The following is a 72,089-nucleotide window of genomic DNA, read 5'->3' on the forward strand; positions in this document are numbered from 1 at the left end:
ACCAGTAAAATATTCGATTTATTTAAACAAATCACTGTGTTTGAGAGATTTGAAGTAGAGGGAATGAAATACATTCACTTCGTCTTAAAGCATTTATTGATCTTGTTATATCCCCTGGTAAATTATGAATGATAACTTTTGAGGACTATTTATGGACCAATATAATATGTCTATTTCCTATTGTATAATTGTTACGTAACTAAACTATTCATATTCGTGTTCCTCTTATCATAAGGCTTTTGTGTATCATAGCTCTGATCGATAATTCGCTCTCCTATTTGATTGGGCGGTCATATCACTCATACGATATAACAACTGGCGACGGGGTAAAAAATGGCTCTAACTTCCGATCAATTTCAGTTGCTAATCCAGCGACAAGAGCGGCGTTTTAAGAAGAAGCAGTTGGATTTCACTGACAAGTTACACGCAAAGCTGCTGAATTACCCATGCTTTGGGGGGTGCAACGGAAGTTGACGCATTAATTTCTAAATTGCGTACAGAGCTGGAAATCGATAGCAGACCGAATGAATATGCCGGGGAAAGCCTCAATGAATCCGTGAAAAAAAGTAATTTAGGCGCAGCAGTAGCAGTCATACATGATCAGCCCAGTATTCCAGTACTGCCTGTTTCAGAGACATGCTCTCCTATCTGATTGGGCGGTCATATCACTCATACGATATAACAGATCTTGATAAAAATCTAAAGATTATCACTGTTTTGCATTTTTATTTGCAAAAGATATTAATAATAATCATAATTATAAACTATACATTACCGGATATAAAGATAAAATCAATCTGAGAAGACAAACAAATAAATAAGGTTAATAGTCCATTGTAGATCTTCAGAAAATAATGTTTACAAAACAGTAATGCTAAAAATTAATGATTTACAAATAATTGAACGTATTAAGCAATCATTTATATCACTCAATTATCTAACAAATGACAATCGAAATGAACAGAAGTTATACACAGAAGAAAAAAACGATTCAACAGATTCACTAAATTAACCTTTGAGTTTCTGAGCGCACATTATCAGCAGCAGTATCATTATCTTCGGAAGAATGACTAATATTTTCTTGTACTGAATCCAACGCCTTTATTATAGCCTTTGAACGAGGATGATGTTTTCTACCTGAATGTTTACCATGTTTTTTCTTTCTGTGTGAACGGCGCGGTTGAATATCAACAAAAAAGTCATCAACGGGAGTATTTTCTATTAATTTGGATCTTTCGATTAAACCAGCCATCATTGTAGGTAGAAGAGAATTCAATGATCTATCTAGAAGTCGTTGAGGAAGTCCCAGCTGAAACGTTTAAATAAAACAGTACTGATCAGAAAACTTTATGTTAATGTAACAGAAAAATATAAGAAGTGGACAAACATATCAGATACTCAAATGAAAACAAAATGTGACTGAATATACTTGACAGCTGTTATTTAGAAGATGAATACCTTGAAAAACATCATATTTATCTAGGACTTAAACACTAACATTTTAGTATACTTCGAATCAATTTCTATAAAGCAGACTGCTGTTATAATGGTGCTAAAATAGTTTCTACTATACATTTAAACACATAAATATTGGTACAAGGAGGCACCAGATACATATGCTCTACACAAAGATCTGATCCACAAGTCAGTGGAGCATCGTAAGGAGATGCAATCCCATGGTAGCCGGTGACCAACGATTGGTTCATACGCCATTTTTCCCTCAGGATCCTGAAACCCTTGTTCACCATTGGTTTGGAATCAGGGTTTTCCAACTCCCCTAGGTAGACTACCCGTGTCCACCAACCCGGTTAAAGCGTCGAACATTCGCTTTTCGTCCTCCCGATTTCGTAGACAACACCCGTGGCACGAGAAGGCAATGAATAGAACTTCCCTGACAGAGGCTATATACGCGTGGCCATGTGAGAGCATTTGAAGAGGGAGAGCGGACTTCCCCCACTCTCGGCCGTACCAGGGCATTTGAGGGCTCAGTAAACAATAGATAGAAGCTAATAACTAATAATAAAAAAGAATATTTCTCTTAAACCTATACTGTTTTAATATCAACTAACATTGGAAAACACTATGTTCTAATTATTTATATCTTACGAAAATAATAACATACCTTTAAATCATTGCATAAGAACCATACTAAATTGCATTGATTTGGACAATCAGGAATTGGTCGAAATATACACGCACTAATTACTTGTTCAGCACTAAAGAAAATATTTTTTTGTCAGAAAAAATTATAAACTAAAAGTGTTGATCTTGAATTTAACTTGTTTTTCTTATAAAAAAATGTATTCAGAAGTATTTGTTTCCAGGGAAAAGAAACCGTTGATACGAATAAAGTAAATGAAGACAGTGAATCAATGTAAATAACAGTAATTTATGGACAAATATATGTAGCTATTGAAATATTTTAGTAAAAACACAGTATGATCAATGTAAAATCTAACGAAATTTGATACGGGGTATTTTTGATACCTTGACGTTATCATCATACAAACTCAAAAGTTGTGGTAAATCCTGTAATTCATATTAATTGCTTAAATTAATGTACAGTTAACCATAGAAATATCAATGTTAATTAAATGTAAACATTCAAATTTGAATTGGACAACTTAGAATTCTAATTTACAGAATACGCTGTGGAACGATAAAAATCCCCCATGAGGAAAATCAGTGATCATTAGACTTAATCAGGATTAACATAATGCATTTTCATGGACATGCATGGGAAAAATAGTTAACGATGGACATTTTATTTATTCACCAAAGCAAATTTCACAGATTATTATCATTATTAGATAACAATAACGACTACAAAAACACAAAGATATACGGACGATGGATGGTGTTTTTAATTAAAAACATTCCTTTTCAATAGGTTTATTTTCAAAACCATACGCATTATATATATAAGTAAATTACAAGTCTTTAAACAATCTGTATATTATTACTACGTAGCTAACAAAGGGAGGGGGAGGGGAAATGTAAGAAATACATAACCATTAAGATAAAGAGAGTAAATGTGGGGATTTTGAGATGGTAGAGACTTGTAGCTCTTGATAAATCTTCTGACTGAACGCTTGAATAGGTTCCCTAAGCTCTTCTGATAACCCTACGGTAAATCTATACAACTTGAAAAGGCGTGTAATATGGGGAGGACGCTTTACTCCAACATTAGTTTATATATAGAAAATCGAGGATATTTATAACATTTCATATGGTCTTGGGCTTCTGTAAAGTTCTGAAACCTTTCTAAACATAATATCAGAATAGGTAATCATCCACTCAGAAATGTGATTTTTCACTTTCTATATGTTTCTGAGAAACGTCTATTGAATATTCTTATTGTTTCGTTGTACTATTTAAACTAAAATAAATTCTAATTTGCTGATTTATTCTCTGACGAAGTGGCTTACACTAAGTCACGAAACGTCAGAAATTATAAATTTTCTACTCATTGGGATATTAAAACTATATTAATTAATTTATAACAATCTACCCAATGTTCAATTTATTCGAAATTATCAAATCAAAACTTGGTAATGATACATACATATAGATAGTTTATATTAAACTAACAAAAATATACACTTACCGTACATAATTTGGTATTGGTGGACATTTAGGATGTTCAACAGAAGTACAACATATAAAGTAACAATTATTGTTATGTATTCCCCATGATCTCAACAGAACAAAATCTCTTCATGTACATATTTGTAAGATAAATAATAATAACAGAATGTAAATTTAATACAAAACAATAACTACACTGATTATATTCAAATTTAAAATATATAAAGTGAATTTGAATGAATTTTTAAGTAATTTTTGTCAATTAAATTTACTTTATACTGTGCTATGTACCACTTGTGAGGACAGAAGAGGAAAATAGAAAGCAGTCAAAATAGCAACAGGAATAAAATAGCGATGGAGTTCGTAAAGGATAAGGAAGATGGGGAAATAGTGTATTTAGTGTATTGTTTTCAAAATTTACAAATATCGTGTGTGATTTTGCATAATGCAATAAACTGGTTTACTACCCTTAATTTCGTCCATTACAATATTCTGTAGCACATCGTATTTCTTTTATTGTGTGCTTACCGAGCTGTTATTGCGCCACTTTAAATTAAAATCCGATGTGAGTTATAGGTGTATATACATGCATCACGGATGTACGGTTAATAGTACACTGTTTCCTTGTGCAGAGTAACAAAAAGGCCTACAGGTAATAGTAAATCACGACTTTAAAACAACTGGGCATTGAAATGCAGAAGCTATCAAAGGTTTTCGGGTGTTATAGTCACTGCATTGAGCATTTGAATGTTGTGATGAAGATATGTTGAGGATTTCAAACCTCACTTATGTGAGACCTGATTTAGAATATCGCACTCAAGCAACGTGTCCATGTCTTACTAAGGATGACAATACACTCAAGTGCATGGAAACTAAGTCTTTCCGAAATCTCTTAACGTAGAACTTGAGGTGAGCTTATATTGGCATACCGTATATTAAATAATGATGTGGGTGTTAGCCTATCTTATTTTTTAGCCCTCTCTAGAGCTAATCATCTCCGAGGTCCCTGAAAGAAGGTTTAGGAACCGCAACCAAAGAAAAATAGAGAAGGATTCCGTTTATCTCGAGTGGTCAATGACTAGAATACCCTTCTCGAACAAATGGATCTCCATTGGCTGCAATGATCAAGACAGATCAACTGATCTACTACCCTTATCACCGAGGTCTGAACAAAGGTATCCGAATCATAAAGCAGAACAAAAACAGAGTAATAGAATAAACTTCAATTCACGATATGACTACTTGACAGCAGAATAACCAATGAACCAATAACACCAGCAGTTTATTATAGACGGATGTAATAACAGACAATTATAATAGACACATCAACAACAACTATGCCATAGTGCTTTGAAAATGTCGTTCAATTGGTTCTTTATATGAATTTGAATAAAGCCAAAACAACAATTGAGGCAGAATATTATATGTATTTGTTAATCATTCAGAATTATCAACCAAGTAAGCTAACTTCTCTTCGTTTCACCGAAGCAGTAGCAATTACACGATAAAAAATCAAACCAGACTTAAGTGTCCATATAGAGGCAGTAGCCAACTTATTATTGTTTTGGTTAATTTACATTTTTGACTAAAATCACATGTAATTATCATGATTATTTTATTATTGTGTTTATTTTTTGTTATGCAGTTTTCGCTAAGTTAATTGTTGTTACATCTTGGTGTTTTTCACTCACTTATTTCTTTAAATTTATATGAACTGTTTAAGCCTTCTATAATTGTTGTGTAATCCATCTTATCGATTTCGGATCCTAGATAATTACCACTTCATAGATCTGTTTTCTTTATCCATATTCGAATGACCATAAACTGTTTAAATTTGCTAAAATTATTACACGATTCATCTTAGCAGTTCTCGGACTTCATATAATTACTACCTCATGTACTCTATATTTTTGAAATTTATCTTTAAACAACTCTCTCTCTCTTTAATGTTCATAAACGGATAAGCATATGTGAAGCAGTTTGAAGTTGAGATTTGAAAATATAGAGGGGAGTGAGGTTGTAACTATATGAAGTTATAATTGATAAGCGTTGTTGTTCTAATTCTCTCTGTCACCAATATCTATTGTTTATTATTATAACATGATTTAATGTTCTACTTTAATAGGAATACAGTTGTAAGTAGCTGGAGGGAAACTATAATATAAAATGAATTCATAATATTCTGCTTTAACTGCTTATTTCGGCTATTCAAGATTTTAAAAATGGTAATAAGTGATTTTAAAATGTTAAAAATTACCATATTATGAATTAAAAGAACACAAGTAAATGACACATTTACATTCATGTATATCTACGGATTCAGCTGCTCCTGTGAAGAAAATTATGTTGGGTGTATAACTAGATAACTAAACCAACGAGTTAGTGAACACCACCCTTCGTGGTTAGAGAAGGGCATGATAAAAGCAATACGCAGCTCCGTCCTGTCACATTTGATCGATAGCAGTAATGTGGTAAATACAAATAAATGATTTCAAGTAATTTATCGTATACCTCCTGGTTTTCCTTATGGAGTTTGATCTCGTCTCTTAAACCTTGAGATTAAGATTGTTTCATGCCTTTATTTCTTTCTGTACTATATCCTTACATACAATCTTTCATTTATATTTTACCACCATTAAATTAACTACTTCTATGAATTCGGTGTTGATCTTGTTGTGCTAATGAGGTATGGCAAATTGGACCGATGACTATATGTGCCTGGTCCTACGTTGTAGCTGACTGACCGACTGCTTAATGTTTCAAAAAGAGATTTGTCCTATTTCCTGGAATTTACATGCTCATCATTTATTCTTACTTTGAACAATATTGATTTGTTTCCTTTACACATGTTGCTGTGATGTGGCAACAGTTATATCAACATATTTTTGTACGTACTGATATAAGAAATAAGCTGATAGATGTCGTGACTTAGCAACCGAGTAAAAATGATATAAAGGCGACGGCTTGATAATATGACTAATAGGGTCAATACACTATAAACATCCGTATATCAGATAAGGTGAAATTAGATAACTCCGAATGCCCTGGTACGGCCGAGAGTGGGGAGAGTTCGCTCTCCCTCTCGAAATGCTCTCACATAATCACGCGTATATAGCCTCTGACAGGCAAGTCCTACTCACTGCCTTCTCGTGACATTACTGTTGTTTACGAAATTGAGAGGACGAAAGGCGAATGTCCGGTGCTCTAACCGGGTTGATGGACATGGAGGGTCCACCTAGGAGAGTTGGAAAGCCGTGATTCCAAACCAATGGTGCATATGGGCCCCAGTATCCTGAGGGAAAAATGGCGTATGAATCAATCGTTGGTCACCAGCTACCATGTGACTGCATCTCCTTACGATGCTCCACTGTCTTGTGGATCAGATCTTTAGGTCAAAGGCTCCGGGTGTGGCCTCCTAAGAAGACCACCTGCTTCGTTTCGGGCACCCGGACAGTATCATAGCTCTCAAACAATTAAATGAAATGACAACTTTTGTGTGGCGCATATATATCTGGTGCCCCTTTGTACCAATATTTATGTGTTCAAATAATAAGTAAATAAACAATTGAGAACCAGACTAGACTAGACAAGGTTATTCATATGATTTACAAATAATCAACACAGTGAAATCTGATTAGAAATCCATAGTGAATAAGAATTTACAATGCTGTATGGTCTTACATATTTATTATGTGTTTATCATCGCTCACTAGTCAATCATGCTTTACTTTTACAAACTAGAGTGTCTGAAGAGATAGGTAATGGGTTCGAGTCTTGGTGTAAACTTAAACAAGGGGATGTAGTTGTAATAAACATACACATAACAAATAGAACGAAATGCATGTTCTAGGTTTAACTACAAGTGATTATACTAAATAAGATCAACCTGTAAATGCAGGCACATTCAAAACATCGATTCAGGGAGACTAATTATTTTTTTTTAATTATTATTATTATTATTATTATTATTAATGGCTTTATTCAATATTATAATCTGGTACAATATAGAATTCTCAGCACGAGTTATTTCAACAAGTTTTTTTTACCAAAAAAAACCCCAAAAAAACGAACAAAAAAAACAGAACAGAAATAAAATTAAAAGAAAGGTTTAGGAAAATCTGAGTTTATACAAATTATCGAATTTGAGACATGCTTAAGAAGACAGGTTAGTTACTAGGTCAACTCTGACAGACTGTTCGTCACAAAGTAAATTTGATAAGTAAGGTATTACAGAACTTTTATAGATTTGCTTGCGTGCATGTATTTTAATGTATTTACGTCTCGTTCTACCAGAAGATATACAATGAGAAAGATATGAATGAAGCGGATGGTTAGTATCTGATAAGATAACACCTGCCAAGAGTTTGCAAGACTTAAGATGTCTATCCACAAGCATGTTAACAATGACTTCAAAAGATTTACCACATACCTTGCAAACTGCCTTCAGCACTCTACGCAAAATAGCAAAGTCTTTTCTCAAAAGCCCGGGAAAGAATAATGGAGAACAATATAAAATAATAGGTAATATGCAGGAATTTACAAATTGTAAGAGTAAATGGCGAGTAATCCCAAAAACATGCAGCCTCTTTATGTAGTATGTCAAACGGTAAACTTTTTTCGATAACAGTAAAACATGGTAAACTTTTTTCGATAACAGTAAAACATGAGAAGACCAAGATATTTGACCCTCGACACTGTGTTTATTAAAGAGTCTCCAATGGCACAAGCATTATGGGATCCCAAAATAGAGTATAGGTTCTGTCCATGTCTCAAGCTAAAGTTAACAGCTTGACATTTAGATGGATTGAGTAAGAGACCATTACCAACAGACCACCTTTCAATATGAGATAAAAACTCATTCATTTCTATGGGATGTAAGGAGGTAGAAATCGGCATACATACAGTGAGGTCGTCCGCATATTTTACAAAAGTGTTTTCTGTGGAAGATGGCAGATCATGCAAAAAGAAAGAGAAGAGCAGAGGTGAAAGAACAGCTCCTTGTGGCACACCTACAGTAGACAGTAGAGATGTTGAACACTTTCCTTCAAATACAGTGTACTGTTCTCTTCCAGAAAGGTAGGAACGTAGCCAATTGGTTATCCAGCTGTCAGTGTCGACGCTGATCAGCTTGTTAAGTAAGAGGTGTCTTGGAATAGAATCAAAAGCAGAAGTAAAGTCCAGGAAAGCGCATCTAACATACTTCTTACCCTTTTCCAACCCGAACACTATGTTGTGATGCAGAACAGCAACGGCATCTAATGTGCTTCTTTTGCATTTGTAAGCAAACTGAAATGGATCACAGTGCTCTTTTATTGCAGGTTGAAGTGGTTGTATCAGTAATTTTTCCATTATTTTGAGGAAAGGTGAAGTTATTGCTATGGGTCTAAGTTTCGCATTTTTATCACCAGAAGCTTTCTTAGGTATAGGGATTACCTTTATCTTTCTCCACATTTTCGGCAAGACATTAGTTGAGAAGGATCTGTTAAAGATATTCGTTAATGGATAACATAAAACATCAGCACATTTTTTAAAAAGGAGGTTTGGGATACCATCAGGTCCTAAACATTGGGATGAATACAGAGACTGGAGACATTTCCGGACATCATTTTCAGTGAAACTGGGGACACAATTATTCTTCAAACCCTTGGATATAAGGAGCATGATGTCAGATGACTGACGAATAAAGGACTTATTAAAGTCACAAACATTTAGCTGGTTATCGCTTCTAGTCTGCCTGTCCCCTGTAATTTCTTTAAAGAGTTTCCACATACTTGGAGAGCTTCTACAAGATAGGAGTTTTTGAGTAAACACAGAGTTGAGACGTCTAATCTCTTGGTTTATTTGACCATTTAACTTACGAACTTCAATAGTGTTTTTCTCCTTGTACATCCTTTCTTTTACCCTCCGTAGTCGTTTTAGTTGTGGAGATGTAAGTCGACCAAAACTTAAAAAGAAGGTTTCGGTAGGACAGCAAGTATCAAAACAGAATTTAAGATAAGAGGTGATAACATCCGTTGTGTTTTCTATTGAGTCATCTGTAAGTACTTCCCAGTTGGTCGTACGAAACATGTTTTTCAGATTTTGTAAATTTTCTTCTGAGTAACTCCTATATATTACTTTTTTGGTATGGTGTATGTGTGTACTCTTTCCACGTTTACCATATACTTTAGGTAGGACACGAATTATACAGTGATCCGAACTAGACAATGGAGCACGTTTGCGAGTCACATATGTACCCACATCATTAATGAAAACCAAGTCTAGATGAGCATTCAAACGAGTAGGAAAATCTACTACATTTAGGTGACCTAGTGATGTAAGGAAGCTACAGTCACATGAATTGAAATCACCACATACAATTGAAAGTGAATCACTGAAGGTAGTAACGGGGAATTTAGTAAATTTATCAGCGGAGCCAGATAGCGCAGATGATGTGCAGTCTGGAGTCATGTAGATATTGGTAACATAAATATATTTGTATTTATTCAGGTGTTTTGGACGGCACCTTAAAGTTAGACAGTCAATAAAGTCGTTTGAAAACTTGAAACAGGCAAAAGTAGATCGACACCAGTTAACGTTTACAAAAGTAGCTACTCCGCCACCACAAGTCTTTTTATTGTTTGATCGATCCTGACGATAGATATTAAAATCACGTAATGACACTAAGCAATCATCCTGTAAGTCAGTTAACCAAGATTCTTGAATTGTGATGACACCACAATTACGATACATGTTTTGACTTAGCAGAAATTGGAGATAGTCCACCTTGTTAATTAGTGATCGACAGTTAGAGTTAAGTAGCTCGGGAATCGACGTTTGATTGATGTTTATTCTCTTTAAAGCATATTGCCAACCACCACGATGTCTCTTATTGTGCTTGTTTGTAATTTTTGCAGCCAAAGGACGTAAGCTTTTTATAAACGCGCCTGTGTAGGTTATGCGATTAATAGACATAATGATAGGTTAAAACAAATTAAAAAACCCAGATAACTTGTTGAAATATTTAGATGGCAGAAACAGGTAGCCCAGGTATTCAAGCAGGCCGCCGATAATTGCCAATAAAGAATGATTAACTCAGTTGTGAATATCCATGACAGAGAAATACAAACCGTTATACACTGAGTCATAATTTGTGTTCATATAACATTTGAAAAATATAGGTATTAACACGTGAGTTAGGCTAAATATTGTTTATTCTGGTTAGCGTTTTTTAGCAAGGTTGTTTTCTACGGAATGGGGTTGCTGAATCCATGCCCAACCCTTCTCCTTTACCCAACTTTGGGACCTGTAGTAACCCTAGAACTACAGGCGAATCGGTAAATCAAGGATGGCATTCCTACAGTTGAAGAATATACGGAAATCAAAACAAATGCCGAACAACGTCAAAATCAGGATCTTCAATATGAACGTCAAGACAGTTCTATTATACAGGGCTGAACCTCGGAGAACTACCACAACCATCATCAAAAAAGTACAAGTATTTATAAACGATTGTCTACGCAACATACTCACTACCCGTCGACCGGATACCATCAACAAAAGCCTACTGTGGGAGAGAACAAACCAGCTTCCAGATGAAGAAATTAGGAAAATATGTTGGAGGGGGATAGGGCACATATTGAGGAAATCATCAAACTGCATCACGAGGCGAGCGCTAACTTAGAATCCTTAGGAGAAAGGGAAAAGAGGAAGACCAAAAAACACTCTGTACCGAGAATTGGAAACAGATATCCAAAGAATGAATAGCAACTGGAAAGGATTGTCCAGGACAGAGTCCGACGGAGAATGCTGGTGAGCTGCCTACGCTCCTCTATGAGGGGTAACAGGAGTAAGTGAGCAGAATGAATACTTAATAAGAATAGGACAATTTTCTCTACAATTTTGAAGAGAAACATTGTTTGAAAGCTTCAAATAAATATTAGCCGTCATATCTCTGTATCCACGTTAGTCAACTTAGATTATGGCATTATTCATAAATGATAAACTCATTTTGAAAAGTATATGATCATAATCGATCAACTAACCTGGCAGATATTAAACCTCCGACAGCCTCTTTAGCCATATTGTGTATGATGTCAATATTCTCTGAAGCCAAAGCTTGGATACACTAAAAGCGTACAAAAAATTAAGGTCATTGTTATATATACTTGCTTGCAGATAATTATCCATTTTAAATCTTATAATTGAACATAAAACGCTAAGCATTCAATGCTAAATCATGATCTAACTGAACACAATTATACTACACTACATTGGTAATGTATAATACATGAGGGAATAATTGATACCCCGGATTTTATCGATTTTACGATTAGTGAAAGACGTTATCAACCGTTCAAACGAAAGTCATCATATATTTAAATAAAGCTAGGTTTATTATTAAAAAAATATATGTGGGTAATTTACATGCAATGAATGGATAGGTGGAAAAATTTTATTATAATTTAATGTAACGGTATGTCAAATTATTCAAGAATATGGAGGTACTGGAATCAGGTTTGTTCATTAGATGATAACGGATTTCTTGAAAAATTTTGAAGACAAATACATAGAAGTTGATTAATAGATATTAAAATGCTATAGGCTACAATGACCGGACGACAGTCAATTTATTACACATAAGAACTTCAATAATTAACCTACGAACTGCTATACTCACAAAGTTTTATGAACCTATCAGAAGCGTAACTACAGCATTTCTGAAAAAAACAAGAGTATTGAGTTGAATTACCCCCCCTCCAGAAAAACTATACACAGAACAAGTGAAACAGCTATACTATTAGTGACTGAATATAAAAAAATTGCTTATTGTATTAAATTATAGCTACAATAGTGATAATAACTTTCTAAGTATACATGATGGTAAATAAAACTAAGTCGTTTATATTTGCTATCAAAATAACTTCAGTACTTATAGCAGAATAGTGAACTATGCAGAGTTGATGGCGTTTTGAAAAGTGGACAGCTTAAATGTAATTGAAAGTCGACATGTTTGAACTCAACTTCGTCAATCAAATGTAAAAGGTTTAGTAAATATACGTTTTCTGGGAAAAATTCGCGTAACTAATGAACAAATAGTTAAGTTAATATTCTTAATTTTAACTAGTTGATAGAACAGTTAGTAGTCAATTACTATTCCCATACCAGAACAAAAAGTCACAAACTCAACTAAATAAGAAAATATTATAATGGTGTTAAAAAAGTGAATTGATGAATGATCTCATATTTAACTGTGTGCAGTATTTAAATCTACCAGTGACATCAGGAAGCAAACGTTGATCACTACACTTGTTTTAGAAGCTTTTTTAGTTCTGATGTACTGGTATCTGGAGAAATCTGAGCACAGATTTAGAAACCTTTGTTAGTTTTTGCCGACATTTGTTACTTGTAGCATAATTCAGATGCCAATCTGCCAAATAAACTGCAGATCGATTCTCTCTGTATTGATCTATGGCTGTTAAACATAATCTATGGAAGTAGAAAAGTTCAGTAGTCTGTATGCTTCTAATCATATATATTCGAAACGTTGCTAGGGTTTCCCGGAACGACTGAGGGAACAATGTTGTGGTCAGACAGTCGGTTAGGTACTAGGAAAATATGGTGAATTGGTTGATGAGATTGTAAGTCTTTATCAACTGAAGTGAGCTATGCTTACAAGTACAGAAATAGTTCGGAAGAAAGCTAGGGGAGGCCAAACCAAGACGTGGTATCAATTCATGAAATGATTGACTGTTGCTATGAGCGATATTAGAAGATGTGGACTACCTGGTTGGGGCCCGCGAGATAATTGTGGCCAATGATTAAGGATGTTGGTTGAGATGGAAGAGAACGGGGGGCAATGGCTCATATTCATTTACTTTTTATCTTCCACCCAATTTTGAATTCCAATATCCCTTCATATATACTTTTCCACTCGATCTTCACAAACCGTATTCTTAAATGTTTATTCTTTCTCAATATAATTATCTCTATATTATTTCGGTATGTTTCGCAATGTATATTGTTAATTTAATCTCGTTGTGTTAACGTAGAATGGCGAATTGGGCCAATCCAAATATGTGCGAGGTTCTACGTTGATTATGACTGATTAACTAACCAACCTTTAACTAATGATTTTGATAAACAAGTGATTTCATTTCATCCCTCAGTTATAATAATGATTAAATGTACTCTATAGATCAATTACCTTAAAACTGTAGAATTAATTGGTTAATTTTAATGACCATTAAATAATTAACTACATCAAACAAGAAAATTTCTACTAACCTCAACAGATGTCAGAGTAGTATTCCAGCTAGGCGTTTCATGGACATTTATAACCATATCATTAAATAGATGGAACGGTGAAACCGATAATAAACCCTACATAAAAGTACAAAAGACATCTATATGTACAACGACCAATATGAACGTAAAAATAAATAAAGTTGTTTTTCATTTTTTTGGATTAACTACTTGACCAGGTGTTGACATATAAGGCACACTTTAATAGTGACAGCTAGTAATCATATATCAGTGAACTGAACAGCCGCAACCGTTTGGACTTTATTAGCTGCGATATTCCGAAACGTACCACAAATCATATCAGTCAATGATGTATTCGGTTCAGAGTAACAAGTTTGAAAAACTTCTTGACGAGGACATATTTAGTGGATTTCAATAGGTGTAAATATCAAAGATTTACATTTGGGTCCTCAGAAATCAATTGAACATAGAAGGCGAAAGTTAGTAAGACCAAATTAAGTAATTTGTGAAACTGACAAACTGGATAACGGAGCGTATATGGTAAGAGAAAATCATCAGATCATGTAGCTTTTCGAGGGTGTACAACAAACATCAGATATTTACACATCACATACAACGTTAACAGTTGCTCAATCTAATCTTTGTGAGTGCAACTCTTGAATAATAACAAATCAGAATCAATGCAATAAACAAAGAACATAAGATCGTATAGACTTATATTTAAGATAACCCTATAAGTTTACTTCTTCAAGCAAGTATAGATCATATGTAGATACACTGAGGGGTTTAAGACTGTTACTGAAGAATAGGAAATAGTGAACTGTCTTACCTATGTGTACAGAGTTTCGAGAAGTTCCAATAGTCTGTCTTTAAATTAAAATAATTAGATGTTGAACAATGAAAACCGAAATATCCTGAGAAAGATGATCAGAGAGGGTTGAGTATTGTATTCCAGGGAGTGTAAATTGCGATTAATTGCTAAAGAAAATGAAATTTCGTTTTATACATTAGGTATAGAGAGTTGTAGTAGGGATTTTCTCGAATTTAATTTGCTTAACTAAAATCTTAAAACACCGATTGTTATTAAACTACAGAAATTTCTCAGGTAACATTCAGATGAAACATCAACAAGTTTGTTGTAGCCTGAACGAACAAATTTTAAACCAACCTCTAAACGATAAACCTTAGCAGGATAATTAGGTAACGCTTCAGATCGAAAGGGATACTTGATGTTGACAGAAGGTGAATTATCACCCCAAATTTCATTTTCATATAAATTCCACATTTCCGTTTGTAAAGAATTGGTACGATGTAACAAAGCAGCTACCTAAGAAGAAAACATGAGAAATGGGACTGGATTACAAACTATAGGAGTATAAAACAACTGAAGTCGCACAACTAAACTGGTTCTATACACCAATCAGGTAAATAGATTGAAACTCTTAAAGCACAAACTAGATGTCCGAATGTACAACCTAGTAAATGATCAGTATTCGATATACACGGACTAAGAGGGATCTTTCAATAGTGTACACCAATCAGTATCTAAAAGTTAACTAGCAGGTTAAAAAGTAAACCTGTGCCATCAATTATACGGGTTTGGATTTTCCAACGGTTGATATTTACGTCTGAATAGCCCAGTTTCTAATAAAATATAAAGAGCTATAAATATTATGGTGTCATTTGGCTCAAGGTAAATAACTCCCACGAACAGATGTAGAGCATATCGACACTTTAGCTACGCATAGGATGTGTAAGTTTAAGATGGTTCTATGCAACTAAAGATGTAATTCTTGTTCGGAGTCCCCAAGAATATTATAGATAAAGTTTCCGAGAGTCCAGAAAGGCCTGAAAAGGTTTCGTCTAATTATCGTCAAACGGAAACTTCCCAAAAACATTTGGAAATATAAAAAATTAGATGTCACATTTTGATTGGATAATTACTTATATTACTGCGGAACTTGGTATACTTCCAGAGACATCCATAAAGTATGGGGTATCCACAAATCTATAAATATACCTGTTTTCTGTGTATAAATTAACCTTGAAGTAAACTATTCTTCGAGCCCCTTCTCTACTGTTCGGTTCAAGTTTAAGAGTAGTCTAGAGATATAAAGAGCGGATAGGAAGTCAGTACTAAGTGAGGAAAAATGGCTGGAAATATCAACCAAGAATGCTTCCCTGTCATCGATCATCATCTAACCAAACTTAGCAAATCACCAATTGGATTATCCAGGAAGTTACAGTACAATTATTTACATAGTGACGATAGCTACTATTGAGATATGTTGATATCACACTCAAACCTAGTGTTAAAAACATCTCCCCATTATAAACTTAATCCAGCTATAACACAAGCATAAACCACCAGTTGAAATACCTTGCAAAAGTGGACAAAACAATCTGAATTCCTATACAAGGTTTGGATCTATAACAAACGTCACCTTTCTACATAACATATTTATAACAAATATTGAAAATAATCGACAACAAAATAGTTAATAAATGGTTAGATAGTTCAATCTTGATGTTTTTAGTATGTTTTGAGGGCATATCAACAAAGACTTGCGAGTATCTAACAATTTATCCTGTATAAACAAGTCAAGATTGGTTGCCACCAGCATTTGTGCGATCATCGAAGATTTTAATTGTTAGTCTTCCTGAACGTGTTTGTACTTAATTATGACTCTTCTTATAGAACCAAATATTAGGTATATCTAAATACGTCTGTTGGTTGTTAAAATATTTAAGTTCGAAGCTTATGGAGATTTTATAGCGTTCTTTCGATCCAGGATTTCAAAATATTCCTGATCGAATTCGTGTCTAAAATTGTCAATATTCATTGATGTAAGAAGGTAAGATACACGTGGATGAAAATGATGAATAACATCCAATTTAGTACTAGAGATGTCCAGAAAGACAAGGTAAGTTTTACAACTGAACACGATACTAACAAAACCTCCCTCTTCAGTAATGAATATTTTCTCTGACTTAAATAAATAACGACTTATAATAGTTTAAATTAATTACAAAACTTACATCAACAGCAGCTTCAAGATTATGCGATTTCGGAATTTTTACAGGTGATTCATCTCCAAATAATGAACCTGTAAGGATAAATAAAATATAATGGAACGTATGATAATTGTAACATTGCAATAATTCATCTAAAATTACCATGAATAGTTAGAATTGAAGAAAAGTAGATTTAGCATTTAGAGCAAAGAAAACTATTGGCTGAGTAACTTATCTATTACTCAGTCTTATAGTAGATTAAGAGTGATTTTGATAGTGCTGTCTGGTATGAAACGACATTCAGGGAATGAATTGACTAACGAATATGATAATATATTCCAGTGAGATTATAATTTATGGACGAACTAATCAGATTTAAGGTCACGAATTATAAACTTTGGGGCGAAATTCATTTATACATATCGCTAAACAGTCTTTTGGCATTATAGCTATCAGTTCGTGATGAAAACCATAACTCTAATTCCTAACTGTAACGTTCAACTCTAAGTTCTAGTCCTAATTTCATACACTAATTTTATGACACGCGTTTAACTCTAGTAAGGTGAATATTCTCAAGGTCACCTTAGTATCTCCCAAAAGTCTCTTATAAATTACAGTCTTACATTCCGAGTAATTATAATTGCACGTTAACATTTGCATAATTAGGCAAAATGGCTGTTACGTAGCTACTTCGACTGTTATGAAAATCACTTTACAAAAAGACAATAGATTACTGATTTAGCAGAAATAAATTATGACCAGTTGGATGCTCAACTAATAAACAATGCACTTACGTACATTAGTTTCATTAATAAAACTGAGTTTCGTTTCCAGTACTTATTACAATCGTTAGATAGGGATTTATTCACTTTTTAAAGTGTATCAGTACGAGGAAAATAACCCGGTATTGAGGGAGAATATTTATTCTTCGAAATAACAAGTAAATAAAATGTATTTGTAATGAAAAAAAATCAAAGTGACACATTATAATAAGAAAATCACATGTACCTTGTGGTGTATAAAAATCTGCATTGCTCATAGACCGTACAGAAAGACCAGAATACCAAGGAACACGATTTTCAAGTCGTGAACTTAACAAACTTCGAGTTTCATCCTGCTCTTTTAAACACATTGTTACTTTACGATATAAGAAAAACAAAGTTAAGAGTGAATATAAAAATTCAATAAAAGTGGAAGAGAATGTATAAATACTTAATATATTTACGATACATACTAGTGTCTCCCTAAATATCGATTATACCAAAGTAATCCTCTTTATTCCATAGTGACAACCCGATTTCATTAGTAAAATAGTGCCATTGTCATCATTTTTCTAACCTAAAGGACAGTATCAATTCATGAATGTTACTTGAAATATCAATGAAATAACAAACTAGTGCATTTCTCTATATATAAGACTTGAAAACAGTTTGTATAAACATTCCTGGACGGTCATTAGACTAAAACTTTCTCATAATCATCAATTAAATTCACTTACAAAACAAATAGGAAAAATGAGTGATAAAGTATTAGTCACAGGAGTAATTTAGTTAGTTAAAAATGTGTAAATGACAGATTTATCTGGGATAGAAAAGTTTTTGTATGCTGAGAATGTTGAAGCATAACTAGAACATCTTCAAAAGTTCTAAGAATCTACACTGTTACCTTTTGATGTAGTTTAGCAAAAACTAATAACATCACAGAGGCTGATCTGTTGTTTGTAATAATGCAAACCTGCAATTTGGAATCTTCTTATATATATATATATACGGGACATGTTTGTAGTCTGAATAGATGCTAAACTGTGACTTAAGAGTTTTATTACTCATACGCTATGCAGGCTAGAATACTTCAGAGATACAGCAGTAATAATTGGAAACAGACAAAATGAATAAAACACCAAAAACACTGAGAGACAATGATAAATTATCCAATATCTTAAAATTTTTGAAGAGGTGGGTAATGATGAGAAACTAGATTTTACTAAATGTATATCCATGTACATAATGATATACTGCAGGAAGTCAAGGTAGCTTTTGATTTTATTATGTTCGGATGAAACTGAAACAGATCATTATATATTGAAGTAAGTATCCAAGATATCGTAAGACCAAGTAACTGTAAATACGATGATAAATGGAACTGAGATAGCCCTAAAAGAGCTGAAACCAAGTCCACCTATACTGAACGTGTGAATTGTCTACTCCGAACAGAAATATGTCTTGAAAATGTTGGTGATAGCGATCCTATCTATCTGGCTTTAGAGATGATGGGAATTATGCATCTATTATAGCCTTGTATCCTGTTCTTACATGAAAAGAGTATCTTAATAATGTTAGAAATATTTCAGGAAATCAATAGAAGTAAGCGTTCTTTTTATGTAATGTGAGTATCAGTTTCTAGCTTATCGAGGTTTTTGCTTGTATATAATAAAACTGGTTTCACCCCTGTTAAGTCGGCTTACAATAAAATCTATCAGAGCCTCCAGAGAGGCTCATAAAGAGCCCAACCAATCAGCGATTAGTTAGAAGCTATGCTACTAAAATGCTACTAAAATAACAAGGTCCTGATTGGCTGTTAACATACTGTTACTATGGGATCTCAAGGTCTTTTAATTACTATAAAACCCCTGTTTTTCTGTACATAATTGAACCTTGTAGTAAAGTGCTTCTCTGATACTCGTGTCTTCTTACTGGTCTTTCAAGTCGCTGAGTAGTGCTAGCCTGGGGTTATCCGAATAGCTAGGATCCGAGTAAAGCGTTCAACCTACGAGACATAACAACCCCCCTCTCAGTGATATCTGAAAAAGTAAAACTGGAATGGCCAGGTAGCTCACATATGGATCTAAGATGAAGTCTACGTCTCAACACATGTCACGGAATGCTACTTTAAGTACGGATGTAGAACAACCCTTCAGTTGTTTAAATTCCAAACATTCTACTGTCCACAAAAATGCTATTTATTTTACCATTGGTCGGTGCAATGGTCCAGGTACTTTGATGAAATTCGCCACACATGGGTGAAAATAGGATGTATGTCCTGCATACTGTAATGATAATTTCCGATATTAAAATCCAATACATAACACAACTATGCTACGACGTACCACGATTGGCAGCTTTTTCTTGAGGAATGACACGATAAATTAGGAAGGTGGTTTCAATCCATGAAATGATTAATGATGTGATTAAAACAGCATATGCTAGACCCTGATTATCTGGAGTCCTTTGATGAAACTGTAATTGAAAAAAAAGAAGAAGTGTGAACAACAGATTTATTTGGTAAGATATCCAACATTAGGTGTTCATAGACGGCTAACATGTTAACATTTTAAAAACTTTTCAACTTAATTCAATCCCCCCTGAATATGAAGACAAACACAATTACTTAGTATGTTTAAAAACTGGGACTAGCTTTAGAGATACATTTTACACGCAACAACTAATTCATTGAACACACTCGACAGAATATGTGTAGAATATGATGCCCTCTTTTCATGAATACACGCTATGTATTCTTACTAACGAATGTCTTTAAGTGGATGACAGTATAACGAAATGTGTGAATTTTTTCTCTTCAATATTATTTACTGAAGTCTAAATTGTTTAATCTCTGTTGTATCGCTTGAAAATTTTCAATCTGAAGTTTAAGTCTATAATACTTCTCGATATAAATCAGGATAGCCAGTTAAATAATTCTAAGTTCATAAACGGGTTCTTTAAACATGTTTTTATCATTTGAGCTTGAAACACTCGTAAAGTTAGATAGTGACAGAGTTAAAGCCTGAGACTGGATAATGAGGTGTATTAAACAGTTTGCATCGGTAACTCGAACTTCTATAACTCTCTTGACTGTAAGCAAGAATATGAACCAGCTTTTAAAACCAGATAACCTATGATCATTAGGTTAATTTTATAAAAAAAAGAATTCATTAGCTTAGTTGCTTTTTGTAGTCTTACAGATTATTCACAATATATTAATTTACATACAATATTAAAGTTGATCATTTCTAGAGTGATGTAAAAATGCTAGAGATAAATTAAAAATGCACGATAAAAAAGTACTTGGTTTATAAACTATAAGTCGTAGGAATTAGAAAGCCGCTCCTCTTACTTCAGTCCAAACATATGAGTAGTATCAATTGCTTTTACACAAACAATAAGGCTGAGAAGTGTGTTTGAATTTGTACTTGGTAAACTGATACAAAGGTCGATTCCAGACACACCACATGTTCGTGAACAGATGCTAGTTTACGGCCCGATGATGTGTGAGATATGTTAAAGAAGGCCTACTAATGGTTGGAGTTATTTACATAATCTATTAAAGTATTTTCAATCAAGGATCAGGTAAGGTTTGAGTATAAGAAGTATACATCAGTAACTAATTGGACGACTGAAGAACATAACATATATGAGTTACATTAAAAACAAACAGATAGGTATACCTTCCATCAAACTAACTACAATTAGCTCTGTTGACTAACTTTTGTGAAATAGAAAAAACAAACCTTGTGGGATGAAATGAACTTGTTTAATCCCATAGCGTTTGTTGAGATGTAGTTTTTACAAATGACGTTTGAGAAAAGCATATGAAATGTTTCAGTTCAATGTTGCAAGTAATTATAAATACATCTCATAATCATTTATTAGTTTCATCATGCATTATTACTAATTGGAAGACATCTTCAATCAAACAATATATCTATGTTTTTTCTAAGGACCAAAAAATTAAACAGCTTATGACATGAATTGATCTAGTTACTATTTGAAGCTTTTACTGAATACATTCAGACTAAATACTTGAAAAAGATTAAGTTGAAATTCGTATCATAGAACTAGATATTAATTCCTCTAAAGTTACAAATATTTTATGAGTGAATACAACCAACCTGTTAAACTAGGTAGTTTTCAATTCTCTGCATATAAAATACCAAATACAATTTTATTGCTATTTAGGTCTTCTCCATCTCTAATCTTGTACAATTTCTTATTGAAAAATTTAATGACTTGAAATAAACTGCAGTTTCAATTTTGTTTCGATGTACTAACTCAATATCGTACAGTTTGTTGTTAAAGTTTTTTTTACATAGTTGAAAGCATGAGTCAATTGAAGCTAGACCACCATGGAAAACCTGAAAGCACTGGACGGCCGTTTCGTCCTATTGTGGAACTCCCCAGCAGTGCGCATCCACGACCTCGCCTCACGAGGTTCGAACCCAGGACCTACCAGTCTCGCGCCAAAGCACTTAACCAACAGACCACTGAGCTGGCATTCGATAGTGTTAATGTCTAATTTTAACCAATCCACGAAGTTGACTCATGCTTTCAACTATGAAAATACTGGAAATCTCCACAAAACCCCTTCTGAAAAAATTCTTGTTGTCTTCTCCAATATAAAACTTATCTTTTTTATCAATAACAATTGAAAAGTTCTTCCTTCCTTTATAAACTATTGAAATGAAGTATGTGTTGGATGCATGTGATTGATAAGATCCAAATGATTAAAATATGATCCTAATCACTTAATCTTTATTCTAATAAATTTTATCAACTAAATTTATTGATATAAATCTATAAACATGAATAACAAGAGAACAAAATGTGACTGAGTAAAAACTTTTTTTTTCAAAAAAGTTAACATTTATGAAAAAGCACTCACATCAAAAATGAAACACTTAACAACCAGAATTAAACTTGTTAAGCCAGTTGAAATCTAAGATCGAAAATAAAATGAGAAATTTAGGAATCAATGTGTTAGTTTAAGAATAAGTAATAACTGATGAAGTAATTCTAATGTGAATATTGATTACTCAATTCTGATCCATGATAGGTGAAATAATAGTCAACATTTTTTTCGGAGCTTCAAAATACCATTTTAACTAGGATCGTGTCTACATTTATTATTTATATTTATTTAAACACATAAATATTGGTACAAGAAGGCACCGTATATATATATATATATATATATATATATATGCGCCACACAAGTCTCATTTGATTCGTGTGAGGGCTATGATACTGCCCAGGTGCCCAAACCGAAACAGGTGGTTTTCTTAGGGGACCACACCCCGAGCCTTTGACCTAAAGATCTGATCCACAAGGCAGTGAAGCATCGTGAGGAGATGCGGTCCCATGGTAGCCGGTGACCAACGATTGATTCATACGCCATTTGTTCCTTCAGGATACTGGAGCCCGTGTGCACCGTTGGTTTGGAATCAGAGTTTTCCAACTCTCCTAGGTGGACACTCCACACCCACCAACCCGGTTAAAGCGCCGGACATTCGCTTTTCGTTCTCTCAATTTCGTAAACAACACCCCCGCCACGAGAAGGCAGTGAGTAGGACTTCCTTGACAGAGGCTTTATACGCGTGATAATGTGAGAGCATTTCGAGAGGGAGAGCGGATTCTCTCCACTCTCGGCCGTACCAGGGCATTTGGGGGCGTCTACATTTATACTCGATGGTGAGAAGTTTGAAAGGAAGTTCTTGTAACTTATAAAAAATTAGAGCACCTTCCGAGTAATTGTGAAGCTAACTTGCTTATAGAGTGTCAAGAGTATACTATGTCGGTGTGAGCAGTTTGTTCAATACATTTAAGATCTTGTCTTTGTAAACCGATGATGTTCGGTAATTATCTACAATAAATCACCATTTTCTTCGAAAGATTAATCAGATTGCGTGGCAAAACTGTAAGAAGTGTTTAGTCCTACCTTAATGATCATCGTTCAATAACTGGGACCGTCACCCTTGACTTAGACATGGTTTGGTGTGTCGTCCCAGAGGCTCCTATGATGTGAAATATTCAAGATCTCTGGGAATAAATATCAAGCATGAGGACTCGGACAAATTGTTATAGTGTACCACAGAACTGAAGAATGTTTATGTTTAATTAACATCCGTTATTTTATTACGACTTAATTAATTGCGTCTTAGAGATCATGCAACTTGGATGTATGGAACTTTATTAGTCGTGGCTCAGAAAAAAGGCCAGTGATAATCCAGTTGTACATTCTTCGAGATAAAATCTACGGTACATGGGTTATTATTATTACATGAACTGCATCATTACTTAGCATCCTTATATTTACAATCATTAAATAGTTTTTTCACAGTTCTTCACAAAAACTATCTTTTTTATGGCTCATAAGTTTGTAAAATAATGCACCCTAGCCGTTTTGTTACCAATAATTACAATATTTATTTGTACATCTATGTATAAGTGAAAGTGAAAAACTTACAGCGGACCACCACGGAGTGCGACTTTGAACTACGCCATAAGTTATTTCCATAAGAACAAACCGGAAAGCTGATAACATCTAAATTGAATAATAAGCAAAAACGTAACCAAACGGCATAGTGATGATGGGGTAATTCTTATAAAATAAACAAAAATACTTGTAAATTATACAATCTACATAAACATTGGAGATATTAGTAAAAATATGTACGTAGATAAATATGTATGTAGATAATATTATATCGTTTAGAACAGGTGGATTGTGGCTAGTAGTGCAATACAGGATATGCGTCTTATTCTCTGTGCAACTAGTTAGCTGAGTCTACCTATTGCACAAGCTGGTGTAGTATACCTGGATTCATTGGCTCAGAGCGCAACGATTGAAACAAAAGGTACTGGATTTGAGTTCCGGTGTGAATATTGATACTAGGAGCCAGAAACATTCAACAGATGGGGCCCAAAGTAGGGCGAAGCGCGAGTCTTGGATTCCACTGCTAGTCTCATAAAATAACATGTGATAAAATGGCTATGTCGAAGTGATTCGCACAGGAGACACATATCCCAACTGGGAGCATAAACCTTAAGCTATTACCCTAAAACTCAACAGTAAAAAGTAGTCGGGGATATTTATTTTGGACAATCAACAATTTCTCAAAAACTCATACAGCTTTACCGCTTTCACTTCGTAGATTTAAAGTGGACATGAATGCTAAGGCGTACGAGTACGAAGAAACTTCAGAATTTGATTATACTGTATGCTGAACGCGAGCTTCGAACTTCTACTGAATATACTGTTAAAACAAGGTCCTTTATCTACAATTGAATACAGGTCTTGAGACTAGTTTACATTTATTAGCACCACTGTACAGAAATATTTTTAAACTCCAGAAAGCTAAGAGAGGATTCTCAAGACGACTAACTTAGTAAATACTTTTGCAATTTGTAAGTGAACGGATTTACTCAAAGTAATGTTGAACCTGAGACATAAGGTCAACAGTCAAATTACTTTACCATAAAGTCATCAAATTTCAATCTTTGCTTAGTCTATCCGTCTTCCAAATCGAGTATAGAAAGGGGATGAAGTAATCAAGAGACAGACTATTCACTATTCAATTTGCATATCTCGGTAAACACTTTAAAAGTTACAGAACACTGTCATTAACGATCATAGTTGTTTCGACTAGAATTTCATACTCAACCACTTACAGTACAAAAGTTATAAGAGATGACTATTCTTTTAAACTTTATGAGAACTAGCTAAGTCTCAAGATAACAGATGGTTTAGGTATCAATCCTTTAAATAGCTCTAAGCATAGATTCTCTTTTTAATAAAATTAAATTACATGATTCATTTTAACATCGATAGCCTCAATAAATTACTGAAGCTCATATCAGTCTTCTATTGTTTTCAGTTTTGTTATAGATGGAACTTTGTACATTGAACAAAATATATATATCCTTAAGAGTTTTTAGTTGATTCAAATTTCGACACCTACAATTACAACGTTACAGCATGAAACAGGAATGCTTAAACACAAGGCATTTATCATACTTTTGAAATGAAGCAAACCAATTCTACACTTAATTTCAATCACATACATAATATGTCCACATGTGGATAGAATTAACTAGACACCAGATTTTATGATGTTTGAAAGGTGAAACGCTACTGAATTCATTGAGTATGTATGTCATTTCTCATTGATTTGAAGGATTGAAATTAAACCAAGTTAGTCAAATTATGCATGATTAAATATACTTTAAAAAAAAGTGATCATAAAAAGGAAGAAATACAAATGTTTAAAGTTCATTCAGGAGAAATGGTGAAATAGATGATTCCGATAGAGTAATAATTTAGGTAAATGTCCCTTGTAACATTCAACCGTTTTTTCCATTTGCCAGTTATAATGATTAATAAATTTGGTGTTATCTTAAGTTTTATATAAGCTCACAATATTAATACATCAAAAATGAAATGATATTTATTTTAAGTTATCGAGTCCCGGAGTGAACATTAACTCTAATATGCAGGAACATTCAGCTGATGAATCTCAAGTAGGACGAAACGCGCTTCCTGGATTACACTGTTAGCCACTATCCATCTCTGTTTGGATCAACATTGTTGTTAAGTACTTTACAATTTAATTGATTTTATTAAAACTCTACTTTTACAACTCAGTAAAACACTGGCAGTTTAAAGATATTGAGAAATCTATGATAATAAAGTACACTGAAGCTAATAATAACGATAAACATTAGCAAATTATTTACTACAATTATTAGCACAGTTGATTAACTAATGGAAGTATACCATGTGTAGTTCAACAATAATAATAATGAGAAATTTTTTTAGTTAGTAAGAACTAATTTCATAAAACCAATATTTCTGAATTCAACAATTAAGTGTTGATGTATTTATAAGATGAAAGATTTTACGCGTTAAGCTACCATGATCTTGACAGATCTTCTGCATGTCTAATCTAGCAATACAACAATAAATCAACACTCACTGTGATAAGTTTTTATAGGTACCAATCTAAAAGTGATTTTTCATGTGATACTGCCTAAAAGATTGGACCAGTGATGTCAGAAGAAACGAGTGCCCGCGCTGGAAAATTATTCACTTCAATCGAGCAAGACTATAATCAGATTGGTAGAACATCCAAACTTAAATCTGAGAACGCTGTTTGACCCGTCTTTCCTTAATCAGTACAAGTCAACAAATCGAATAGACACTATTCCTTATACAGTGTATTCCTTTTATCAGCGTTAAAGACGCTTTGATATTAATGCTTTTCTTACTTTTAAATACTGTGTTTTGTTACAGTACTTTCAAAGACATGGAAATACATTTATATACAGTGACTATGTAAAGGCAACCTGTGGACGACCTATAAATCCTCGTCACTACTGGACTTCATTTTGTGGACTAGTTGGGGCTAGATGAAAAGGATTTTGCCTTTGTTAGCTGATAGTTAGTGCAAAGAGTATTTATTCCTTCTATCGGAAATAAATAATGAATGCAGACGGTATGACTGAGATTTTGACAGGGCAAAAGTGGAAACTTTAAACCCAGTCATCAAAATGAATACAATAATTTCAAAACAATGAATTGTCAAGACAAGCAATGACAAAAAACAAACAATTCAAGCTAAAAGGTAAATTTCTTAACCAGTGAAAGTAATTCATGGTCAGTTAATATTAACAAAGTAACAAATAATCTGTATATTTAATAATACGAGCATGTACTTTCTGAAAAATTCTATAACTTTGGATTTTACAGTTTTGTAAATAATCTTTAATGGAAGTAGAAGAATTTGTTCATTGAATAAGCCAGTGGATTTCGCATCATGTATATTAGATAGATAGGTAGATAGAGAGAGAATCCTACTTCTCAGTATAGTACTTGAGACTCTTGATAAAATCACCAGACAAAAACAGCGAAAGACATGGGTCAAAACGTTTGTTAACTCGATTCAATGAAATTTAAAACAACACAAGAAGAAACCATGGACAGAACATCAATAACAATAATAATGATAAGAATAGTAATATCAAAATAGGGGGAATGCAATTGATGAATACAAATTAATAACAGAAACAGTCACATACTAAATGATGTATCGATTACTTACATCAGCGTGAAGAACAAATGAACTCATATTACTGTAATTGATGGCGGCACAGTCTAAAGACACTAATCTTCCTATGTTTCATAGACTTCAACTGAAACACCTACCTGTGATCATTTACCACAGAAATGATCGCTGGTTTAAGTCTTTATCTAATAATCCACAACTGACAATAAATTTCAATCTTAATTCAGCAAATGGATAGAGTGACATAAAACCTCCCCCCACAAAAACGTCTCATTTCAATTAGCACTAGAAAGCTCGAGGTAGATTGATATAGGTAGCACATGCTCTGCTTACCTCAGTTTCCATTACAAACTAGCTTCTGGCTCTTAGCTAACAGTACACAACCTGTTTACAGTAAATTGAGCTAGATGAAAAAGCGGTTAGTAGACATAAACATAGAATGACGTTTGAAATTTAAACTACCGTTCAGAGATAACGTTGAATCTTAGTGAAAAATACTCACAACTGTATCAAAAAGTGATTTAGAGAAAGAATAATTGCTTATTTCTTCCAACATTGCATGACCAACATTGCCAGGATACGTTTGCTGAAACCAATGAAGTAATAAAAAGGAATTAAATTGATGATTGGCTAAAAGAATGATTCACCAATCAACAATAACCGAAGTACTATCATATTGACTTCTGGTTCATCAGTAAACACGAAATGAACGATTTAGATCATCTTACTAAAATAATGAAACAAACCTTAAAATTACTACAAATGAAACATAAAAAGCGATTACAAGTACATATGATTTAACTTCAAACGGATAAAACCGAGAGAAATTGTGTGAAGGCAATGACCGACATATCATACAATCATTTTGCAACTGACATGTAACTAATTTCATCCACTTAATGATAAAACAGTGGTTTTTGATACATTCCTATATGCTTCAGACTAGCCGACATTTCATGGTTTGTGTTTGCATTTTTATCTAACTACTATGAATCACTGCACTTTCTCCCATTTCAATTAGTACTGAAAAATCAAGATTTGAAAAGCGAAAGTGGCTTAGTAATCCTTCTCTTTACAATAGACTACATTGGTAATGTTTACCTAACGATTTCATGAGACGCGATCAAAATTTTAATCAAGGGATAATCAAACACTAGTAATTTCTCATATGTCTGAACAATAAATGTTACGCATAACAGTCAAACAACAGAACTGAATGTAGTTGTACTTTACACTTTACTTTTAACTGTCTGTTACTGAGATCTTTGAAATTGAAGAATGTGATTTCGATGAAATGTTACATTCTTGGAGGAGTAAAGTGAACCAGACATGATTATACAATAAAACTATGCACTAACAGTACAGAGGTTTTTTTCTATCTGACATGAATGGCTAAACATAGCTATTTATAAGTAGAAACAGATGGTCAAGAAGTTTTTTGACCTTTACATTGAGTGAAATGACTGCTTAACAAAGGAAATTTTTCCAAACTTTTAAATGAACCACAAATAATGACGAAATTTTAGCTAGTTCTTACTTTAGCATATATAATCCACAGAATGAAACTTAAAATAATGTCAAAAAGAACAGCAAGCAAAAATGTACGTCGAACTGGAGATGTCCTCTGTTCATCAGGAAGTCCTTCAATCACAGAGGTAGAAGCTGCCAAATTAACGCTTTTAGCAGAGAGTAAAAAAGTATAGTTACTTTATTTAAAAATATGAAGGTATACTAACATTTAAATACAAACATTGCTCTTGTTTAATCTCGACATTATAAATATTATTGAATGATGTCACAGACAATAAAATAATGTTTGAAAACAGTTTTGATTACGAAATGACTACAAATGAACGAAAGCAGCCTGTTGTTGCAGTCATTAAAGTTTTACTTTCTTCAACTGAACAGTACATAACAATTAGTGGTATACTATGTTTGACGTAGAGTTCATGATAAGGAGCTATGAGGTGAAAAACTACCAGTAAACAGCTATTGGGTGCATCTTTCAGTGAACCAGTGGAATTCTGGTTATAATCAAAAAAGTCTTCAATCTGATTTAATTTACAAAACCATTTAAATGAATGCACTAGCAACTCTATCTTTATGATAGGTAATCTTAGTGAATACACCTCAGCTTCATATATTTTGTTACATTTATATTAATTCACATTATTCAGTCAGTCAGTCAGCTACAACGTAGGACCAGACGTATTTATGCATCGTTCCAAGTTGCCATACCTCATCAGCACAACAAGATCAACACCGGATTCATAGAAGTAGTTAATTTAGTGGTGGTAGCATATAAAAGATAGGTTTTATATAAGGATATAGTATAGGAAGGAAGAAAGTTATGAAGCTATTTTAATTATTTATTACAAAAGTAAAAAGTGAAACGCTATTACAATAGAGTCAGTCTGGGTTTCTACACTTTCAAACGACACAAGAGAAGGAATTTAACAAAAATGGGACGATATTAAAATTGTCTTTTTCAACTAACTTAATGTTGACACAGAGAATTAAGCATAACATATCAATGACCAGCTCATCTTTGTGTTTAACAATCTAAATGTTCCGATAGAAACATTACTCAAAGAGCTTTATCCTTGCAAGCTGAGGAAAACGTACCGGCGTGGTTAGCGAAAGACATCACCACGTTTACAGTGCAGTTCTTTGCCAAATAATTGAAAATCGACGGCATATTGACGTTGAATCAGTCAGTCAGCTACAACGTAGGACCAGGCACAAATATGCATCGGTCCAAGTTGCCATACCTCGTTAGCACAACAAGATGAACACCGGATTCATAGAAGTAGTTAATTTAATGGTGGTAATATATAGAAAAAAAGGTTGTATATAAGGATATATTACAGGAAAAAGGACAGATATGAAGCAGTTTTAATCTCAAGATTTAAGGGAAGATAAAGAGTGTATACACCTACGCCATTGTGATCGATTCTGAGCCATATCACACACTATCTCCAACCATTGATTACGACAGTCGCGCGGACCCCAACCAAGTAGTCTACATCTACCAACACTTCTAAGACTAGAAGTTAGTGACTTCATGCTCTGATGCCACGTTTTGGTTTGGCCGCCCCTAACTCTCTTCTAACCATCGCCAATACTAGTCAGCATTAAGCGTCGTGGTAATTGGTGTTCAGGCATACGTAACACGTGGCCCAACCATCTCAGTTGATGAAGATTCATGACCTCATCAACTGATTTACCATCATTCCCTAATACTATGTGTCTAACCTCACTATTAATTACCTGGTGAACCCAGCAGATGCGAGCAATATTTCTAAGGCATCTGTGGTCAAATACTAGTAACTTACGAGTATCTTCTACTCTTACTGGTCACGTTTCGCAGCCGTAAAGTAGAACAGAGCGAAATGCTGAGCAGTATACTCGTCTCTTAATTGATAGACGGATATCTCGTCTTCGCCATAGGTTACGTAAGTTGGGGGAAAGTCAAACGATCTTTTTGAATCCGTGCAGAGATGTCGTCAGATACCAACCCATTGAGGCTGATTGGACTTCCATGGTAAGTGAAGTTGTCGACGAGTTCGACTACTTCACTCCCTATCCTTAGTTCAGGTGTTGACACAGGTCAAGGTTGCATATGTTTTTGCAGTCAGGCCCCAATTAATATACCAAAAGGCGTTCCATTAAACATAATCAATATAGCAGTAGCATTTGGCATCAACTCAGGGAAACCTGACATTTATAAAACGGATAAATCAGATCCTGCAATTCACCTTGATTAACAATAGGGTTTTCCTATTCTTTATCCAATTTTACTAGTACGCATTATAAACGCTAGTCTATTACTCTTACACGGAGATTCGTTTTACTCTCTGAGACATAATTCTATTTAGACCATACACTTACTTTTTTTAAAAAAGGATATTACTACTGATAATTATTGTTGTTATTACCATCATAACAACTGTAGCACGGCAATTCCTGATTGGTGAAAAATGTTTATACAAGGTTTCAGCCTATCGATGAAAATTCATCCCTTTACGATATAAAATTTTTACTGCTGCTTCCTGTATGGTCTTTGTAACTTGATCAATGACGCATTTTACTAGTATTTAGGACGACTTACAGTCTATTATATCTGGTATACAACACTGGCTAATTCAGTCAGAACGTTTGGGGGTATACTTTGAAATTTTGTCTAAAATATCTACGGATTTATAACTGTATAATTTGAAAAAGAAATCGCAAACAATTATTTGTTCAGTTATTATTTGCCATTGGATATTAGCAATAACAATCGATAACGAAAAGAAATTGTATATGAATGGGTGAAATAAGAGAAGGGGATTTGTGCATCTGTATTATTATCGATTTCTAGTTAGGCCACCAATAGATTTTAGATATTTATTCCTATCGTTCTAAACCGCTAAGTGCCCTAGTACGGACGACGGTGGGAAGAGTCAGCTCTTTCTGTCGAGACGATTTTACGTGGCCACGCGTATACAGCTACTCTTGAGGAAGTCCTACTAACTGTCTTCTCGAGGCGAGGGTGTTGCTTACGAACTCGAGGATAAAAAGCGAATATCCGGTAATTCAACTAGGTTGGTGGACATAGAGAATACACCTAAGGGAGATAGAAAATCCTGATACCAAACCAATAGTGCACATGGGCTCTAGTATCCTGAGAGACCAAATGGTGTATGAACCTGTTGTTGGTCACCTACCACCATGGGACTGCATCTCTTAACGTTGTTTCACTGCCTTGTGGATTAGACCTCTAGGTAAAAGGCTTGGGGAGTAGCCTACTGAGAGAACCACCTGCTTCGGTTTGGGCAACCGGGTAGTATTCCAGCCCTCACACGAATCGAATGGCGGTGTGGCGTATATATATTTGGTGCCTCCTTGTACCAATGTTTGTGTATAAATAAATAAGCAATAAAAACTTTATCAGATTTTTATCATCCTATACGAATTAGACCACCGTTCAATAACTTTGTGAACAGGTGATATGATGGTTTACTGGCATTTAATCTGTTGTTATCTGAATCCTAACTAATCAGAAGTAGCCCGTGTTCTAACATGTACAACTTAATAAATATTCAAGAAACATCATACATGTAATGTTATCAGGAGCGTCCTCAACAATAACAAGAAACAGTAGTGGTGGCTGTGGCTAGTGAAACGGATCAAGCAAACATATGCTGAAAACATAAATTTGTGAATACTTGGAATAGCAAAAGAAGCGTTTAAAGACCGTGATATGATCAAGAAAGATAAGTGTATAACAACCCCATAAAACAAGAGATCATGACAAGGAGCAGAACAGATGGACTTAATTAGCCTACTGTCAATCTGTTTGTCTGCTATAGTGAAATTCAGAAAGCCATGATAAACATATAAATGTTTGAAGTGATGTACTGAGGGCTTAAAACTAGAAGATCAAAACAGTAGTTATGAATAACAAGACTAACATAATGGCTGATGTGTGAGTAAGGTGAATATATCGACTATATTGTTTTCGGTAAGTGATTGATCATTTTTTATAGTGAATTGAGCCGTTGCAATAATTCCCACTTTTTCATTGTGATCATTAGTAGGAAACATTGAAGAAACGTATGAATCCACACATAGGTACGCATTTAAGTTACGTATGGCACAAAAATGTAAAAATAGTACTATTCACCACTTTTCTTGAAGCTACAATCCCGAAACGATGATGACCATAAGATATTAACACGAGATTTAAGAAAAGATATACAAAAGCGTTTACTGCAGCAAAACCCATTGATTTTTTTCGCGGTTTTCTGATAATGACAATTGTTGATGAGAACAAACTGCCTGAATTTACTGCTAACGTGTGTGTATCTGTCCGGATACTCCTTCTGAACCAATCATATATGGCGCACAACTCAGTCTGCCACATCGTCTAACAACGTCCAATCTTGTTGAGGGAAGGATAGTCAAGGTTGACTGACACTGGGCACTAATTTCATATGAATTAGTCTTGTCAAGCTTTCCACGTTATTTCGCCAAATATATCGCATAGTTTACAGGCCCTTTCTTTGCTTATCAGTGAAGGTATCGGGACGGATATTCATAAATCGGACCCTTATGCTCATAAGTTTGTACAACTCTACTTTGGCTTATGACAAAGGTCATACTAGAGCAGCGTAAAACAGAACTTATGTCCTCTTATTATCAAATGTTATCATACGCAATCTTAAAATTATCCTTTTGTCGTCTGCATGACCATTGTTAGAGACTTGTCATAGAAGTATTCTGGTGATTCATTTGTTAGATATTATGTAACCTGTCAATTGTTGAGTGTTACCCAATAACTATTTTGACTGTCATAATTATCCTACCCTCCATTTAATTACTTCAGACCGTTCATGGTGAAAAACGAACAGAAAAGGTACACTTTTAAAATTTGTCCTCTATAACACTCCAGATGTCTTAAATATTTTCCTAAAATGTAAATCAAGTTATGTTAAGGATGAGAACAGCCTAGAGACAACAAAACGTAGTTTTGACTGATTTACCCAGTATTTATCCTAAATCTTTAGACACGGTTTACTATGCTGTTAACTAGTCCAGAGTAGCGCTCATCAGGCACATTGTTTTTTATTTGAGAAACAAATATTTGAATTTTTTTCGAAAAATGAAACGAACTCACTCGGAACGTCCAAATATTAATCCGAACTGATTGTTGTAAAGTGGGGAGAAAGCAACGTTCTCATCTAGGTAAATAACAAAATTGCTTACAATAAATACACAAAGATAAAATTGCGGTAAAAAGATTGTCTTTATCCTTTTAAAAGTCAAGATGGAATTTTTTATAGGCCATGATTTCATGATTCAAGTACGATACGTTAATGAATGTAACGGGTTTATACTAGTTCAAACTACTTCGGGTTGTGCAATTAGGTAGTAAAAATAACATCTGCACACCACATGCGAAAGCACAAGTTGAATTTGTGAGAACCGTACAAAAAAGCTTCCAGCCCTCGAATTTTACCATAAACATTTTCGGTGAGACTATAATTTATGGACGACCTTTGAGTGACACTAATGTGGCCTTAAGAATGCTCACCTACTGATTAGGGCTAAATGAGGGTTTTAAACCTGTGTGAATGATAAGGTTTGTGGTTCGCAGTTGATGGTTGGGGATAGGGATTAGATTTAGTGTTTCATCAAGAACTGAGATCAGTTAAAATGCCAAGAAGTTATTTAGCCAAATAGATAAAGAATCTTGCGCCGAAATTCAAGACCTTTCACATCAAATCTGGCTGGTTCATTCATAAATAAGTCCCGCGACATTATTACATAATCAGACATGAACCGGATCAGCGTGCAAACTGAACAGGGACTTTAGAGATCAAGGTTCTCGTAATATTGATTTTTTGACTCTAATTAAACAATGAGATTTTGAACTAAGTTTTACGTTCTAAAATAGTCATCTTTAGTTTGCAATTCGCAAGCAAAAAAAGAACGCGTTTCTCAAAAGATGGCCGGATAATATGCATTTTCTTCTTACCAAGTTCTTGCATTTTGAGAGTAACAGAAACAGCTAGTCCATTATTCGTAATGCTGAGAGGTTAACAAGTTAACTTCTAAGCTAATGTACGCAGTAATAATGGTGATTTCAGAGGTTGGAGACCAATGAACTACTGGCAGTTTCTGAATGTAAAAGAAGCAAAAAACGCGATCTGATTAATAATTTGGCATGAGCGATAACTTTAAACCAATTGAAGAAATTGAGATCAACTTGCCTCTTTCGATTCCAGTGACCTTGAACTATCATAGTGAGTGCGGCTGTATCCAATATCCAATATCATCGTCACGAGCCTGTATAAACCAAATGACGTCCTTCCGATCGCGTCTTGTTATTTCATCTCAGTTACGGATGTCTGGTGATGTGCAATGAGTGCTAATCTGGCCAAACGACCGGACTAAAATCAGTCAGTGGGGTAGTTGTTTGTACATTTGTAGATTTTCTGTAATTTGAGTGAGTTCGTCTATCTCAGGACCATAAAGTCTCGGGATACCAACAGCTACCATGCTGCTAGCCAGGAGTTTGGTTAGTTGCAGTGTGAAAATGATAAAGTGATAATTTGAGTGGTACGAGATCGATTGTTACAGTGCTAAATATATTAATTAATTGTTAGGAGATGGGATTGTGATTATAAAATTCGGAAACGAAGATGTTGATGATAGGGGCAGGGGTTGGTTATTGATATTAGGCAGTGACAACTGTGGTAAATCATGAGCCATATATCAGACAGCTGGTCCAAGAGGGAGGTGGTCTACACTCCCAACTTAGAACTTCACTTCACAGAACTAAAAAGCCATCGAAACTTGAGTCAGGTTGGAAGAGGGCTCTCTTGATAATAGAAGGCATGGTTGTTGTTATGACGCTGGAAGACGAAAAGGCTTTTGTTTCTCTTGTAGACCATCAACGTTGATGATCTATGTCGAATGATTGGAGGCCTACTCTAGTTAGACGGGGACGGTGTAACGAATTAGTTAACTACGAAGTTACACCTCGCGAACAGCACCTTACGTGGATTGCCCCATCGACGTATCAATGGATCATGGATGCTCTGAAGACCGTACAACACAAAGGACGTGATGACAAGGATATATTAGTTAAAGTAGATACAAGCGAAAGTAGAACCACTGCCTTATGGACCAGTCCGTGGCGTATGATTGACTGATGAGCGTTGATTGTCCTTGACCTTGACGGGGATCTATGATCTGTTCGATATTCACTGACCCAACTGCGGAATGATTTGGCTAGGTTTCAGTGACATTTCACCGACTCTACACTCTTAAATGTACGTACTCCTTGGTGTAAGGTAATATTAAAATGTAGAAGTAATATATTAGAGCGAAAGTGATTGTGACCGATATGATTCATCCAACTTACTATTCCTGACCTCAACTCACAGTCACCGTTTAAGCTAAACAAAGTCGATCTTTAGTTTGAACATCATTTGGGTTTCACTTCTATGAACATAATTCAGAGGAGTGGTGTGCTTCCTAAGGTAAAAGGACAAAGATGCACGGCCTTTTAGCCAGTCATGTTTTACGCAAGTGGTGAAAATAGTTTAGAGCAATATCGGAGTCCAACTACGCATAGTTCTGGAGAGAAACCTTAGGAACGTATATTCTGTCTCGTTTGAAGAATGCCGATAGAGAAAGCAGTATCAAATAGACCCTGTTCTATGAGAGAGGGTGTAGTGTCGACATTTTAGATCACTAAGATGTTTGTCGACAATGGCGGTCTACTCAAGCTAGATGTGAATGATATGACCTCCTTGCTGTCATAGTAGTCACACCTCGAGGATAAATCCTGGCATTGATTTCTCTTATAATTGTAACTAGGTGGCCTGCTTGGACTATTTGTCCCTTCCATCTAGACGTATCAAGGAGTTGTCCTTTGATTGATTTTGACTCATTATTATGTCTGTTTATCACATAACATATTCAGGGGCGTACACTAACATTTTACGACCTATCGTTTTACAAGGTACAAAATAGTACAATTAAAGTCGACGTGGTGGCTGGGAATGCGCACTGAAAAGAATGGGCATTATTCGTATGTCAATTCCTTAACTGATAACTTCAATTCCAGATCACTTATTAGCAAGATAGACGAGCTCCAGTTTCTATTAATTCCAAAGATTTTTCGAAATTGTGGCACAATCACAATTTAAGAATCCTAGTTAGATGAGTTACACGAAGATTGTTTAATATCCCTACGAGATCTGAGGATAGATCAAGCAATAGGTAAATATGTGGCGTCATGTAGCTACATTTGTAAATGTAAAATGGTATAGATCTATTTCTGAATGTTTAAAGTTTTGAAACGACTTGGTCGTGTGTTAAACTTTAAGATGCCATCCAAAACATTTGGCAGGTACAGCTTTGTTTATGTTATGAGCGTCTCTACCAACTCGTAGTGTGTCACAAGGAGCTGTCTCTCCCCTCTCCTCTCCTTTTCTGTATGAGCTGCCATACACAGCACACACTTTCCTTGCCCATATATATATATATATATATAGTTATCATTGATGACTTTTGTTATTCCAATTCTTTACATTCACTTATGTCAGTCGTTCCATCCTATTTATTACCCCAATGCTAAAACTCTAATGCATATTCGGTTGTAAGCAGCTGATGAGAAACCACGAAATATAATGAATTCATATTATTCTGCATCAATATTTGTTCTGTCTTTATTTAAATCCATAAAGGGAACTAACTGCATGAAATTTTTGAAAAGCCGCCTCCCTGCTCATATTTTCAAGTCACTCAATCAATTGGTGACAGTCCGTTGCAGGATATCGAGAGAGACAACAAGGTTAAAGTTTTTGGAACGATGCTTGCATGATCGCTGCTTTCCCCGTCAAATTATCAAAGCTGTCCGTGCATGTAAAATACCTTCTTCATTAAAAAATCTACGACGTGTCACAAAATCACAAAGTGAATGTACTAAGGAACTTATCTCGAAACTTAAAACAGAATCCCTTAGTTATGACAAAATTATTATGGATTAAAACATTGTATGTCGAATTAAACTCATTAATTTCATTCACAATGTTCAGTCTAAAACTAGTCATAAACTAATGAAGACACTAACTAAAACACTTGTGAAAGAACAAAATCATGACGCCTTCCCTATCAATCCAGGAAAATACATACATAACTTATTTAGAAAAAAACTAAGTCGAATTGAAACGGAGGCACTCTCCCTTGGATTCAAATTTCATATTCCGAAAAAATGTAACAGAATAGACACTGAGACGCAGTTTGAGTATTTATATCAACAACTGTCAGATCTTAAACCCATGAATGACGAAAAACAAAGCTGGTTAAAATCAAAATTAGTCGATATTACAAATCAATACGTTACGACACCAATTCCGCAATCAAAAGTATTGACTAAACATCATCAACAAGCATTAGGAAAACTTATGAAAGACGAAACAATTTCGCTACTTTGTCCTGACAAGGGTTCCGGTGTAGTCATTCTTAACAGAGATGAATACATCAGCAAAGTTATGTCCATTTTAAATGATCCCACGAGATTTATAGCCAACAACACCCAGAAAGACTTAACAGATGCAACTGAGAAGCGCCTCTTAAAAAGGTTGAGAGAACTGTTGAAGAAAAATCTAATAGATAACCATACATATAACGAACTCAAACCAAAAGGATCACAATTACCATACTTATACGGCCTACCCAAAATTTTTATAGTGCGACTGACTTGGAAATAAACCTAGTTGTTCATCAGACGGTGTAACGATCAAAATTACAGTATTTAGTCTGACTGCAGAGCTAAGAAACCATTTTTTATTAGGCCGCACCGCGTTCGTCTGTTTGGCGTAGAAAATGTTTTCGAGCGACTCGTGTTAAATTATATAAAAACACAAACTCTGTGCTCAACTTAAACAATTCTAATTTGAGAAGGCAGAACATTATATCAAAATAACGTTTACCTCGAACGGTAGAGCTTGTACAGTACAAAGGTTTCTCTTGAATAAAATAACATGCTAAACAGCAAAAGTAAAGCCTAATAAGTCAGTGATGTGTACCTGATAATCAACGAGAGTATTCCCAGTCATACGGGATCAAATATCTGTCTATAAGTATTTTATTATAGATAGCACAGATTTATTTATAATGTTCACTCACATCTCATCCATGATCTTCGTTCCTGAGAAGAACGAGTCTATCTACAGTTAGAAGCTCTCATTTTTATGCAATCATTGTATTTACGTATTGTCAGACACTTTCCCAGTCCAAAAGTAGTTTGTATTACACTAATGATCACTTGGAAAGAAATGTGAGGTTAAGACATAGTCGATCCGCGTATTTTATTCAAGAGGCTGTGTTAAATTACGTCTCACAAATTCAAGGTGTTTATAATCTTCGATGCTCAGCTCATGGAGGGTAATGTCCGGGTAACTTTCTTCAGACCGATAAGCACCAATTCAGAAGTAACTAGACTTAAAAACCTGCACAGATATTTTGATAGGTGGATTACGGGAGTTGTATGAATATAGACATATTCAGTGTGATATACGATTTTCCCTCACTGAGCTGCATAAAAGCTGTTTACTGAGTTAAATAGCTTTGTTAAGCGAACATCCAAGATAACGTTTTCGTATGCGTATACAGAAGGGACTTTCACATGTGGTCTTGTGAATAAGCCTCTTGTTCTAAGCAATGCACTCGTATCTAGTGATGCTGAGAGTATCGGAAGATTTCAACAGCTTTTTTTTGAGGTCACTGAATAATATCAACCAATGGCCAGAAAACAAGCTCTATTATATTTGTCCCACTATTCATCTATGCCAGCGATTTTCTGTATTATTCATTGCAGTTTGTGGTACAGAGAGGATCACAAAAAGATTATATCACCAGAGAAAAAGACAGTTACAGCAATTGAAAGTATTACATACGATAGAGAATTGTAATAAAGAACCTCTTGATGATCGAATTTGATTTCTATGTACAAGATTTTAAGTCTGTATAATCAAAATGGAACCAAGACATTCTATCCAGGTCATTACGTTTTCAATGTTAAATGATATTTGCTTTGCAGCTCTTAATGACGCATCCAAAGAACTGGTTTTTGCAATGGTCAGCAATGATGGTAATTTCCTTGGTTCTAAAGGAAGATTCTACTTGAGGCCACGTGGTTAATCATCATGGCCATATCACAACACACTGAACACTTCTCCCCTTCCTCTAGGTCAACTGTGAAGTGTTATTTCCTTCTGCCTCTGACCATGTTCGAATACTTTAGAGGTGACATCGGTAGGCTACCCAGAAGCCAGCTTAGTCCACTGCCATCGTAACTAGAGTTATCAACTTCAATTTTCAATAGCTAATTTAGTAAGACAGCCATGATCTCCTTGATCAATCTGAAGATTCTATTAGATTGGGACACATTTTACAACTTTTCGTATTTCCTTAGTGATTGTTAAGAAGACACCCGGATTATATGGTTTCCACAAATCACTATTAGTTCTTTTCTTGTGATTATAGTCACGGGCAGAACCTACCTTACTCATATTTTTACACGATTTTTGCCATTTCATCAATGGTTCTTAGTGATTTGATACTCCTACTATTTACGACGACGACCTGATATCAGTAATACTAAATAAGATGTTCTAGGGTGCTTAGAACAAATTTCGTCACGCTGAAATCGGCCAAACAAATATGCCGAACATGCTCTCCCAACAAACCTTTGCTACAAGGATAATAAACATGGACGTAAACGAAAATCAAGACTTTTTATGGCTTGTCCTATGTATCTTTGAAATGTTTCTGTCGTAATTTTCAATCTCAATGACGTACAAAATATTCAAGCAACCTGAGAAGGTGACTATGACGTTTTCCGCTTGATTCTCAGGTATTACTGGGAGCCGATGGTCTTTAAATAAATGAGCTTTAAAGAAACGACTTCACGTTTTGAGTGGGAAAATGGATTCGTAGCTTATCTTAAAGTGTTGTGTTGTTCAGCCTTCAATAATCATCGGATAGAGTTCGATCTGTATACCCTTCAGGTACTCTCGAAATAGCTGACGTGTAGTTTGTTTAGATGATTGTTTTATAGAACCTATACTCCTCCTCTTGATGTTCATATTTGTCCAGATATTTGACAAAGATGCACTACCTAAAAGAAACCAGAGTAAAGCAGTTAAAGAATTTGTAATTGTGGTAGCTGAAAGTGATAACACTTGATGTTACTGTGACTACTATATGCGACAAGGGTGCATATTTTTTGCCCTTGGATAAGAAATTGCTACAAACACTCTGATTGTCTACCTCTCGCGTCCATCTGAAACTGGGGATTACTAAGTCTTCTAAACTCCTGTAATCTTGGTTTGATCTGTCAAACACCATATACAGAGAAAAGGATGATAAGCTGTCAGAATGTTCAATTATAAACCCATCGCATAGTAGCTTCAAGCCCTTTCTTCACTGCAACATGTTTATTTGATGAGTGACGTTGCAGCTGACCTTAATTGGTTGACCTGTTGTGGTGATTAGATTGAACGGGCAGTGAGGATTCCATCTATATGACAGATCTATTTTTATTATTTAGAAATATTACCTCATCATGATGAGGAAGTGTGTTATTCATGAGTTTAATTCTGTAAATTCAGTGCACTTTGAATCCTGCAATATATCAATGGATTTTTCGAAGAATACGTAAATTTATCACTTTCAGTTCTCTAACGTGTACTAAAAATTTATAAGATCCGAATCCATATAGTATTGTAAGACCATCTTCTTCAGCTTTCCGTGGGACATCTGTCGAGAATGTATTTTGTTAAATCTCTCACTTCTTCTGTTATGTCAATCTGCGATCCACAAACCGCGCAAGCATTTTTTTAGTACAAAGAGTGTGCAATTTTCAATCAAGAAATTGTGTTCGCATCACAAAAGCAGCGTTACAATCCTAAATAGTGTTTTACAGTCAATAGTGAAGAAGATGCAGTTCGAACGAAATTTGAAGGGAGAAAGAAATGTAAAAATCTACCTACAAGTATATGAGGTTTTAAAATTTATAAAAATATAATTCACTAAATTTGCTTTTACAAGAGTTTCGTGATCTTACTCTTAAAAAAGACCCGACAGCAGCACTACTAAGTTGTGTCTAGTAAAATGGATTGGTGAATTAACGAACGAATAAAATAATGTTAAATGAGCAGTCAGAGAATTTCAACAATACCTAGTTTAATCACGCAGAGCTTCAAACTTATTAGATTTCAAAAGGTAGGACAACTAGTCATCATAGCTTGTTGTTTATTGATATGTTAAACATTTTCTAATATACAAGCATTCAGTGTGACATTTGCAGGGGTTACGAGTCTTCCAGGACACAGATGACTGTAGAATCCATGTATCTGTACATAACACACAACCTAATAAAATTACAACATAAACTCTGTAAAGTAAATGATGACGCGAATCAATAGGTCCAAAAAGTCTTTGATTACATCATAGTAACAACGATGTTTTTAGATATGAATTCACATTTTGAAATCAGAGTTTTATGATTTTCCTATTCAAATAAGTTATACCAGATAACTTAGCCATGATTCTACGAGATAAGTAAGCAGTTTGGTTTCAGGGAACTCTGTGGTATAAATGAGCTTATTCTCGATATCTCACTATTTCTTTCATTTTATAGATGGTGAAGTAAATATGCTTCATATTTTTAGCCTTAATGTGAGGTACACTTACGACATAATGAAGAATAAGAGGAATATCTAAGCATAAAAAAAGTGATAAGAAATGAAAGCCTAGAATAAAACTCATGGGTCGATAAAAAAGTCAGTCCTCGGTTAAAAAAACTTACCCACGTATAAAGGAACTAACAAATTTTCGGCCGGTGGATATTCATTGGTTTACTGAAAGTGAATTTCATTGAAATATTTGAACTACTAACAATTTGAAAGTAGTATACCTCAGTACATTTTAACTTTGAGCTACTATATATTTAGAATATAATGAATAAATCATTGTGTAATTTACATCAAATTAGAAACGGGTGTCAACATGTCGAATTAAAGGCGTTTGACTCGTATAACAGAATTATTCAACGAGGTTATTCATGTAAAATGTTAACAACAAATTCGTGTGAACTTGATTATAAATTATTTTAATTTCAGGATTTCAACTTTTGAAACACGCTCCTCTCTAATTATATTTATTTAAAATTTCATAATTTGCGGTTAATCAAAGTTGCGTACTTTATTTAGGTAATGGGCTGTATTTCTACAACAGCAAGTGAAGAGTTCATTAGAATATAATGTCTTCGGTGACTAAAATTCCAGTGTATTTAATTTCTTCAGAAAGAAGAAAGTGAATGCTAAACTCCCAACGGTTTTGAAGTATTTTATAATCTTGTAGCATCCAAGCTGGTAAAGTTTCATCTACAAATCTTTATGTCGTCTCCTTCTCCTATATATAGTAGTAATGCTTTATCTTTAGGTTGAAAATATTATAATCAACAGAAATCGAACTTAATTTGCTAACTCGTAAATCCAGTTCATACTCCAATAGTCACGCATTGACATGATGTGATTTAATAAGAGAATTTTTGATAGTCAAAATCAGTTAGCATGATCTTAATCGACAAATGAATGAAACAGTATGATGTAAATGAATTATGGATGCTTCGGAGAACGTGTCATTGCCTTAAGTCAGTGAATAATTTAAAATAAAAAACAATACCATTAACCCAAAGGACTAGTATTTTAAGTAATAAAATAACTTTCATATACAAAGTATTAATATAAAATAAACATGACAAAATGTCATAGGTGACTTTAGGAAGTTAATTTGTAGCTCGTTTTTTCTACAATCAATTAAGACCAGAAAGTTTGGCCTAATTCTTGGGCATTATATCAGTGTAATCAAGTGTTACCGGGAGAAAACTAATTTTATCGAAGTTGTGTAACATATTGACACAGTATATTTCAAGTTATCTAACTGCACATTAATTACAAAGTTCATCAATGAAAAAAAGAAAGATCAATCAGACCGTTGGCATTTAAAATAACCGTTAGATACTAAGAACGGCACTCTGAGCATTAAATCAATATTGCCAAACCGAGTGCATTGTAAATACGTGATATCTTTCTATACAACAACCCATGTCTTGGCTGGATAATGTGTGTTTCAACTGTTGGAGATATATTGCACTGATATATAACACAATTTGAGAAAAACTTTGTCTTCTCATTGTTTTATCGAAATTTATCAAATGGACTGATCGTCTTAGAGTATTACTACTTATAACTTATCAATAGTCTAAATGAAATTCACTTCCATATGAGTTTATTTCAAAATCAATTACATACTATATGTACGTTAGTATCATATGACTCGTAGTTAGTCCGTTTTGCATTATTTTGATAAATGTCATTCAGATTAATTCAACACCTTCATACTATACTATTTCCCCCTTTTAATTTAAAAGTAAGAGAAAAGTCATATGAAAATGAGATTTACATAAGTAAAATTTACTACTTATTTGGTGTTAAATATAAACTCACCAACTAAGATATTTATTTGGGGTACTGATTTTTGTTATATCCTAGTGAAAAAATAAGTACGGTAACTTCCGGGACCTATTAATGGATTATTATTCTATATATACTCTTATTGTTTAACTATTGAGAAATTAGATTATGTATATCTATATTTATCTTATTATAAGCTTCATTTTGACCTATAAATTATGATTATATGATTGATTATCCCTAGATTATATTCAGTTTATTGATTATTGTCTCCCATGTTCATAGCCACGTTTGGCCTGATCTTGTACAAATATTATTTCCTATTTTATGGTGTGCTGCCGTCTGTCTGTCAAGAATATAAACCGAGTATGCTTGAAATAAATAATTCGCATAGCAGAAGCTGCAATTGGTGTTTTTGGACTCAATTAGAAAGGTTAGGCGGACAAGGGACCAATAAGGACGCTAGACTGCTCGTACTGGTCGAACGTCATTGATTTGTCACAGTGTTAGGATTGAAAAAGTCGTGTTTCCATTAGTGGATAACTCACGTAATAAAAAGCCGGACATAAAGTCATAACGAATTAAATACAGTCCTATTCTTTTAAAAGTCATAACAATTTTATACTAAACTTGGATTATATCCCGTTTTATGAAATACCTTCTTAACTCTTTCTTCGCTCATTATAGCTTTATGAACAAATACTTCAATCATTATACTATTTTATGATCAAATAAGAGTATTAACAAAGTCAGCATCTACGTTTACAATGTTGATGCATATCACAACTAAATGAAGAAACCGTAGTGTTTCATGTTTTAGAGGAGGTGTACAATACTGATATCCTTCTTAGTATAGATTATACAGTAATGAATACTTTATTTTTCCTTCTTTGGAAATGCGTAGAAAAAAATAAAATACTCTGTAATTTTTAAGTGTAACAATAAACAGCACTTACTGTATACCATGCAAAAGATTTCGTGTTGTCTTTATATGTTAGTTTGTAAATATTAAACACTTTCTCTGCAAATAGCTTCTAAAACTTTTGAGGAGTTATGTGTTGAATCAATATGTAAGGTGAGACACATAAATTAAGTAAAGTACCCTTAACGACATATTGAACCATGAGATCAATATCATGGACTTACAGAAGACAGATATGCATTGAAATGTAGGGAGATCTAGACATCTATTTTATCTTAGTAATTAACTTATCAATTACACACCCATATCACCTCCAGGAAGTGAAGCAATAATCTTCAAGCCTAGAAGTAAGAACATTACATTTAAACCTTCGAATAAGAATCCAGTGGTTTGTATTTTCTATGTCAACTGGTCCCAATCCTAACGAAACGAAGCCGTTGCTTGAATGAATGAAAGAAATTAAAATCTCAAATAATTACTGATGGGTCAAGGCCGTCAGGAAGTCATTGAAAAGTTAAATTTATTGACAGCATTTAAAAGTTGCATGTCAATAAGATCAACAGTTTGTGCACTGAGAATTCAAGGAAGTATTGAGTAAATTGTTTAAACACTTTAAATCTTAATAAATTTTCTATTCAGTTATGGGTGGAATATCATAATGTTTTTAATAAAGTTCATAAGAACAGTAAGGGTATGACATGATTTTCCACTTTATTTAATTATGCTTGTCACGTTATTTTTGAACTCTTTGGGAAATAGACATTTGTTACATAAAGATTGGAGATTAGAATAATAAACTTAATATATGGTACTTGGTCCTGCTAACAATACAAAAATAATTTGACCTATCCCATAGGGATTTATTTGTGAAATTATAATAATATGACCTTATTTATAACGATACAAGTGTGAAATCGAATACAACGGCATTCTCTTCGAAATTGATGTCTATTTAATAAGCAGTTAGAACCACAGTCAGTCAGTCAGCTACAAAGTAGGACCAGGCACACATATATGCATCGGTCCAAGTTGCCATACCTCATTAGCACAACAAGATCAACACCAAATTCATACACCTAGTTAATTTAATGGTGGTAATATATAAAAGAAAGGTTGTATATAAGGATATATTACAGGAAAAAGGACAGATATGAAGCACTTTTAATCTCAAAGTTCAAGGGAAGATAAAGAGTGTATACACCTACGCCATTGTGATCGATTCTGAGGTATGTCACACAGAGTCTCCAACCATTGGTTACGATAGTCACGTGGACCCCAACCAAGTAGTCTGCATCTGCCAAAACGGCTCAGACTAAAGGTTAGTGACTTCAAGCCCTGATGCCATGCTTTGGTTTGACCACCCATAACTCTCTTTCCACCATCGCCAATACTAGTCAGCATTAAGCGTCGTGGTAATTGGTGTTCAGGCATACGTAACACGTGGCCCAACCATCTCAGTTGATGAAGATTCATGACCTCATCAACTGATTTACCATCATTCCCTAATACCATGTGTCTAACCTCACTATTACTTACCTGGTGAACCCAGCAGATGCGAGCAATATTTCTAAGGCATCTGTGGTCAAATACTAGTAACTTTCGAGTATCTTCTACTCCTAATGGTCACATTTCGCAGCCGTTAAGTAGGACAGAGCGAACTGCTGCGCAGTATACTCGTCCCTCGATTGATAGACGGATATCTCGTCTTCGCCATAGTGATGCATATTGGCACCTAGTAACACTGTTGCTCTATGTTTCCTTATTCCCGGGGAAAAAAGAATATACCAACAGTCTATTATATATTCACCTACTCACCTAAACATGTAGTTCTGTTTGTGAGTCATCCTCTTTATGGATACTAAATGTTGAGTGTTTTTACTGTAGACAAAGTTTACTTTACTGTGCAACATAAAACAGACAAATAAGATTACAATTTGCTAATAATTAGATAAGCTTTTAAAAAATATTTTTTGATAGCTTGTAACCATATGTTATCTAAGGTGGTCTACAAGTTTACTTTAAAGGAGTTTGTGAGAATAGTGTATGATATGACTAGCTTTTCATTTTCAGACCTTATAGTCAAGAGGTTGAAAGCTTTTGATTTTTAGAAACCTAATCATCTATCGGATATTATTCTAAGCATATACTATTTAGCATGTCAAAACAGGTTTCATTTATTTCATCTGAGTACAACTAGTTTTTTCGGGGTCAAGTATTCACTTATAACAAACAGTATTTATTATTATGGTCTTGGTGAGTTTTATAAGAGTTGAATATTGTATATAATGCGTTGTGGATTTATTCTTATCCAAGCTACATCTGCTTCATTGTCTCGTACCCAAATAATAAGATCTTATTAACTTGAGAAATAATATGGATCTATTTGTCGAAACCAGTATTGTATCTCAGATGCTCTAATGAAGAAATCACCTTATAGAAATCCGATTTATTGTGAGGATATATAAGTCAGTGTTTTATTTTACTTTATATCCATATAGTTATAATTTGCACTTTTTTTCTCATATCCAAGGTGGTTGCCTTTCATTGTAATGTTGAAGGACTTTCAAAAAAAGTTAAATGTCTTTCTGGAAACCAGGGTTCTTTTATACAAAAATGGTTCGATCTTTTTCTCATTACAGTCAGTAGTTTTGGTTTTTCAGCTTCAAAAAACATGATAATTTACCAATCACTGATTCCCATTTAGTAAATTCTTTTGATACCAAGTTCACCATTTGTCAGTTATCTAGTTTTATTAATTTGGTAACTAGTAGTTTTAGTTATTTTAATTATTCAACTCTGACACGTATGATCACAGCGATGAGGATGTAGCAAAGCAAAAGATCGAACAAACAACATCAAATTTTTTTGAGCAGTTCTTATTCAGAATATTTCCGTTGTCTGACTTTATGACAGAACGTGATAAGCGGTAAATAATCAATCGTAAACAGAATTTACGACTCAGTGAGCAAAACAACTAGGGAAACAAAACAGAACCTATGTATCGTTTTGTTTGGAACTCGTCAGATGGACTCACTCAAATCGATATTGATGATCATATATAATTTTAAACCCAGTACCAATATCTTTTCAAATATCAGAGCCCTATTCAATAGGACAATGAGTCATTTGAAATTTTGTGATATATTTTATTAAGCATGAAAAAATTATTGTTCCAAAGAATTTTTACCATTGAAATAGTAGTTTTCTATGGAAATATTATCCAGGCGGACTATTAGGTCTCTGTCAACAACATTGACGACAAATTTATGTAGAAGGTTTTTATTCATGTAACTCAGGGTTATTTTTTCTCATATCCGATACGTGATAATTTGTTATGAACTACAAAAAGTTTGTATTTATAGTCCTTATTTTCCCTGAACCCGAAGACCGGATATATTTGAGATACACATTATTGTCATCTGGTATTCTAATCTTATCTGATATGAACTTATCCATTTTAGGCGTCAGAAAAACAATTAAATATTTCAGAGTTGTTTTTATCAATCGATTGATATAATTACTTAATTCAAACAAAAACCCCGTCAGAAAAATACAAAGATTCAAAATAATGTATTTTGCTGACATGTACTAACGAGTAAGAAAGTTACATCCTAGTCCTGAGTATCAACCAAATGATAATACATGTCATTGAGAATAAATATCATACAAGTTAAACAGGTTGATTAGCACTTTCGATCTCCCACATTGTTTGGACATCACATGTACCTATATTAATTGTTGATCTGGTTGTTAAAAGGGGCATCGGCTTCGCGACTTTCGAAGAATCTCGGTTTTCACTATGAGGCGTTATAGTTCTTCTCAATGAAGATCCTTCGACTCGGTCGACAGAGATTGAACGGTTTAAGTTATTTATTCTGGGGTTGCTGACTCTATGCTCAACCCTCCTCATTTACCCGGCCTTGAGACCGGCAGTAACCCTAGAAGAACTACAGGCGGAGTTCGAGCAAGTGTCTAAACAACTGTTTACGCAAGATACTTAATGTCCGTCGGTCAGATACCATCAGTGATAGCCCACTGTGGGATAGATCAAACCAGCTTCCAGCTGAAGAGGAAATTAGGAAAAAACGCTGGAGGTGGATAAGATATACATTACGAAAACCACGAAACTGCATCTAGAGGCGAGGGCTTACTTGAAATCCTGAAGGGAAAAGAAAAAAGGAAGACCAAAGAACACAGTGAGTCAGGAACTGGAGGCGGACATCCAAATAATGGATAGAAACTGGAAACAACTGGAAAGGATTGCCCAGGACAGAGTTTAATGGAGGATGCTGGTGGGCTACCTATGTTCTTTCATGAGGGGTAACATGCTTAAGTAAGTAAGTAAGTAAGTAAGTAAGTAAGTAAGTAGGTAATTACGTTAACAAGCTGTCTTCTATAGGTAACTTGAGTGGATAACATATTTATTTTTGAAGCGATAGGGACTGACCTCCAATCTCAGTGGGAATATTAACACTTGAATGAAAAAAAGTCCAACTGATGAGTCCCAAAAAAGATGAAATGTACATTTTAGATTTCACTTCTAAACATAATTTGAATGTACTACATTCAAGTATTTTCTTTAATGTGGAAATACACGTTCCCCTTTGAGTATTAAGATTTAGTCCTTGATAATTTACAAAATTTACATGAACATTTAATAATCCGATTAGTAAACAGATTAAATAATCCATAAATGTTAGGGACACTGTAATATTAAATTGTTGTTAAAATTAAAAACAGAACTGATCTGTGAGCTAAAATAAGAAAGTTTATGTACTTGACTAAAGATAAGAGAAGGTCGAACAAAAAAGTGTAGGATCATTTATGATTTTCTTCCGTAATTTTCACACTATAAAATGGAGATTTTCTTGTTCCAGTGAGAATCCGCGTTCAGTGGAGTTCAACCGTGTTGGTTGTGAGGGAGTTACCAACCGGAAACAGTGAGAGATGGTCTCACAATACTGTGGATTAAGTAGAGTTAAATATTACAATCGTTGGATGCCGGCTCAGTGGTCTGGAGTTTAAGCGCTCGCGTGTGAGATCGAAGGCCCTGTGTTAGACTACCACCTGCTAATCCGGAGATGTATACTGCTGAAAAGTCTCATACTTGGACGTAACGGCCGTACAGTAGTCCCAGGTTTTCTATAGTGGTGTAACATTGATCGATTAATGATCTCAAAGGAATTTCCTCACTTCTGTTGTCTATAAGATATTTAGAGACCACTTAGCGACATAACATGCACACATATTTATCAGTTATTAAAAGGAATTACTAGCAATCAACAGATTGTTTGTCCTCAACTACGTCTCCTAAACAAAGAAAATGTGCTCAGAAGTGATTTATCAAGTATAGCAGAAAGAGTAACTGAGATTAATTGTTATCTTCCACTGAATAAACTGAATAAGTCATCAGATTAATAAAATCACTTATGACGTTGTATGTAAGGTCACTGACTAGATATGCTCACTAACAGATGTAAAATTAATTATAATTTTTTTAATGAATTATAGAAAACATTATCATTAAGCCCAACACGTTTAGTAGTTCTATCATTGATATCACGTATTATTATGTATCAAACCTAATCAGAAGAGGTTAAACAAAGGATTATAAGATATACACCATAGTAAAAGTACTAATAAAGAATAAGTAAATGTAGACAAACATCCTTATAACAAAAAGGCATATAAAATATATCAGAAGGGGATTTTGTGGAGATTTCAGTATTTGGATAGTTGAAATCATGAGTCAATTGAAGCTAGACCCCAATGAAAAAAACTGGAAGCACTGCTTGACGGCCGTTTCGTCCTATTGTGGGACTCCTCAGCAGTACGCACCCACGATCCCGCCTCGCAAGATTCGAACCCAGGATCTACCAGTCTCGCGCTAGAGCACTCAACTGATAGACCACTGTGAACGATTGCTCAACTTCGTGGATTGGTTGAAGTTAGACATTAACAGCATCGGATGCCTACTCAGTGGTCTATCGGTTGAGTGCTCTGGCGCGAATGGTAGGTCCTGGGTTCGAATCTTGCGAGGCGGGATTGTAGATGAGCACTGCTGAGGAGTCCCACAATAGGACGAAACGGCCGTCAAGCAGTGCTTCCAGTTTTTTTCATTGGGGTCTAGCTTCAATTGACTCATGATTTCAACTATGCAACTAAAATATATATTGACCACAATAGATAGTAAGCAATAGTTGACAGTAAGGTCTTTCATTTTATCAAGAAATATATTAGAAGAGTAATCTAACAGCTTCTTTCATTATATTATTAAATGAAGCCAGGATTTCCACCTCAAATTAACATTATTTTCATATTTAGTTTTGGCTTCAGTGTATAAATCATTTATGTATTCAACCATGTAATCTGTATACTATGAATCTACGTTAGAAACGTTTTTTCTTGCACAAGTAACCAAAATATAATCTAAAAAGTTTATTAATATTGAGTTTGATGATGTTTTCCATTATAACCCCCTAACACAACAAAATACAAAGTATCAACCATTCACCACTTAACTTGTTGCCAATTTCATGTTTTATCTTGTTGATTTTATTTAGGTGACCTGAACTTTGTTTTCATATAACATACATTAAATCATGAATAAGGTTATTTGAGTTACTAAGCAGAAAATCAATTAATAATTTATGTAAGACTAATCATATGAAGTTAACTGATAATCAAATGGCGTCCTCAAAATGATAATCGCTATCACCGTATGGTAAATAATTCTTCGTGACTATACGATGACTTCTTAGTAGTATAATTTATTAATTGTCAAAGTTCCAGTACTCATAACTGACTAACACCAGAGTAAATAATGAGGAAGAGAATTAACTTAAAGCTTTACTTCACAAGTAGTTTATGTACAATGCAAAGCGATTACAGAAAGTTTAAGAGTTTAATCAAGTTTTAAAATTGAGTGGGAATTTTCACTGACTACCAATTATTTACAGAGAGCTAAATCACAATGCTTGCCATGTTCACTGTTCACTTGAGTATATGTTAAAAATCATTAATTTTTGTTGTTATGGCAAATGTAACTGTTATAAGATTTGTACTTTCTTTCGAAACGTTTAGTCGATAGGAAAACTTGGTCTAATGAAAATACTTTTCTATGAGGGCTGAAAGCCCTGGTTTGATAGTAGGCATTACCAAGTGATTATATATTGGGATGAGAAAACTGTTCATTAAGCATTAGTTTTCAAATGTCCTTTAACTCATGTTAAACAGCAATGAATACCAACTAAATATTATGTTTTTATTTACTTACGATACTGAAGCATCACTTAGTCATCCACTCCCGTTGTATATAAGCCAAGTAAATATGCATAAAAACCTATTTCTCGATTAATGAAATGTATTTCCATTGAGTCTATAAATTAATTTTAAACATCGAGGGGTTCCGGATTCTCTTTATTATAAATGAATGATCAAAATGATCTTGAAAAGTCTTTGAACCAAGATATTAACTGTTTCTTAATGAGTTTGAATAAGTGAAATGAAAAATGTTTGTCTTAGACTCAAAGGCGTTAAGTCTATTAACATTATTTCGAAAACACGCGACTCATAGACTTAAGACATTATCAAATTAGATTTAGAATTAAAGCCAGTGGCAATCACGTTTTAGTTTGCCATATCAGTATAATTAAATTATTTAGCCTGTAGTAATCAGCATTAGTATTTCTTTTTTAAAAAACGGTATATTTTCTATAAATACTATACTGGTAGAATTTTTTAAAAGACTATGCATCGTTTTCCACTATCATTTCTCCACAGTATTATAAATGTACCATAAATGATAGAGTGAATATTTATTCTATTGTACCAAACCTTCTGTGTAGAAAATGAAAGAATCGACATAAATGTAAATGTTTCTTCTATCATTATTACCCAAGTACAACGTCAGAGTCATTTGCTTTAACATAATCAATACTAAGTACCCTTCACATTCCTTTTCTTTCTTTCTATATATACATATATATATAATTATAAATTTACCCACGTTAACCAACCTCAATATTAATGTTATATCGATTAATTGCGTGTGCCCTATTTCATATATATGGACATGATGATGCCCGCCAATGATAGGAGAGTGAATTTATTGATCGGACGCAAATGATACTTGAAATCGTACGAGCAGTCTTGATTGCGTATCGGCCCTGCTTTCTGCCTAGCCCAGCCAGTTAAGTCCAGAACACAAATAACAGTCTCGGCAATATGAATCATTATTCACAAGCATACTGAGTTTATATACTAACCAAACAGACCATATTATACCAAAAAATAGAAAAATAACATTTGTACAATAATTGGCCAATGTGGCTGTGGATAGGGGGAAAGTAATCAATAATAATATTTGTAAGGTCAAAATAAAGGTTATGATAATAGGAACACGAATACGATTAGGTCAGTTATTTAACAACTATACAATAGGAAATAAGCATATTACATTTGTCCATAAATAGACCTCAGATTTACCATTCATAATTCACCGGGGGATATAACAATTACAATACTTTTAACTTAATAATTTATTTTATTTCATGTTGTTTTGTTTGAATACTATCACTGAAGGTAAAAGCCGAGCGCAAATAGTGGCCCATTTAAGTATTTTTGTTGCTAGTATAAGAAATATACCTGACAGTCTTAATTCCATCAGAATATTATTGACAGAATCATTTCTTTTTGATAAATAAGCAAATGAAGAAAACACCACGAGGGTATAACGGTAATTGAAGTATATCGTAACTCTAAAATTTGGATATTGGGTACGTGTCCGTGAATTTGTACCATATGTGATTCGCAATATGTGTGTAATATCTAGTGTTAGTCCGTTCGTTTAGTGAGTAAATGGTGGGTATAAGAACATAATTTCCATTGAGGATTTTATTTCAAATTCTGAAATTAGATCTTTTTTATATTTTTTTCACCTGACAAGTTGCGATGCTCTACAGTAACATGGTTACAGAAAACGTATATTGATAGATTTATATGATTGAAACGAAATCTCCAGTGAACATTACACTATTATATATATATAGCGTTAATACATTAAATGGACAGAAGAACACTCAGAAATACTAGATAGCAAACTTTTATTGAATACTGAAAAAAGAAGGATTATCCTCATATAACATTTGTGCTAACAGATGTTACTATATGGAACACCAGTTTTGTGAACAGATACTAATAATTTTTCGAAAAATTTTTTTAATAGCTGAGATCATAAACCAGTTGAAGCTGGACCACCATGGTAAACATGGAAGCACTGGACAGTTGTTTCGTCCTATTGTGGAACACTTCAATAGTGCGCATCCACTATACTAATCAGTTACAAATACACTTACATGCACAAAAATACACAAATGCATTGTATATACAGACATACAAGTAGATCAACCAACCAAATTATATATATATATATATATATATATATATATATATATATATATATATATAGACTTTCGCACAAATATATTACCTTAAAAAGTAAATGATTATTTAAATGAAGAAAATTTTCATTTTGATGATTTTATTTTTCAAAAAAGATACCAATATAGATCTACATTGGATAAATTCAATGAACAATATTTAGTTACTAACTAGTATGCCTTTATATAAATGAACACACCTACACACACATACACACACAAAGGTAAAGATTGGTCTATTTATTGAAATTGTGTGATCAGATATTAAAAGCCTAAACTATCTTATTGGTATATTCTAACACAAATGATACTTTTTTTACTACTACTACTACACATTGAATCAAGTTTTTATTAGAGAGAAATATTGATTGAGGTCAATTAAATAACTTTTTTTTGGAATGACACCAATTAGATAATTGAACTTATAATTGATATCATACAGTTTTATGATGGATCTATCTATGCATAATGAAGAGTATTATGAATGGTGATGAAATTCAATTGAAACCATATATTCTGTAAGTTGTTGTAATTTTTTTATACTTGTTGGACGATCATAGTTTTGGAAGGGGGTTTTGTAGAGATTTTAGTAATTTTATGTAGTTGAAATCATGAGTCCATTGAAGCTAGACTACCATGGAAAACCCGGAAGCACTAGATAGCGGTTTGGTTCTATGCCGGCTCAATGGTCTTGTGCTTAAGCGTTCGCGCGCGAGACTGATAGATCCTGGGTTCGAATCTTACGAGGCGGGATCGTGGATGCTCACTGCTGAGGAGTCACACAATAGGACGAGTTGGCCGTCCAGTGCTTCCAGGTTTTCCATGATGGTATAGCTTCAATTGACTCATGATTTCAATTATAGTTTTACCAGATTAAATCCTGAAGTTACACTACATTCGAAACGATATACAATTTAGTGTTTTCAGTAAATTTTTCTCTAAACTATAACGATTACAACTATTGAAACTGTTCGTTTAAACATTTGTCGTTTCAAGGATTTATAGACAATCATTATTTTAAGTTTAATAACTGAATATAATTTGACAGGTCATCATGATTATTGACATTTATCCAAAAAAATATTTTTCACGCTTTAAATTATACATGGTCCGTTAACAAATTATAATACTGATTTTAACTCCTCAGTAGTACGCACCGACGACTCCTTTGAGGATCGAGACTAGAAACTTGAGGCTTGCACACGAATGCTCAACCTCCGGACCATTGGTTTGGGAACCGTTGGTGCACATGTTTAACGTTATTCCATTAGCTATATTTTGCATTCACCTTTCATTAATTACGTTGGGTAACTACCTAACATCCGACAATATTAATCTACAGTAACCATAGCTTTTCAATAGAACTCTAGTAATTATATCCGAAAGCTTGTTTTTAGTGAGTACATGACTGTCCTTCATATATTAGGGCTTGCGCAAATAGAATTTCCATAGTTAAATCTAGAATTGATCACCACTGGAATCTAGGAAACATTGGACAGTTGTTTCTTCCCAGTATCGAACTCCTCAAGAGCGCACATCCATAATGGCCTAGACAAAATCAGTTTATAATCCAGTTATGGAGATCCTTAAAATGTTCATAAACCCCAATATACATATAAGTATTGTAATCCTTTAGGTTAAACTATATAACGAGAGGAACGTCCCAATTCATATGATGAAAAAGTTAGGTTTAATTTTCCCTTGAACTTCATTTTAGATTTAATATATACAGAAACAACAGTGACAAAACAGTTAGATTATTGAATTCCCAGAACTGTCAATCATTTAAAAATTCTTTTTAAAATTCAGCTGAGATACAGGATAAGTTATCCTGTTTACCAATTAGCTTGCAAATCAAAACTATTCAATGATGTATGTGTACCTGGGCCCCTATATGACAATTTATAGTGCTTTATTATGGAAGACACTATCACTTTTATAAATAACAATTTCTGTTACTTAAAAAAATAAAGTCCTGTCATGTGCACAGTTCACAAAGTACATATGACTTCTAAGTTGTGGATTTGCTTTTATTTTGATAAAGTCAAACATAATAGCGTACTTCTGTTATGTAAAATCACTTACCGCTGTCTGGTAAGCAGGTTGGATAGTTAAAGGTAAATTTCCAATATAAATTAAATGAGCGTTTGATTGAAAATTGCTATGATGACTAGTCAGAAACCAATTGCACACATATTCACTGTAAATCCCATAAACTAAGCTTTCAGCTGATTAATGCTAATCAAGATGACAGATAGCCTAACAATCATGAAATCTGAGTCCTGTAGGTGTAGACATGGAAAAAGTTAAGGGCAACGGCGAATATAAAATGAGTGTACGAGAAAAAAATGTTCAGCACTAATTACTTTTTATCAGCTCTTAAAATATTTTCTCTCAAGGATTTATTTTCAGCTGTAATACATAGTTCCTAACATTATCAGTTCGAATATCACACTTGGACTAATTAGGTATTTCGAGACCATTTTTGAAACAAATCGCCTCTCATCTATACCATGCTTATTATACTTTTACTCAGGACATATACAGTAACAAGTTCGATTGATCGATGAACTATCCTCAGATTGAATTCAGGATTCTGAATTACTGAATTAATGAAATCGAATTTTTATCGATCGGACTTTAATTGATTTTTAATATTAATAAGCATAACAGACAAAGTTATGAAGGTTTATGGAATCAGGAAACTATCAATGGCTTGCATAATGTGTAATACATTTTTTCAGAACTCTAAAAAACCGTTCCAAACTTGGTTGAAGACAACTTTTGAGGATAAAATTACCATTGACTAGTCCAATTCAATATAGTTTTCATCAACCTTTTCTTCTTAAATGGCTAGTTATAAGCCAAACTACTGAAAAGTTCCGTTTACGTAATAAAACAATTTCCAGTATATTCTCATTGTTAATTGTTTTCTGGTAACATAATCAAAACATCTACATCTTAGAATTCTTGGTGTTCCCTTTTTTTTGATATAGTTCTATCCTTTATACAGTCAGTAAATAGTAGAATGCATATTTATTCATTATATAGGCTTTGATTTACATAAATCATTAGACTATCACATATTTTCAGGTACTAACAACTTATCTAAAATAACTTATACTACCTGTATTGATATTCTGCAATTATATAGTTAATTCACCAACTTAAAGTAGGACTGTATATTTAATTTAAGCAATGTTTATTGAACGATTAATGATATTACTCTCTTTTCTCATATCGAATTAATTGCACTTTCAATATGATATTTAAGAATAGAATGTTTTTAAGTGCAAAGTAGGTCTTCTCATCGATTGTCCAGTGATACTCAGTAAGTCATTTAGTGAACGTTTAGAGATTATAATGACTACGATCAAAAACATCCTGTGTGATAGTTAAATTTAACTAATTTGCATAATACACCCTAGATAATAATTTAATAATTTCAATAGTTGAGATCATGAGTCAATTGAAGTTAAGCCACCATGGAAAATCTGGAAGGTATTTCCTGGAGTTCTAGTGAGAAGCAGTGACCAATGGAGTTCAGCCAGGTCTGTTGTGAGAAAGTAACTCACTGAAGACAATGGTGGACGGTTGCTCAATTTCGTGGATCGGTTGAAATTAGACATTAACACTACTGGATGTCGTCTCAGTGGTTCTAGATGTTAAGCGCTCGCGCGCGAGACTGATAGGTCCTTGGTTCGGATTTGGCATGGTTGGATCGTGGATGTGCACTGCTGAGGAGTCCCACAATAGGACGAAATGGCTGTCCAGTGCTTCCAGGTTTCTTAATGATATATGTTTGATAGTCTTTAAATTCATTACTTCAGTTTTACAATAAATCACTTAAATAAAACACATATTACTTTAAAGATTACTGCACTTCAATATATATATTACTTAAAAGCGATCTCATTTTGCTATTTATCGATCAAACACTTGGAACCATCAATTTTAACATAAAAAGCTTACCTTATATCGATCAATGTATCTCGTAAACATAAACAAGGGGTGTATATCGATCGGAGTTTCTGAGAAACATATGTTCTTTTTTGTGATAAAAACTTTACAAATATTTTATCTTATTGAAACAACTATCTTATACATTCTATACATTCTAAAGAATAAAACAAATCCAAATATCTCATAGTACCTATTAGACACAAAATACTTGAAAATAAATGTATACTTATATCAGAAAGGGAGTTTTGTGGAGATTTTAGTAATTTATTAGTTAAATTCATGAGCACATGATCATTATCAGAAGGGGTTTGGTGGAGATTTTAGTAATTTTATAGGGTTGAGATCATGAGTCAATTGAAGCTAGGCCACCACGGAAAACCTGGAAGCACTGGACGGCCGTTTCGTTCTAGTATGGAACTCCTCAGTAGTGCGCATCCACGATCCTGCTAGCGGGTTTCGAAACCAGAACCTTCGGTTTCGCGCGCTAGCGCTTAACCAGTAGACCACTGAACCGGCATCCAATGGTGTTAATGTCTAACTTAAACTCATTCATAAGAATTAATATTTAACGATATAAGACTTTTCTTTGTGAAAAATAGCTGTTTATTTTACAGTTTGTTTGCTCAATAAATATGTCAGGAGGAAGTAAATATTCAACTAAGTAATTTATTATATTACTAGTTAGTTCAGTGAAATTCATTGACATTGTGGATTAAATGTTGACCACATAATTAGATCATTCACTAATCAACATATCTTGTTCTAGTTTTCGAATCACTGTGGAAAGCAGTGGCTGATTCTTTAGTGAATCTACTGTTACTTCATAAACAAAATTTTATCTACAGTTTCACCTTTTTTATTACATTAAACCGTGTCACTCACTTTTATTCTCTTGTAATGAGAAACAAGTGGTAGTCTTTAAGCGAACATAACAAATAACCAATAGCTTTACAATTATTTTTATAGGTTACATCAAAGTAAACTAAATCACTAAGTGTCATCAATTCTGTTTGATGTAGTGAATTAAGTCACTCGATGTTAATCATTATATATTAGTTATTGTTTAGAATGTTCTGTATTATAAAACAGAGGTATGTGTGAATCATATTAAGTCTATGGAGGAAGAAGCATAGTGTCTTTCTTTATTAATCTGATATGATGGGATGAATAGGCAAAATTATATCTTCATTCATTGTGATTTTTGGCAAACATTACTTCTGGTTTTAATTTAGTATAAGGATTACTCAGTGTAGGACTTGTTTTATTTTCAGTATGATATTTTACACAGTATTTTATCGATTTGTTTTAATGTGAGGTTTATTTAAAACACCATATTCTTGTATTAAATTAACGTGAACTATAGTTCAACATGACATGCAACGTGTGATTTGTTGTACTTCTGGGCATTTCCTTTTTACATATATGACTTTCCAGTTAATAATCAAAATAGGTGTACAGTCAATGTATGAATGAATATATTTTCAACTAGGATCATCGTGTTTATTTTGGAGTCAATAAATCTTAACTTGCACTAGCCTCCTGTGTTCTTATTTTGTGTCATGGGAATTGTAATGGTTCCTCGTATTTCCATTACAAATAATAGGCGACTCAGAAACATTTTTGATTTACACATCTTTGATATGGGAGTTGTTTGTGGAAATTTTTAGAATCTTTTTTTATACATAGTTGAAATCATGAGTCGATTGAAGCTAGACCACTATGGAAAACCTAGAAGCACTGGAAGGCCATTTCGTCCTATGGTGGGACTCCTCAGCAGTGCACATCCACAATTCCGCCTCGCGAGATTCGAACCTATCAGTCTCGCGCAAGAGCACTTAACCGATAGACCACTGAGCCGGCATCCAAAATCTTTGATATCATCTTTAAATATGTCAACCCAATACTATACTATATATATAATTTTTGTAGTTCAGTTTTTCTAAGAGGTCACAATCAATATTACTAATTGTGTTTCATTTATTTGAATCATTTTCACCTTATACTATTGAGTTCATAAACAGTTTAGTTGATTCTGTTTTCTGTTTTTTTTAGCGTGAGTAGCTTTTTAAAATAATAAAGATATTTTATATAGTTACCCTCTTATTTCAATTGATCTGGATCAGTTCAAGTAGATACACTTGAAACAATGAAACAGTTTTCCGTGGGTTATTATTATTATTATTGATCGAATCGATTTGCTTAGCATGTTTTGAAACTCTAACAAGAGTAAGCAGCAATATAATGAGAGTTTCAGGACTTACTCAACTATATAATTAGCTATCAGTGAGATTTCTCAATGAAGTTATTAAAGGACATCAACTTGAAAAATAAGAGTATAGTTAAAGATAAGCTCAGAAAATCGTGGAAAATTTCATTCTGTTGTTAGTCAATCAAAAAATAGTCTTTTTATGTGCATAGTTTATGACAAAAATTCATAATAATATGAATGGTAAATGGATTTTACATAAATACTGAGTCTAATGAAGTTTTCTACCAAATGTTTTATTTGTAAATAAAGAAAGAGGTAAAATAGTCCAAATGCTATGGTACGACAGAGGGTGGGGAGAGTTCACTATTCCTGTCGAAATGATTTTACATGGCCACAGGTATACAGCTACTCTTAAGGAAGTCCTACTCACCGACTTCTCGAGGCGAGGGTGTTGTTTACGAACTCGAGAAGATAAAAAGCGAATGTCCGGTGATTCAACTAGGTTGGTGGACATAGAGAATACACTTAAGGGAGATGGAAAACCCTGATACCAAACCAATGGTGCACATGGGCTCTAGTATCCTGAGGGACCAAATGGCGTATGAACCTATTGTTGGTCACCGACTACCATGGGATTGCCTCTCCTAATGTTGTTCCACTGTATTGTGGATTAGACCTCTAGGTAAAAGGCTTGGGGAGTAGCCTACTGAGAGAACCACCTGCTTCGGTTTGGGCAACCGGGTAGTATTCCAGCCCTCACACGAATCGAATGGCTGTGTGGCGCATATATATTTGGTGCCTCCTTGTACCAATGGTTATGGGTTCTCAGACCCTTATAAAAACATTTGAACTTTCAGGAGATCATTTATTGTAACTGGTTAAGGCTTTACGGATTTAACATTAGGATTAAAGAACTTAGGATTAGACTTGTAAGTTTAGGGTTAGATATTTCCTTTTCTAAAAAAAATTGAGTTCGGTTAAATGGGTGTAATATACAAATGATATAGGGAAGATTGAGCGTAAGATGAGTTTAACACTCTCCCTTTTACCTTATGATGGCAACAAAATAAATATTTTACTGTCATTTTCAACGTTCTGAGCATCAAAAAAGGTTTCTGCTACTCATCAGACATTATATGAAATAATGTACATGCGTTTTCGAATTTCGCTGAAAGAATCTAGATGTCATTTTCTTGATTATGATTAACTTATCTCTTTACTATACGTTTTCCATAAATTCGCTTCGATTGATCCCTAAGAAAATGAAAGTCATATTATAATCGACCTCGATCAATATCTACCCAAATTTATTCCCTGAAGAAGTAGCTTACTCTGAGTCACGAAACGTCAGAAAATTCAAACTTAATTCTTCTACTCATTTGGGTGTTACAAATATATTACTTCTACTTATAGCAATCAGAAGGGGTTTTGTGGAGATTTCAGTATTTTCATAGTTGAAATCATGAGTCTATTGAAGCTAGGCCATCATGGAAAACCTGGAAGCACTGGACAGTCATTTCGTCCTATGGTGGGACTCCTCAGCAGTGCGCATCCACGATCTCGCCTCTCGAGATCCGAACCCAAGACCTACCAGTCTCACGCCAGAGCACTTAACCAATAGTAGTATTATTATTACAAATATTACTATTATTATCAACAAAACAGAATTTATATAAATAAATCTTTATAGAAAAACACTTCTCAAACCTAATAATGATTACTTTTATGTTGATTAGTAAGACAGTTTTGAGTTCAGGTATTTTTGTGCATCAAATTATTTTGTATAATCCTCCCATTTTATAAATTTCATTAAAACAAAAACAATATTCATAGTTGAACAATGTGATTTTATTAAATCTTTTGAATTTCCTTCTATAGTTTACACGTTAAGACAATAGAATTATTTAAAGAATAGAGTACATACTTTAAATCACGTTTATTGAACGGTATTGGTTGAAGTTAGAAGTGACATGGGGATAGACTGTCTGTAAACAATAGATAAGGAATGATTCTACTAGTTACTTGTATGATTATTCATTTATATTGTGATGTACATGTTAAATGCTTTTGAAGACTTTGAAATTCTATAATAAACAATAAAGAATGGAGTTTAGGTCTATTTTTATTTTAAATACAGCAATTAGAAATCTGTTGTGTCCTTATTTTGCATACTGTAATTTGCTATAACCAATGACTTGAGGTACTGAAACTCGATTTGCTCAGTTAAAAATCTCCTTATCTTCAAAAATTGTTGAATTTCATAATTTACATTACAAACTGAACATGTTCAGACATTTACTCACAAATAGCATTGGGAGATTGTTGAGTACCACCGCAAATCGATCTAAGTTAGATATTTAAACCATCGGATGTTGGGTCACTGGTTTGATGCATGAGCGCTCGCCATTATAAATGAAAGTCTTGAGCATGGTCCTCTGTGAGATCGTGAATGTGAATTAATTAAAAGTTTTGTGCTCAAACAAAACAGCTGTCCAGTGTTTCTGGTTTCTAGTAGTTGTCTAACTAAGATTGATTTATGATGTAACTAATCTTTGTGCATCTAGAATTACGTAACCGAAGGTATCAACTTATCAGTTATGGAAATAGTTTTTCTCCATATGCCTTTTATTTTCTGCTTATGCATTATTTAATAAATTACCCCTAAAATTAATTAATCATATGGACGACTAATAAAGTTCTGTCATATAGACCGTTTTTAATATACTACCTTCATGTCATCTTCAAATCCCGTATTCGAATAATTCTTATTATCCCTTAACGCTGTAAGCATCTGAGGAGAATTCAAAAAATTAGTGGATTAATATTGTTTTACTAACATTATTATCATTGGTTTATCTTGACGAAATCCCAGTAATAATAGGGCAAAGTATGATACTTTTTGACATTTTGACTTTGAAAATGTTGAACAGTGAATATGGACAACCAAATTATCTTAATGTTGTAAGGTCTAATGACGATTCTATATTATATTGCTATGTGACTTTCGTAATACGAGGTGTAGTGACCTGATCTATTTATCCGTCACATTATTTCAATTCCACTGGCGGATCAACTGATTATCGCATCATTCAAATCAGAAAAATAATGTCACTGATAGTCAGTAATAGGGATGTCACTGTTTTATGACCTAACAAAAAATAAAAAAAATATTACCGATCTTAGTTCATTTCTGAAATGTGTTCAGTTTTTTCAAATTCGTTGATATTCAACTTTAGTGAGTTAAGGAATTGTCTTGAAGCTTCGAGAGTTAGACCTAGTTATTCAAAGTAGTATTTTGTAACCATTAGATTATCATTGTTTCTACCATCAGACTAGGATTAAAAATTGTGGAAGCTCAATGGAAATGTTAGATAACATTTACCATGAATTTCTTAATCTTATTCATAAGTTTATGTAGTAATTTTCATCATTATTAATCGGCCGTAATTATTCACCATATTACTGATATTTCTTTCTATCATAACAGTACTATTCCGTTCATTATCACCAACTGCCACTGTATTAGCAACTTCAAGGTAGTACCTAATAGGTTATTTATCAGTGACGTTAAGTTTCCCACTTTTGTGAGGCATTCAACAAAATGGAAAAATATGATCTATCAACGCACACTGATAAATCCTCGTTACAAATACTATTAGGTTATAACGAAACTCATTATTACATTTGTTGTAAGTTTAAGACTTGTTAACTTGGAAACGATTATTGGCGATTGGTTATAATTAGTTAAATTTAACAAAAAAATGTGTATAACGGTTTATGTGAACATTGTAGAGTCCTCATAATTAACACTTCAAACTGACTTTAGTTAAATATCCATTGGAAACGAATACTCATTAGGAGGTTGTTTCGTTCTAGTATGAAACTCCTCAACGGTGTATATGAAATACTCCACTTGGAATCGAGCCAAGGACCTTCAGTCACACTCGCAAACGTTTCAACTCCAGACTATTGAATGGACACCCATTTGTGCACATGTCTAAATTCGTTCAGTTTGGTAAAATCAATTCGTGATACAAATTATGAATATTCTACAATCTTCATAAATTCTTCTACACTTATGATTTTTATGAGCTCACTATTGGCTAACTTCGATATGCTGCACCTTTAGTTCTAAGGAATAGGTGTTACCAGTGAACTTCAGTAATCAATTACCCACCTCAGCTCGATATCACCAATTAGTTGAAACTGGACATGCACATGATCGAGTACCAGCTTTGTGGTCATAATTTTAAGCGCTCGCTGTGGAGGCTAAAAGCCCAAGGTGCATATTATTAAGGAGTTCCATATTAGGAAGGAATAACTTTCAAAACTTTTCTAGTTTTCAATAGATGACTAGCTAAGATTATTCTGTGATGTGAGCTGTGAAAAAAATTCTCTTATGATTTTATTTCTTTAATAATACTTTGTATTCAAGAATAAGATTGGTAAAAACTATAATTGATTGTCATAGCAACGATTTCTTTTTTTTAATCCACGTTTTCGATTGGTTCTAAAACCATTGTTTAATTTGTTTCTTTACTACTGGCATTATTATCAGTCAATTTATACCACTTTATTAGAAACATGAACCGCCTAATTCATGTATTTCTTTTTACCTTAAACACATGGAAACATGGATTGTTCGTCCGTGTTAAATAATATCGAACAACCGTAGAAACAATGTATATCATTAAAATATATACTCAAACAGTAATCAATAATGCTCATAGATATTACTTTGCATAACAACAAATATAAATAACAATATTTTTGAAAGAATAAACATTCATTAGAATACTCTTGAAATACCTGTCCACCTTTCGAAGAGATCTCTCCCTCTCCCTCTCTCTATATATATCATAGGTGTTTTAGCGAACTTACTACATTGAAATGTTAAACAAATAGAAATTTATCAAATGGGAACTAATAATCCAATGGATATTTCAATCATTGATAAAACACATTGTGATGAATTGAATACATTACAAATAAATATTGAATATGAACCAAACTTTGACCTTGATAATATTGATAAAAAAAGAAATAAGCGTGATTTTCAAAAATTTACTGGGGTATTAAATGTAAAATGTTTAAATATTGAGCATATAAATGATCTAGATAAGAATAATAATTCTTGTTGTTATACAATGCGTAATCATTCATTTAATCCTTATGATTATCCATATGAACATCATGTTCATTGTGTGAGTCAAAATAATGATGATATGGATATGTATACTACTAATAATAATAATACTACTACTAATCATAGTAATAATTACAATGATGATAATGTTGTTGATTTTGGCTGTAAAACATCACATATAATAGATATAATAAGACCACCACAGTTACCACCACGTAAATATCAAAGATCAACTAATTTATTAATTTTTAATATGATAAGATCACCATCTGATACTTGTTTGATAAGCAGAAAAGTAAGTTGTACTTAATTATTATTATTATTTAAAGTAATTAGTCTTTTTGATAAATTTCGGTGGTGTAATAAGAAGACGAAGACTATCAGAACTATGTGATATATTAGCGCAATACATTTCGAACAATCTGATCACACATATACTTGTTAAGAACATTTATATATAAAAATAGGTCAACTAGACTAGAAATGGGGGTTAAGAGGAGACAAACATAACAAAGAAAATAATATGAAAAACAATTTGAAACCTAATCGCTCTGGATAATAAGCATATATTACCAGGGTAGGTTTAAGGTAAGAACAAACTGTTTTTGAATACACAAAGGGGGTTTGAATTTTCGTATGGCTAAGGTTTCAATAAACCTTAGTACATGCCCATTTACACTTTTATACAACACCACAAAAGCCGAGTTAAAATCAATCTTATGGTCTGTTTCGATTATATGTTTGGCAATAGAGGATGATAAATGTTTATCCTCTACTCTTATCGGGTTTCTGTAACCATTTTGATACATGTTCACACACCCTAATTTTCAGATCACGATTGCTCCTCCCTATGTATTGTTCGAAATGTATTGCGCTAATATATCACATAGTTCTGATAATCTTCGTCTTCTTATTACACTATCGAAATTATTATTATTATTTTTCTTTTCTTTTATTAGTTTGAATGTTTAAACAAAAAAGTTAAAATTATTTTTTATATTTGATGATATTTAGTCATTTGACTTTCATGAATCTGGAATACATCCAACGATAACAGCAACAACAAAAAAAACTGTTCACATCACAATGACAGTGTTAATGATGATGATGATAATAATAATGATCCATCTGATGATGTAACACAGTGAAATGAAAACATTTAAACAAATAAAGATCGAATAACTACGAAATGACCCTACCTACCTCATTCTTACCTGTCGATCATCATGATACTACTATAGTTACCAACGATCATAAAATTATGAAATCTTTAAGTGATTATTATATAAATGAAAATAAACAAAAACTTCATTCAAATTTACAAACAAATTTCAGTGAATTCACTTGTTTATCACAAATAATTAAACAAACTAATCCATTAACTCATAATTCTAATCAAAATACTAAAATATTTACATCAAATAAAGGTAATCTGATATTATCCCAACATGAAAACCAACAAATAATACAATCTCCTCAATATAATTATATGCCAAGAGTGAATAAAATGCCTAGAGATTTAAGAAGTGTAAGCATTTTAAGTAAAAAGTAGTATTGAAAGTAAATGAAATTACATTTTAAAATATATAATCTAATAGTTTGATATGATCATCTTTGTGTTATAAATCTATTGATCAAATGATATTGTTGTTGAAAGTATAAAAATCTAAGTATGAGACCATATTTTGACTAATATGTCCTGAGTTCGAATCGTGTGAGGTGGGATCGTATATGCGCACCGTTGAGGAGTCCTACAATAAGACGAGTTGGCCGTCCAATGCATCTACGTTTTCCATGGTGACCTAGATTCAATTGACTAATGATTTCAACTATATAAAATTATTAAAATCTCCATAAAAACCCCTTCTTATATTCATCAACATATGCTTACTAGTGACTGACTTCAAGAGATATTTCCTAGAGTTCTAGTGAGAAGCAGTGTTCAGTGGAGTTCAACCACGTCTGTTGTGAGATAGTAACTCACTGAAGACAATGGTGAACGGTCGCTCAATTTCGTGGATTGGTTGAAGTTAGACATTAACACCATTGGATGCTGGCTCAGTGGTCTAGTGGTTAAGCTCTCGCGCGCGAGACTGATAGGTACTGGGTTGGAATCTCGCGAGACAGGATCGTGTATGCGCACTGTCGAGAAGTTTCACAATAGGACGAGTCGGCTGTCTAGTGCTTCTAGGTTTTCCATGATGGTCTAGCTTCAATTGACTCATGTTTTCAACCATAAAATTACTTAAATCTCCACATAAAACGTCTTCTAATTTTGATAATCGTTATAGAGCTTATACTTCAAAATAAAATTGGAAAGGGTTATTATTACTAGACATTGAATCAACAAAATTCTTTTAAACATACTTCAAGTTATTCCAAACTTAAAGTATACAGTAGTATCCTTTTTCTATAGAGGAGGCAAATTTTTACTAATTCAGTATTTTCCTGTTAAAGAACTGTAATAATAATTTATTTGTATCGATTGCTTCAATTTTCCAATTAATGTTTATGACTTGAGTTGATCAATTCCTCTTGAAACATATACATCCTGTGCGGATTGTCTTGACATTGTCATCAAGGTGCAAATGTTTCAAATGGAGATGGATGATGGTTATTAGTGGAATCCAAAACGCAGGTTTAGTCTTATTTTGAGACTAATCAGCTGGATGCACCTGGTAAATTGAATTCCTAAACATCAATATGAAAATTCAGACGACCAATGCAAACGAATTAAAATTCACTTCATTCCCCATACAGTGGTTATTTGGACTTGATAATGAAGGAAATAATGATTTGACATTTTAAATGAAAGACTCTAAGTTCAGGACCTGGAGTAAACACCAACACTAGGTTGAAGGTAATTCCATCTGACAAGTCCAAAATAGAGTGCAACCTTCCTCCTGGATTCTATTGCTAGCCATCACCTATCTCTACCTAAAATGTATTAATATTGTTTCAAATATCTAGGTGAAAGCATTCATTTGCATAAATTATTAACTTTTTTAGTTTATTTAATTAAAATTATGTCTAAAGAATAAATATCTCTAGGAAAGCATATCTACCGGTATACAACTGGTTTGGAAATCATCTGATTTATGGACATCAATCGATTGTTGTAAAGTTAATAAATATTTCAAAAGATCAAGTTGACTAATATGTTAATTAGTAATGCTTACATTTGATAGTATGGACTTAACAACAGAGAATAATTTTGTACATTATTATCTAATTCGACTTAAATAACAATACTAATACGTTGTCTACATTTAAGAGTTAGCATTTTTTTTACATCTATTTGAAGGGGTTTCGTGAAGACTGGTTTAATCTGTAGGTTGCAGTAGTCACATTTGGGGTACAATTGATAGCTGTAACTTACAGGTGTTGAACCATTCAGATGTTGTTACCCGAAACCCAACTAATCAATGAACTCAGGTTTTTCAGGTTTTGTTCGCCCGCTACTAGTTTATTTCAAGATTTTCTTGAAGTTACAGTGAGAAGAAGTGACTAATAGAGTTAAGGCAATTTGAGTGGGAAACAGGTATTAACGATAAGACTGGATGGAAGACACAGCATATCATAAACAGGTTGAAGTTGAATTCAAACGATAAAATACTGACCCAATGGTTCTACTCATCAGATTTGGAGGTCTTGAGTGCGATCGCTGTTGAAATCGTGGGTATGTATGGTCAAGTAGTAGCATATTAGGACAGAAAACTTGTCTAGTACTACCTGAGTTCTAATTGTACCACAAGGAGAATGAATTCGTGATGAATTCGGTGTTCTTGTTGTTGTGATAACGAGGTATGGCAACTTCGACCGATTCATATCTGTGCCTGATCCTACGTTGTAGCTGACTGACTGACTGAAAGTCATGAAATTGGCTACTCAACAGTGATTTATTTTTGTTGGTATCTCAGTCTTACAGAGGGTTAGTAACAGCTTAAATAGCTCAGTGATAACGTCCCTTACTGTGACATGTTGACGTAAGTTTAAATTCTACACAAAATATCAATTTCTTAGAGACTTGATATATAAGCCCCAAATTCTACGAACTTCAATATAATGATCATAGACGCCTTAAGTTTACAGATAAAAAAACGCTTAACTAAGTTTCATTGAAATTTATCCTCTAGAAAATATCTCTAACACTGTAATCTTAACCGGAACTGTACAAAATCATCATTAAATATGCTTTTGTCAATTGATCCCATCAACCGTGTAAAAAGTGCATAATTATTGTATTAAACAAAGAAATTTGAAGTTTTCTTCTCCAGAGTAAGAGTGATCCTGAAAGAACTTTTTCGCTATTTAAAAAGTATTCGTTTCATGTGTATACTAACTAGTTAACTATTTGTTTCTTGTATTTTGACAAATTAATTCCTCTGTAACTTTTAACAAAATATTGAACAGAATAGGTCCTGGGTTCGAATCTCGCGAGGCGGCATCGTGGATGTGCACTGCTGAGGAGTTTCACAATAGGACGAGTTGACCGTCCAGTGTTTCCAGGTTTTCCTTGGTGGTCTAGCTTCAATTGACTCATGCTTTCAACTATGCAAATGAACAGAATATGTAAATTTTGAGAATCTAAATAGTTTACACTAAATTAACATATTAATCAAGAAAAGAGATTATGAGTTATAACATGAACTATACATTATCATTCCTTTTATCACTAATAATATATAAAGGAAAACAAAGTTGATTAAGATTAACACAGAAAAGTTGATCAGTTAATTAACTCTTCTAACATTCTGAATAAGTTCTGATAACACGTGGTATATTATTATTAGCTTTATTCAATATTATGTTTTTGGTACAATAAAGAATTCTCAGCACAAAGCATTTCAACAGGTTTCCGTTTCTTACATCTTCGTCGATCCTGATGATAAATATTGAATGATCACGAGTTAGAAGTTAGCAGTTCAATAAATCAACACCTAAATAATGTACGCTTGTTTCTCTGCATACTGTCAGCAACCACGATATCTCTGATTGGGCCTTTTGTAACCTTTATAGCGGAAGGTTGTACATCTTTCAGAAACGTACCTGAATAGGTTGCGCGAATAATGGCCATAATGATGTATTAAAATAGACGAAATTAGATAATTTTATATAGTTGAGATCATGAGTCATTTGAAGCTAGACCACCATGGAAAACCTGGAAGCACTGAACGGCCGTTTCGTCCTATCGTGGGACTCAGTAAAACAACCCTATATATTAAACGAAACACATTATTGTGTAGAATAAGAATTCCAGTCATAAAATAAGTTTTATATAAATTATGTAAGTATCAGGTAAGAAAAAAAGAACTTCCAGGTTTTCCATGGTGGTCTAGCTTCATTCGACTCGTGATCTCAGCTATATAAAATTACTAAAATCTACACAAAACCCCTTCTGAAAATTAGATAACTTGTTAAAATATCTAGATGAGAGGAACAGGTAGCCTAGATGTTTAAGCAGGCAGCTAAATTAAAAGAAAGCTAGACCATAATCCATCAGTATAGATTTCTTTTTTTCTTACCTGATACTTACATAATTTATATAAAACTTATTTTATGACTGGAATTCTTATTCTACACAATAATGTGTTTCGTTTAATATATAGGGTTGTTTTACTGTATTATTACAGTTAAATATATAACATATTTATTATTGAATACCTATCGTGCATCATGTTT

At 33.6% G+C, this 72,089-nt stretch overlaps 2 protein-coding genes across 2 annotated transcripts in view; one reads left to right on the forward strand and one right to left on the reverse strand.

Moving 5' to 3' along the window:
• Positions 1–706: 706 nt before the first annotated feature.
• On the reverse strand, positions 707–41,334 carry Smp_137870 (putative steroidogenic acute regulatory protein; the record flags this gene model as incomplete). The annotated part of the gene is made up of 15 exons (XM_018798988.1): positions 707–1,309; positions 2,123–2,216; positions 3,608–3,715; positions 11,613–11,695; positions 13,855–13,950; positions 15,002–15,160; positions 16,873–16,940; positions 17,857–17,985; positions 19,955–20,084; positions 22,507–22,560; positions 24,088–24,165; positions 28,188–28,271; positions 29,223–29,361; positions 34,347–34,410; positions 41,250–41,334. The coding sequence occupies 15 exons, from the start codon at positions 41,332–41,334 to the stop codon at positions 1,004–1,006; spliced, it is 1,677 nt and encodes a 558-aa protein (XP_018650822.1). The 3' UTR covers positions 707–1,003.
• Positions 41,335–67,448: 26,114 nt separating this feature from the next.
• Positions 67,449–72,089, forward strand: part of Smp_137880 (hypothetical protein) — a gene marked incomplete at its 3' end in the record, with an annotated part of 10,285 nt that continues 5,644 nt past the window's right edge. Inside the window, exon 1 of the mRNA XM_018798989.1 lies at positions 67,449–67,935. Within this exon, the coding sequence (XP_018650823.1) occupies positions 67,597–67,935 (339 nt within the window). The 5' untranslated portion in view covers positions 67,449–67,596. The remainder of the gene's footprint in view (positions 67,936–72,089) is intronic.

This window comes from Schistosoma mansoni, chromosome 3, assembly GCF_000237925.1.
Source record: "Schistosoma mansoni strain Puerto Rico chromosome 3, complete genome".
Classification (NCBI taxonomy): Eukaryota; Metazoa; Platyhelminthes; class Trematoda; order Strigeidida; family Schistosomatidae; genus Schistosoma; species Schistosoma mansoni.